Genomic DNA, 72089 nt, shown 5'->3' on the forward strand with positions numbered 1-72089 from the left:
CTCTTTCTTACCAGCTACTAAGTCCTCTGCTTCCTCTATTGGATGGTCAGAGAGGAGACCTTCCTGCTTGATCCATCTGCAAATACTCATGACCTCACTGCTGCACCATGTCCCTGTTTGTCATGCCCCAAAGTGGCTCCCTGGAGCTGTTTCATCACTCTCAGTTGCTCCCAGCACTACCACCTCCTCGCCTGGTTGGCTGTCCAGGGCTTCTGGTACTTTATAATACATAAACTGGTCTTCAGACTGTGAAAATTTCTCTCAGTTTTCTCTGAAAAAAATAAATTCTAAAATATTTTTAACATATTTTTCAAAATTTCAGCATTTTTCTCATCTTTCTGCCTTATATAAAAGGGCATTTTTATTTTAAAAATGAAATTCAGCTATAATATCTTCACTGAAATAAGTTATCCAAGACAGAAAGAAAGAAGGAAAGAGTACTTATTTAAGGAAAAAGTTTGTCTTGTAGGACAGAAATATATATTTTTAGGATTTGTCCCTGCTCCAACTGGGTATGAAAATTCAATGCTGTATCAATTAATTACTCTAGCAGCTTCACTACTTTTATCTCCAGAACTCAACAGTTCCAGCCAGTACTCAATTCCTCTCACTCTTTTTGTAGATGGTCATATTATATTTTATTATTCCTTTGGAGGAAAAAATAGCAACTTCATGAGGCACCCTAATTTTCTCTGATTTGTAGTTTTCTAGAGTTCACAGTTGCAACATCTCTAGGTCTTGACCTGTGAAAACAATTTTTTATGGCAAAATACTCTCAAATACTCTCAAATTTAAAAAATTGCTCAAGTCGCCACATTCAAATATTTACAATTACCACAAATGGAGTTGATGAAGAGTCTTTTAAATTTTGCTGGGTCACATTCATTAAGAGGAACACAAATTTAGCTGTGTTCAACCTTTGCAAATAACTGTATCACCATTTCCACAGCATAAGTAACATGCTTGCTATAAAAATCTTCTTCTAAGATATTTAAAATCACAGTAAACCAAAAGCTTTAACTTATCTGCTTTATGTTTATTATCTGTTATTGCTGTAGCTATTATGTAAGACTGTTATGTAAGTTATTGTGTTATATAATATCAATGAGATGCTGTCCTGGTTTAGGACAAATTAAGGAAAATCTCCAAAAGGGAGCTTCCTAAAAAAAAATCTCTAATCATCCCTCCCCCAATACTGGGTTCGGGTACTTGCTTAGACCTTTGACACTTATAGTTTCTTTTTGTCTCACATTTAACAAACAATGACATTCATATATGAGTTTCATTTCACAATCAGGTCTCTCTGAGGTACACACTGTGTTGTTTCATCTTTCTGCATTAACTACTATGTATAACCTGGTCCTTGAGCAAAGACAATCTTACGGATGAGTTTGTTTGTACTTGAGGCAGGGTTGATTCATACTGTCTTTCGCAACAAACTTTTGACATGGGCCATTGGGGCTTTATCTCTATCTACTATGTTAAGAAGCTTAGACTGAGCAGGACTTGCTTGGTTGGTGGAATTTCGAGTGTTAACTAACCAGGTAGATTTTGCCAAATGCTGCTCCTAGTTTTTTAAAGACCCCTCACCCAATGCTTTTAAGGTGGTTTTTAACAATCTATTGTACTTTTTCCCTTTTTTTGCAGCTGGTGCATGATAGGGGATATGGTATACTTACTTGATGCTATGTTCTCTAGCCTAAGTATTAATAAGATTGTTTTTAAAATGAGTTCCATTATCTGACTTAATTCTCTTGGGAGTACCGTGCCTCTAAAGGACTTGCTTTTCAAGGCCTAAGACAGTGTTACGGGCTGTAGTATGAGACACAGGGTAGGTTTTTAACCATCCCGTGGTGGCTTTTACTATGGTTAGTACATAGCGCTTGCCTTGGCAGGTTTGAGGCAGTGTGATGTAATCAATCTGCCAGGCCTCCCCGTACTTGTACTTAGACTACTGTCCTCCATACCAGAGGGGTTTCACCTGCTTGGCCTGCTTAATGGCAGCACATGTCTCACAGTCACGAATAACTTGAGAGATATTGTTTATGGTTAGATCCACCCCTCGGTCTCATGCCCACTTATAGGTGGCATTTCTACTTTGGTGGCTTGAGGCATCATGGGCCTATTGTGCTAAGAATAACTCTTTGTTGTGCTCCCAGTCGAGATCTATCTTCAACTCTCTTATCTTTGCAGCCTGATGTACTTGTTGGTTGTTTTGCTGCTCTTCATTAGCTCTACTTCTGGGGACATGGGTATCTATATGGCGAACCTTCACAGGTAACTTCTTTAATTGAGTAGCGATATCTTTCCACTCTTCTGCAGCCCAAATTGGTTTTCCTCTGCGCTGCCAGTTCGCCTCTTTCTATCTCTTCAGCTATCTCTATAGAGCATTGGCTACTATCTAAGAATCGGTATACAAATAGAGCCTTGGCCACTTCTTTCTCTCTGCTAGTTGAATAGCTTTAATCTTGGCAAATTGACTGGATTTACTCTCTTCTTCAGTAGCTTTTGCAACTTGTCGAGTGGGACTTTATACAGCTGCTCTCTACTTCCGTTGCATCTTTATGATACAATAAGAACTATCGGTGAATAGAGCGTAGCATGTTTCTTCTGCTGGCAACTGATTGTATGGCGGAGCTTCCTCAACCCGGGTCACTGGCTCTTGTTCCTTATTCGCAACATTAAAGCTTTCACTTTCGGGCCAATTTGTAATTATTTCTAAAATCTTAGGGCGATTTAACTTCTCAATTCGAGCGCGCTGCGTAATGAGGGCAATCTACTTACTTTAAGTAGTACTGGTGGCATGGTGGGTAGAGGGAATTTTTCCTCTGAACATCTATCTTAGCATCGGTAATCGGGGTGTTAGAAGGAGTTGTGCTTCTGTACTAATCACTTCTGAAGCAGCTTGGACTTTTTCATAGGCGGCTAAGATTCCTTTTTCTGTTGGAGTATAGTTATTTTCAGACCCCCTGTAGCTCCGATTCTAAAATCTTAATGGTCGGTTTTGGGTTTCACCAGGCAGCTTTTGCCAAAGGCTCCAGGACAGACCATGGCTCCCGGCTGTAGAGTAGAGTATATTCTTCACATCTGGTCCCGTCCTGACTGGATTAAGGGCTATAGCATGAGCGATCTCCTGCTTGATCTGGATGAAAGCTTGTATGTAAAAGCAAATTGAGGTTTGCATTCTGCTGCCAGAGGAATGGAGAAAAACGCGTTAGCAATATCGATGGTCGCGTACTACTTTGCTGCTTTGGACTCCAGCTGGTACTGCAGTTCCAGTATGTCTGGTATAGCCGCACTCAGTGGTGGAGTCACTTCATTCAAGGCACGATAGTCCACAGTCAATCTCTATTCTCCGTTAGATTTTCGCACAGGCCAGATAGGGTTGTTAAAGGGTGAGTGAGTTTTATTGACCACTCAATAAAACTTGGCTCTCCAGCTTTCGGATCATCTTGTGGACGGGGATCACGGCATCTTGATTCGTCCGGTACTGCCTGCGGTGTACTGTTGAGGTGGCAATTGGCACTCGTTGTTCCTCTACCTTCAAGAGTCTTACTGCAGATGGATTCTCAGACAATCCAGGCAAGGTATTCAATTGCTGGATGCTCTCTGTCACTACAGCTGTTATCCTAAATGCTTACCTGAGTCTTTTTGGGTCTTCGAAATACCCACTTCGCAGATAACCTATGCCCAAAATACATGGGGCCTCTGGGCTAGTCACAATAGGATGTTTCTTCTACGCATTCTTAGTCAAGCTCACATCAGCTTCCACTAAAGTGAAGTCTTGTGATCCCCCTGTCACACCAGCAATAGAAACGGATTTTGTCCCCACATGTCTTGATGGAATTAAGGTACACTGTGCACCAGTGTCAACTAAAGCTTTATACTTTTGTGGTTCTGATGTGCCAGGCCAACGAATCCACACCGTCCAGAAAACACAATTTTCCCTAGCCTCTACCTGGCTAGAGGCAGGGCCCCTCTAAGCCTGGTTATCCTTCTTTCTTTGGACATATGTCTTAGAGGTTCTTTCAAGGGGACAGGACATGTCACTATCATCATCATACTTGGCAGCTTGGTTACAGGCCACTGGAGCTGCTTTCCTTGTGGTGGAACTTCCTCTCTGAGCTCTGTCTTCCTTCAATTCACGTACCCGTCGGGCTAGAGCAGCCATGGATTTTCTATCTCATTGCCTCATGTATATGAAAACAATATTTTAATTCTTTAATGATACACTTTAAAATGTCATTAATTTTATTCCAGAACCAATATTCAGTCTTCTGTCATGGTTTAGGAATGGTTTTCCTAGATTTAGTGTTCCCAGTGAAACACTCCAATTCATGATCCACTTGCTCCTCTCCTTCCCTCCTTCACTCCTTCTCTCCTTCCCTCCTTCCCTCCCTCTTCCCCTGTAGTGGGATGGAGAGAGAATTGGAATCACAAAGGGTAAAGGTCATGGGCTGAGATAAGAGCAATTTATTGGAAACAGCAATGCAATAGGGCAACAAACTAACAGCAACAATACTAATGACAGAATGTACAAAAATGTGTACAGCATGTACAACTTGTACTGAAGCTCCAACATGTCCACCACAGCAGTGCTCAGGGATGGTGTGACTTCATTCAGATCAGCTAGCTCACTGTCAGTCTCCACTCTGCACTGCACTGGCCATAAAGGATCACCAAAGGGTGAGTGAGTCTTGCTGGTGACTCCCTGCATTTCCAGAACCCATCTCATGGCTGGGGTTCACAGAGTCCCGGCTGGAGTAGTGTTATCAATGGTGCACTGCTGTGATAGTGATTGATACCTGTTGTTCTTCAACCCTCAGCAGTTCCAGAGCAGGAGGCTCCTCTGAGAGACGAGACCAGGCAAGGTATTCAGCTAATTCCTTCTGTCTCCACAGCAGCTCTCCCAAAATCCAAATGATGCCCTTTTTGGATACTTGAAATACCTGAGGCAATCTCTGCCAAGGAAGCACAGAGCCTCTGGGCCAGTCACAACAGGGTGTTATTGCCATTCATTCCCAGTCAGGGTCACTTCAGCTTCCAGTACAGTCAGCTGTCTAGTTCTCCCTATCACCCCAGGAATAGAAATAGATACTGCCCGTACATATCTTGACGGCATCAGGGTACATTGTGCTCTGGGGTCAACTAAAGCTTTACGCTCTGTGGGTCTGATGAACCAAGCCATTGGATCCACATAGTCCAATAGATTAGATTGTTCCTTTCCTCCACCTGAGGAGGAAAGGAACAAACACCTGAGGAGGTTCGGCTGGAGGCAGAACCTCTCTAGTTCTGGTCATGCCACTCATTAATATTTCTTGTAGATATGAACTGGAGATCCTTTCAATTGGACCAGAAGAAATGCCAGCCCTTCTATTCTTTCTGAGGACTCACCCTCTGGAAACTGGAGCTGCATTTATCCTTGAAGAGTTTCCTCTGATGTTTGTTCTTCCTCTCAACACACGTACCTGTGCTGCCAGCGCAGAGCTGGGTTTTCCATCCCACTTCCTCATATCCTCTCTGGGGTCACACAGCAAAAACCACAGGTTACCTTGTGATTTGCACCTTCTCTCTTGAGCAGACGGGTACTTGTTCCAAATAGTCCAGACTGGTCCACAGTGGAGGGGCATGGGATGTTTCCTCTCTAATTTGCTGAAATCTTTTGAGTCTGTCTGAACTCTTGGCCAGTCTTTCCACAGGCAAGGTGCAGTTCAGTAGGGAGGAAAAAAGATGATCACCCCATGGCTGTAGCTAGATACTCACCTAAAGCAGTTTGTTCTCCTCCTATCACGGACATCAATGCCAATAGCTGGTGTACAATGATCATGTGCTCCATCCAAACTTCTGCCATGTGGATTGTGCACACTGGACCTTATCTGGATCTACAGGGGACTGCACATTAGTTGAATCCCTAGAGATTACCTCCAGAACACTCATTCTCCCAGGTACTGGATACCTTTCTCCATGGTGTCCCACCTGCCTGGGTGCACTACTAGATCACCCTTGAGAGAGTACCTTCCTTTCATGTTTGACAGGTGTCACCTCCAAAGGCTGAGAGCTTCTGTTCCCTTCCCAATGCCCTTGTCAGTGCCCAGATCCTGGGACAGGGATTCCAGCTGCTCAGCCTTATTAACATCTAGTTTCATATCATGGGCCATGATATGGCAGCATTGGAGCAGCCAGGGCAGACTGGCAGCTGAAATCTTCTTGCACAGCCTGCAGCCCACCTGGGGACAGGGATCAGTGATTATCTCTGGACCTGCCTTTTCCTCCTGTTCTATTGGCATGGGCTGTTCCTGCAGTTCAGCTGCAGTTTGAGTGGCCACAGTGGCTGTTGGTCTGATTTCCTCTTTCTCCCCCTGAAGGTGCTATCAGGTGATGAGCAGTCTCTGATAAAACAGTAGCCAGGGCTCAGCTAGAGACCACAGATCATCTACCTAGAACTTGTCAAATGTTGGAATATTTTTGTTGCACCTGTTGGTTTCATAAAGGACCAATTTCCTTTTTCAGAGTTAATTAAATGATCTGCTGATTCCTTTAGAGTTCTTACTTTCTCCATAATTTTGAGCAACCATCTTCTGGTTCTATTTTCATTTCTAATATCATGAACTAAGAGTTAATGAGGTTACAATTGAAATACTTTTTGTGAGGACCAAAAGGACTGTTAGACACTAATGCTGATTAGAGGAAAAAGTTGGTGAAAGCCCAGATCTAAGTTTCTCTGCAAGGCTAACTAAATAATTGGCAGCTGATATTTAAAATTTATTGATTTAGACTCTCCAGGGAATACCATGTTGTAAGCAAGTCACTTAGGGATATTACCATACCCTTAGAAATTGTGGTCATGAAAAAATATTGCATTGAAAATATATTTTGTAAGACTCTATGTGTACTTTTGATTCCTCTCAAAGAGGCAGCACTTTAACTTAGCATATTAAGAAAAGAAAACTCTACATGCCTTGACACTTTAAAGACTTAGTGGTAGATGTTAGATAACCAGGAACAGTTTTGGTTTTAAATTACAACTAGAAACACAGCAGTGTAAATCTGAAGTCAACAGACAGCAATTTCTGATTTTAAAATCATAAATATTTCAAAGTAATTTATATTACAGTACTATAAGATTTAAAAACATAGTTCTTAGGAAGATAAACTGCTGTACTGAAATTCCACTTATATCATACACAAGTCTTTAAATGCCACATGTCTAAAATTTTACTTTCAGCTCAATAAAAAAACAGATTGATGATACATGTTGTCACAATGAGTCCCACATTGTTCTAAAGATTAATAGAAATTAATTGTCTTTGAACAGAGCTCTTCAACAGCAACTGTGTTGGATGTTTGTCAACCATCACCTTCAGCATAAGGGATGTGAGTTAACTCTGAGGGTCTGAACAGGACCTGTTTTGGATATATGGGAGGCATGACTGTCGTACAGCTGGCTAGCATATTCCTACATCCTGTCAAATTTTTAAGGTGAGAATAAAGAATTGCCAAGTTTGTAAATAATTTAAATATTTGGCTCTTTTTTCTGATCCTGTGGAGGGGGAGAGTACATACATGTGTCTGGTATCAATCTGACATGCCCTGTTCTACATAAAGAAAAATAAAACTCCAACTCACAGTTTGGATGCCCTCTGTTGAATCAGATGGTTCCTGATTATCAGTGCTCACTGCACACTTTATTTTTGGTGAAGAATGACAAACCTAACTTGGTAATGGATGTGAACAGCTGACTGTGGTTACTTCTTGCCAAAGGAAAAAGGGAAAAAAAATCGCAGAGCTCTGTTTCACAAGCCTGATGCATCATGTTTGGATCAGATTCCAGCACATAGATAGCACTGCAAGTGTCACAGTCTGTGTATAATGTCTACAGTTAGGATTATATTTTGAAATTTCTGAAATTCTGACACAATGGAGTGGTGACTGGGGGAATGGAAAAAGGTACATAAATGCAATGTGCAATATGGTCTCCCCTGCCTGTTCATGTCAGAAACCATTCTCCTTCCCAATCTAAGCTAAGGAGTCCTTTATTCATATATTGCTACCTCAGAAATGGGTATCAGACCTACTTCCCTACATTATTGGTTTCCAAAACTCTTCTGACCCCAAAAATCTTAAATTTCATATTCAGATGAAAAAAAAAAACAAACCAGGAACAGAAGACAACTTCTTCTCACAGTAATGGGTAAATGGAGCCTTTTTTTTCCCAACAGGAGAGATGCAAGTTTTGCCATTCTTGGGTGTGGAGAGTACTATGGTGAAGGTGAAAGGGCACGTGCTTTAAAAAGGCAATTAAATAGGTGGAAAAACTACTCATTATGAGTAAATGCAAAGACTGAGCTCTGTCATGTTTCCAAAACTTATACACAAATTTCAGAACACATATACAAAATGTATTTTAATATGCTTGCTGTGTCTCAAATCCTATTCCTTCCTATGTCAGTCATTCTTTATGAACTTACTGCAGGCAACTCAAAATTTTAGAAGTTACAAATATTTCACAGAAGCTTACTCTACACTCCTGGATTTTACAAAGGCTTGGTCTTGCTCTCTTGTGGAGGCATGAAGAAGTTAAACATTGCAGCTCTTGTTGCTGAGGTATCACAATATGTCTTTTGGATTTAGTCCAGATACAGCATATGGAGAGATGAAGAGTAGCAGCATATGGGCAGAGAGACAAACTATATTGTTGAGACAGGAGGAAATGGAAAAGATGAAGACAAAAGTAATGCTAAGAAAAATACAGAAATACAGTGGCAGCACAGGAAAAAAGCTACAAAGGAAATCCCTCTTCAGTAATAAATAAAAGAGAAAAGTGAACGGAAAAACCCAGAAAACTATACAATAGCATTACAAATATATAGACACTGAAATGTGTCCCAAGGGACACATGTGTCCCAAGGCAGAAGACACTACATCCCTAAAAAAGGAAAACAGGGTAAAAAAACGATGTCAGCATTCATGGGAAAATCAGGCAGACAGGTGAATGAATTGTTGAACACTATTAGCTGCAAAATAAAAATAACATATACACCAAGAAGTATCCTTTCTTCCATTTCTACTATTACACCAGGACTGGCAGTGTGAAGCTGTATACATACAAGATGAATCACAGCCACTTTCTCTGATAAGCTTTTTGTTTAATTAACCTGAAAGTGGCATAACATGACAGAGACAACTGTTACTAGCAATAAAAAAGTGTCTGTTTTCCTGCCTTCTTCTGTAGTGTACACATACACTTCCATCTTTGCATATTTAAGGCTATGCTATGGGCTGTACTGAAATTTCAATCCCTCAGTGAGGTATTTCTGGTCTCTCTTCTCCCTGTCTTCTGAGCACTTTTAAATTCAGGAGCCAGCTGCAGTTATTGTGCAAGAACCTGCTCAGCAAGGCCTTGCTATTGGAGAAGAATGTTTTAGATATTTCCAGATAAAAACTACTGCACCACACTTGCAGCTTGTGAGTTTCAATAATTCAAATGGAACATTTTTAAATTTTCTGAGATGCAAAAGTATCCTGTATACACAGATGACATCCACAACTTTAATTAGGTAAAGTAGCAATGTGATGCTGTAATTCCTTTCATGCTTTCTTGTCTATGACACCATCTAACTCAGTACAATCTCTATGGTGCCTCTTATCTGCGTTTAAAAAACTTTATTGTTGGCTTCTCCTTATGAAATGAAGGATATCAGTTTAAATCCTAATCAAAGACCTTTTTGAAATATGTTTATTATCAATTTTATCTGGCTTATAGGTGGCAATTTCTGTTACAAATAATATCTTTTATTGAACTTAAACAGCAATAAAAAATTAATGCACTCAGTATATCTCAATATTTTAGCTGATACCTAGTAAAAAAATTGTGGAGACATGAAGAGAACTTAAAAAAACCCCAGTTGCCTTTGAAACCCAGGTGTGCCATAAAGCTGTAGCAAGTTGTAGCAAATCAGACTTGTTCAGTTTGCTTGGAATACCAATCATTAACCTGTTCCTCTGCCTCACAGAAAACATCAGGGATTTCCTTCAGATAAGGCTCCATAACAGTGCGGCCTGAGAACACATGTAAACTGAAGTGACAACAGTAAGAAGAGTGCCTGAAACCAAAATAAAATAACTGCATACAAATCATTAAACAGAAAAAGTAAATGAGTCTACAATAACACATCAGAAGTAGCTAAACAAACGAGAACAGCATGTGTAGGAAAGGATCTGAAATACTTAAGTTTGAAATAAATTATTCATACTCCAAGCTTACTATTATTCATATGCAAATGGAAGCACTACTATTACACATTTTTTGAATGATTCACCCAAAGGTTTGTGGTACTGGCTATCTAACTGCTGCTGCTGACAAATGCCAAACATGGGGCAAGAAGGCTTTTCATATATTGAAATATATATGCCTACAAATTTGCTTTTTCCTTCACACTCGTACAAGTTAAGCTGCTACTGAGGAATTAGCTTTTTTGAGGCACAGCATTTAAAAATCAGCAACCAATGTCATCAGTTTCAGAGTAGAATATTACTAGGATATACTAGTTTTAAATAAGTATGTTATTCTTAATTACAGTAAAAATACAGAAATTATTTTTACTAAAGACCTACTCTAGTATGTAATTACATAATAAATTAAAATTTATTTGTGTGCATTTCATCACAAAATAATCCTTATTATGAAGTGAGGGACAACCTTTACCATTTAAGACAGAATCCATTTTTCTTCTATGTGATATTTCCCATGTTTTTATAAGCTCATTTGGGAAAAATTAGACAATTATCCCAGATAATCACAATAGAAATGAGTACAAAATCAAAAGAATGCATTAAATGTTTACTGAATCATTTGGCTGAAGATTCAGCAGAAGAAGAAAGAACTGGCCAGACAAGTGGATAAGGAATGGCTGAGAAGATGCCATTTACACAGTGTGAGAAAAATCAGTTTCTGAAATGGTTACAGAAAGATCATGTAGAAAACTAAGTCCTCAGACAGGACCTAAAATGTTTCTGTCCATTGGAGTTACTGACTCTTTAGAGTACAGAGCAAGTCAATAACTGTTTGGACAGAACCCTGCAAGCATCGGACTAGAAGGGCAACTAAAAATTGCTTTGTGCTTTGGGCTTTGATGCACTGTTTGCTCAAAAACTGGAGCAGTTTTGTTTGCTTTTTCCTTTATATTCTGTCCTCCATTCAAAGGATGCAGTGGACTTTACAAACACTTTTTTCACTTGAAGTATAGGTCCCACCACTGGCTATTTGCTCTTGCATTTTTATTGTGGCTTCCATGCATGTGACATGTGCTTTGCAAGCACGTTTCATTACAGCCATAGGTTCCACTACTGTCAGTCATCATTTAGGGTTCATAAAAGTAAAGGTTCAAGAAACACCAAAAAGTAAGCTTGATGTTTTGCCCAAGGCTTTTACTGTCTCTATCAAGACAAAGGTAATGTTGACCAGAAGTATCATGACCTATAAGAATTTGCTAACTTTTTTGCCAAGCTAATTTCTTGCTCATAGATAGAAGAGTAGAAAAAGTGTTAAAATTTTGCTTTTTAATATCACAGGGCTCCATTTTAATACTAATGTATTTTTCCTACAGTCTGTACTGAGAAATTTACCGTAAGTGCTTTGAAGTTGCACAAAGGTAACTACCTATTTTCATTAACAACAGCATTTGGAAGTTTAACTTCATTCTCTAAATCTATGAAATGCCTCTAGAGAATTGAGCATCAATGTAATAAAGCTACAGGAGAATCCAATGTAACAAACAGAATAAATCAAGGTAGCACAGTAAGATCAAGACAGATTTTTGCCCCATATGGGTTTCTGCAGGCAAATTAGACAAAATGTGCTTTGGGAGAAAAATCTGTGTGTGCATGTAATTTTCATGGACTCTGATGACAACAAAAAAATTTACATTGACTTAGTTTATGAGATCATAAGGGAGGATCTGCAGTTAAGGAAGGGACCTTGATAATCATCGAGTCCAAATCTCCCCTGCCAGGACACCTCCCACTAGGCCAGGTTGCTCAAGTGTTATCCAAGCTGGCCTTGAACACTTCCAGACTTGGGACATCGACAACCTCCCTGAGCAACCTTTTTCAGTATCGCACCACCACCACAGTAAAAATTATTTCTAATACCTAACCTGAATCTCCTCTATTTCAATTTTTACCCATTGCTACTTGTCCTATCACTACAGTTCCTATCGAAGGGTCTCTCTCTGGTTTCCCAGCAGGCCCCCTTCAGACACTGGAAGGTACTATGAGGTCTTCATGCTTCTCAGTAAATCTGAAGATTTCCATTACGCCACTGCATTCTGGATGTTTGCCTATTTTGGAAAGTCAAGACTTAGAGTCTTCTTTGTTCTCTGTAGAACTTTAGTCTCTCTAAGTATTTTAATAATTTTTATCTTAAAACAAGGACTCAAACACTCAAACACTGCTATGCTCTCTTCACTGATACCATGTAGTGGATAGTTTTGTCACCAATAGTAAAGACATTTTCTCAATAAAACTCTTCCTTTAAAAGGATTGTCACTGGAAAATTCTTTCATAACATCTCCTGTTATCTAAGGATTCTTTTTTTCCTTCCATCTCAGGTTGTAAGTACTATAAATGAAGGGGTTTACATTAACTCATATTCAAACTCCCTCGTTCCACTTAACTTCACACTACCACCCATTTCTCCAAGAACAGCAGTGCTTCTTTGGGCCTACAATTCTTCTTTGAGTTTTTGGTACACATCCATATTTTTTAATCCCTGAATGAATGGTGTAATCAGGAAGCTTCTTCTGGTCCTCAGAGAGAAGCAGACTTCTGGATCTTTCCATGCTGCTCTTTGCAACCTCTTTAGAACCCACAACTTCTGTCACTGTTGTTTACGTAACACTCTCTAGTGTTATCCCAATTATCCTAAATGGTTTTATTCTATCTATCTATCTATCTATCTATCTATCTATCTATCTATCTATCTATCTATCTATGCCTCCTATATATCCCAGTGTATCTCTCTAGTCTTCAGGAATTAAAAACCCCCAAACCTGAGCATTATGAATTAATCCATATTTTAGCCAGGGGAACATATCTGTTCCCCTGGCTAAAACTCCTAAGAAGCTCACTTTCAAATGGAAAGCAAGGTCTTACCATATTTTGTTCAAATGTGTCTGCTAGCACTAATGCTCCTATAGATGCTCTACCAGCTGGCTGATGGTGACTGAGCCAGCTCCTCCGCTGAGGAGCAGCATAGCATCTAGGTATTGAAGGCTGCTACAGCAGCATGAAAGTCTTGTTCTTCACCATGACGAAAGAGGGTACTGGTTTAGCCCCCATTGTGCTGGTAAATGGCACTACCATAGATCTACAGAGTCAAGCTGGGAGATACACAACTACCCATTTATTAAGGTCCAACACATTAATTATTACTTTAACATTTAATTAATTACTTATACTGCCAATACCCAGTGATGGACCAATTAACTTAATGTGTCACTTTCAGCATCAGTTCAAATACTTATGTAATGTGTCATAATTGTACTTTGGGCTATCTGCTCTGAGAATTTTTTATCTCATACTACTCCTTTCTATTCTCTCCCCCATGAGTTATTAAAGTGACTCATTCCTCTTGTGGGCAGAACCTGGACACAGAAACGAAGAGCCTGACATAGCAGGTACTCATTCCTGCTCCTGGTTTTGGTTAGGGAACATTCCAGGTAAGAGCTGAAATGCAAAGGCATTTTGTACATTTCTTTGTTTTTAATGGAAAAAGGTTCTTTTGTATTTATCCCTAGTATTAACACAAAAGAACCATAATTACCAATAACCCTATTGTTTTCTCCAAAAGTAAAAACCATAGGAGCCCAGAAGCATTTCATCAGGCAATAAAAAGAGATCTTTTTTAAGGATGAACAAGGCCCGCAATGAGCTATACAGATAAGTTCTGAGGTGCCAGTCAACCTCTGCCATGGTGGGGGAGGCACAGTTGAGTGGAATCCAGGTGGGAGAGGCAATCCTAGCAATGGTCCCACATCTAGCTACCACCAAGTTCTCAACACAGCTGAGATGGTGCTGAAGGTGCTGCTCTTGGAGGTTACAAGGGCAGAACCTTCTGTAAAAAATGCAGGAGTGAAAGGCTGGGCTTTAAAACAGTCATTTTTTCTACATTTAGGGAGATGCAGACACTCTCTTTAACACCACCTTTATGACTAGAATGAGAAGCATAAAGGGAAATTCATAGCAGAGAAGAAGATAGCTTGTATGCTGGCAGTGTGATAGGAAAGTGTATGCTTAAAAAAATTAACAGGAAAAGGCCTGTTACAAAATATTTCAAATCTTTCATTGTTCTGGTAATACACTATTAGGAAACACCAAGACACATGGTTTTAAAGATTTTGATTTAATAACAGCATCAGATATGCAGCAACTTGGAAAAAAACAGGGAAGACTGCTTCTTCTAGCAGGTTCCATCTTTATTACTTTATTAAAGACAAAACAGACACAACACCAGGTACCAGCAGAGCAGATGTTTCTGCCCTTATCAGTCATTCACTCAAACATGCCACAGTCCAGCGTTCCAGGTAAAGGAAAACATTCACACATGGTATTTATGGCTGGAGTCAATCCTTTGGTATGCACCTTTCCCAAGAGAACAGAGAGCTTTTATCAAAGTAGAGATAAACATGACAGGCTGCTGCTTCTTCACAGAGCTCTCATCAAGATTGGGATGGCTGCAGCAGGCTGCTGCTTCTATAGCATTCCTTTTATTCCAGTATAGACTGAAGATGCGTGACAGTCAGGAAGACAAAACCAAAAGACTACAGCTACTCAGGCTCACAGTACCAAAGAGTTCAGACAGCAGCAGAAATAAAGATGGAAGTTTGTATGAAGGAAAACCTGGCAGACAATAACCTCAGTGCCAGAGCTGGGAGATAAAAACCCAATAAAAATGCATCACAAGCCAAAGCAAGAGCACAAGGACGATAGACATGGCATCAGCACTGTAACTCAAAAGGAAATTACCTTCCATTTATTTCCTACTGTTCAAATACAGACGCATGTCATAGGACAGGCATGGTGAATTAAAATAACATATAAATTTGTAAACATACTTTTAGATTTGTCACTTTGAGAAGGGTCTTCCCCTTTTGTTATCTTCCTACTGTTAGGATGTTTACTTTTTTTGTTGAACAAAGGATCATGTTAAATTTTCATCCAAAAGTTTCTGTCAATAGAAATGGGTGCAATTGTTTTCTGGCTTATTTTCCTTATTCTGACATATTTTCCTTCCCCTGTCTAAAATACACTTGCATAAAACAATATAATCATGATGATGTAAACATTTTTGTGAAGGATTTCTCTTACAAACACATGGAGTAAATAAGGTGGACTACAAACAAGTTGTCAATGATTGCATTTAACAAGCCACCAAAAAAATCACAAACATGACATATGAGTTACTTATTTTTGCCTATGAAAAATGAAACTGAAATCTCAAGGTGATACCTTTAGTTACACTGAAACTTACACTTTTGATGGAAGTACCACAATGTATAAAACTAATGGGTATAGTAAAAGAAACAAATGTATCAATGAGATTTTAAAAATTGCATCTGTTTTTAGCACTTAAGTGCAGGAGACAGGATAGTTAACACACTTTGTAGTAGAAACACCAATAGAGTTTTAGGAATAATATACCGTATATAATCATAGATTCATTAAGTTTGCACAAGTCCTCGAAGATCATCAAGTACAACCATTAACCAGATCCAGTATCCTCACATATATATTAAAAAAAAAAAAAAAAAAAAAAAAAAAAAAAAAAAAAAAAAAAAAAAAAAAAAAAAAAAAAAAACCCCCACAAAAAAATACAAAAAAACCCCAACCAAACTAATTCAAAGAGCACCACAAGATTTCAATTACCTTCTATAACTTTATGATCAGTGAAAATTACTTTTGGCTCTTATGCTACACTTCTAGAGAACTGTAAATATCCGAAGCTGCACTTTGTATTTTATGACTATGAACAGGACTTTTATGCTGCCTTTGTTTATGTGTGTCCTTATCTCGTAGCACCTAAATCCTATGTGTTAAGAGAGGATATTTTTATAGATTATATTATATAAGTAATATCAGAATATTTTAAAATTTACTCAATACTTTTTGTACAGCTGCTGATTTTATGCCATCATTTTGAAATCATATGAATACTACTACATAAAATAAGGATATATCTGCACTGTCTGAAATATACACAATAACCACCAGATGGCAATAAATCCCAACTAACGCATGCAACTGTGGCTTCATTCAATATTCAAAATCACTTAATTGTTGCCTTCCTTTCTTACAGCCAATGGACATGTTAAAAAAAAATCACTCAACTCAAGGCCTACTCAAAATTTATAAGTATCTGAAATGAAAGCTGACAGTTTCAGCAATATTATCAGATTGCCTCAATATGAATGACCTCAGTGAAACAATTTATTGTTTCAACAATAAATTCAACAGTTTAATACAGCACACCATTGGATGAATGTGGCCTGGAAATTATAAATATTAGCACAGATCCTATGAATTGCTTTTCACAGTGTCCCATTTTCACCATATCCTCATTAATTTTCTTCTTCTGTCATTCTCCTCTAAGTATTTGCTAAAATGTAATTAAATTAATAACACAAATCACCATGAGGTAAGACCAATTTACATGCTTCTTTTTCCACTGTTTTGTAATTTCAGATGCTACCACTATAAGTGCTTGCATTGGGACTTAGAGAAATACTATCCATCATCTGTTTTAACTGCTCTCCCTTAATAACAAGAATGTCATTATTTTAATATATAGTCAAAAAACATATTAATGTTTTTTTCTCTTTAAAGACAGTTGCTCTTTCTCCCTATTACTTGCAGTAATAGCAAACATGTTTTATTTTGGTTATTTAATGGTCTTACTCAGATACACATGCCAGAATCTATTCTTGGTGGATATTATTGTCATGCACATAAGAAATTTCCTTCAGATTAAAAAGAAAAAAATAAAATAAATAAAAAGCTGGTAGATAAGAAAAACTCTAGAATTTTCTCAGACTCACTCAATTAAGCCACAATTGCTAACTGGAAGAATCTAAGCCTAAAGCCCCAGCTGTGTGCTCATGGTGCCATAAAGTTTGTCACTTTGCTAACCAATGTCTCTCTAAGTATGATTCTGAAGGTCAGCCGATCCAGGGAAACTGGAACCGGAGCACGGGAGGCACTGCAGGCAGACACAAATGCCACCACCACAGACGCCCAGCAACAACAGGCAGTGCTGGACTGAACCAGGCAACCTCTGTCACAGTCACATTGCTCGATTCTTCTGTTCATTTACTCCCTACAGCAATTTTTGGACCACCAGGACCCCAGAAATGTGCTTTACTGTTGGTGATATCTTCAGATACCCTTTCAGGACTTTTTGTTCTCCCCAGGGTCATAAACTCAGATTCTAATGATGAAATTAAGATTATGGCTTGGACCTCTTTTCCACCTTGTACTGTCCCTCAAAGGACCCCTATCACACAATTGATTCCTTTCCCATACATTTTGCCTTCCCCTGTAGAAAATACAAAAAAAAGACTGGGAGGATTTGGCTCTACAGAAACCCCACAAATATGGGTACAAACAATTTCTGCCCTAACCGTAAATGTACCCTATTATTATGGGGACAACAGATAACACTCACCACTATTTTAGATACTGGAGCTGATGTGACTTATCTCTCAAGCCAAATGGCCTACCACCTGGGTCCGCATAGAGGTACCCCAGGCCTTCACTGGGACTGAGAAAGCAGTCGCAGTTATCAAAGTCACCATCTAATTCAGGTGATGTGACCAGAAGGCCACATAGCTTCTATAAAGCCATTTGTTTTGCCTCTACCCGTGGTGTTATGGAGATGAGATGTACTTTCTCAATGGGGTTTGCAAATTCAGTCCGATTTTTGAGAGGGGTCATTGTGGTGCATGACACCCTGAAATTGACTGGAAAACTGATACATCTGTCTGGGTGGATCAATGGACCCTACCACTACCTAAGGCATGCACTCTTACTAAACCTGTCCAAGAACATCTTCAAAAGGGGAATTTAGTCCCCTCCACCAGTCCTTGGAATTTGCCCATGCTTGTTACTAAAAAACAAACTGGCAAGTGACACTTGCTCCAAGACCTCCACAAAATTAATTCTGTAATGGAGGATATGGGAGCCCTGCAGCCTGGTCTCCCATCTCCTATCATGATCCCTTGAGATTGGCATTTGACAGTCATTGACCTAAAGGACTGCTTTTTTGACGTCCCTTTGCATCCAGATGATGCTCCTAAATTTGCCTTTTCTGTCTCACGCACCAATATGCAAGCACCCTTGCAAAGATATCACTGAGAAATACCACAAGGATTGAAAAATGGCCCTACTGTTTTTAAGTGGCTTATTGCAAGGGTCCTCAGTCCCATTCATCAGAAAATTACTGAAGTCCTCCTATTTATGTGGATAATGTCCTTGTAGCAGCAGAAAGACAAGAGGTTATGGAAGAAGCCTTAGCCCTTTTTGTTGCTGCTGTAACCCAGGCAGGACTTTCTGTACACCAATTCAGCAGTCTGCTCCCTGGAAAAGCAGAGAGAAATTCTAACTACATGTTTCTTTTAAATGCCTAGTTCCAAAATTGAATCCAGGCATCTCTGCTAGGTTCAAACACAGCATGTATGGGGAAGCAAACATCTGTGAATGAGACTACTAAGCAATCTTACTCTGCATCCCCAGCTATCTGTGGTAGCCCACAAATCATCCTGAAGACAGCAGGAAGTCTTTTCTTGCTGATGCATAACTGCTGAGTTGATGCAGCAGGGAAATGAATCTGCTTGCTTTGGATCCAAAACCTGGAAAGAGGAACATTTTAGACAGGTTGGGGGGAAAAGAATTAAAGGCATTTTCTGGCATATCAGGTTTCAAGAAAAGATGAGTTGCACACACATTTTATCACACAAATGGAATTATACAAATACTGCTGCACTAATGACATTTGTTGCAATTTTACTTGTCTGCCTAGACCCTCTCCTATTGTTATATGATCCTTATATGAAAAGAATCCCACACATATGCAAAAAATGAAAAAAATACCCCATAAAATAAAACAAAAAAGCAACCTTATGAAACCCTCCAAAGTACTATAAAGGCTGGTCTCTTGCTTTTTAAAAACAGAACACCTGAGAGGAACCCAGAAGTAATTTTGTCAACTACCATAGCCTACAAACATATATATGTATACAGCATGCATACAGCATGCAAAAGTCCCTTCTGTGGACCATACTGTGCATCACTGCACAGTGATGCCTGAACCCCATGAACACGCAGCACACTGCCAGGGGCTGCCTCCTGTGTGGAAAGCACTGATGAAGTGCTGTCATCTGCCAGACATTTGCTATGAATACAGCAGAGGAGTAGCCTTGCCTTGCAAATTGTCCCCAACAGATCTGACACGTGCCCATAGACATTCAAGTCATACAAACAGAATGCCATCACAGCATAATTGTGATATGTTTTCAGCTTCTGTCCCATGAGTTGGTTGGTAGCCAACAAACACTCAGTGTCTGAATTCTAATTTGCTGGAATAAGGAAAAAGGGTCTTTTGACATAGGCATGTATTGATAGGCTTCAAACTGACATAGGGTAGGTTTAGATTGGATATTAAGAAGAAATTTTGCCCTGTGAATGGAAAAGGATCCGACACTAAACATTCTTAAAACAATCAGTAGACCACCTTGCACTGTCCTGTTGTGTTTTAGCACCTTCACACCTGCTGTCACTCCTCCTGAAATTTTGGTTTTGGTCTGGGCATGAAGGCTGACTTGAAGTAGTGAGTACTCTGCATATCTCTGCATGCCATGTAAACGACCCCCCACACAGCTCCTGAGTGAAAAAATGCCCATGTCCTCATCTTTTAACAGCACACCAGCAAAAAGGAGAGAGGTGTTGCTTCCACTTTGTTTAAGGGAACAGGAATAAAGTGAGAAGCATGGCTATACCATCTGTATTTCAATCTTTCTTGTTGCTGAAGTGCTTATCTCACTAAGGCAGGTTAGATGTGCTTATTAGTTTAGCTCAGAAAAATAAAGTAAAAGAGATAGCCTGAAACAGAACTCATCTTGCTTCAGTCATTTTATTTCTAAAAATACTGCTCTAATATAGGTTGGAAACCAAGCTAAGGAAGAGCTGATGTACTGAATGCTGGTCTGTTCTTTTTCCAGACTACAAATTAGTCTAATAAAAGATCTCAGCTCTCCAACAACCCTTGCTTAGTAAAAAGAATAACTTTATTTCTAGATATAAAAATCACAGTATATACCTTACCATTTTGAAATATAGCACTAAAGCGTAACTTTTGATAAACCAAAAGAAAGTATTAGGAAAAAATTTCTTAGTTTTATTAGAAAACTTCATTTCAAATATTTAAATCTTCTAGTGTTTTTGCTGGATCACAGAAATGACAGAATAGTGTGAGTTGTAGGGAACACAGAAGAATAATTGACTCCAACTTGTGAATGTGACAGCCTGGTCAGGGAGCACAAAAACTTGATAAGTTTTCCCAGAATCGGCCTGGGATATTTTAGGGAGTTGGAGATAAACAATGATATCTAATTATTAAAAACAACCTGCAGGTGTTGTTTTCCTAATATCTGTTTTCTTGTTATTGTCATAAGATTGTTTACAAATGGGCATCTTGTTAATTTGCCATTCAGGTGAAATGTGTTGATTAAATGACCAGTCAGGTTCACCTGTATCAGATCAGTGTATAAAAGAAGCAGTTCCGAGTAAAGATGTGCGCTTATGCCACTCAGCTTTCTGATTGACTCTTTGTCATTTCTTACTAAACAGTGACACCAACTCTTAAGCTAATGGCCCATATGAGGATCAAACCCACTATCTTGGCATTATTAGCACCACACTCTGACCAACGGAGCCAATGTCATATTAGAAAGATCTTGCAACAAAAATACACATTTTGCACAAGAAAGGGACTTCATATAGCCACAAATATCACAGGATTTCTCTGCAAACTGCTAGTAAGAAGGAGAGATAAACATGAAAAGAGGGGATGCAGAAGTGTAATGAGAACATGTTCCTCAGTACCACTGCAACCTAAGCCGAATGCCAAGTTCTTCTTCCTCTGGCAGGACATGGTCAAACTTCATCAGAAAAGCTGTGTAACATGTTTTGCTCCTAGGCTCCCAGTATAGTTAGTGGCCTACTTTTATTTTGTAGCTCAATGATTCCTAGGTCATTTGGATTTCATAATCTTGCATTTCCTCATCTTTACAAAGGCAGTGACCATCCCATGTTTTTAAACACGGCCATGTGCCTGAGCCAGGTATGGAGGCTCTACAGCTATGCAATGGGCCTAAATGCCACCTGGCTCCTGCCACTGACCAAGGTCAAGCCTATCAGTAATAATCATGCTGCCTCTGAGATAATGTATTCAAGGGGAACAAACTGCAATAGCAACTACAGCTAGGGAGAGGAATAAAAATCTGAGAGAGAAACTGCTCTGCAGAAACCAAGGTCTGTGAAGAAATAAAAGGCTCTGCCTGCTCCTGACACTGGTGCAGAGATTTCCCTCTATCCTGTGATGAAGAACATGATGAGACAGACAGCTGCCCCACAGTCCGTGGAGGTGCACAGCAGAGTAGGGGTGTGACCAAAGGAGGCTGTGACCCTGTGGAAAACCTGCACTGGAGAAGGCTCCTAACAAGGTCGGTGGACCTACAGAGAAAGGAGCCAATGCCGGAGTCCCTTTGCTGGAAGGACTTGTGTTTTGGTTTGAAAGACAGGTGTCTGCTAAGGAAGGCAGGAGCCTCCCTTGAAATGGAAAATGTAAACCCCCTCCCTCTGAATGATTATAATTAAGGGGCACTCAGGCAAAGATATGTGAGCAGGAATAACAATTCTTTATCAGGAAAAATTAAAATAAAAATGCAGTAATACAAAACAACACTGAGAGTCAGAATATGACCTGACACCCTGTGGGTCAGGGTGTTGGTAGCAGTCTGATTAAATGGTGACTGCAGTCCTCCTGGAGTGACACATGTGGTTCTGTTGGAGCAGTGATCCTGTAAAAGGGTGTAGTTTTCCTCTGAAGGTCCAGCAGTGGTGTAGATGGAACTGGTCTTCCTCTGGGAATCCAGTGGAAGAGAAAGGTGCTCTTCTGGGAATCCAGTGGGAAAAAAAGCTGCTTATGGTGTTCCAAATCTCAGACAATATCTAGGTAGGAACACTTGGCTCCTCCCCCTGGGCAGAACACCTCACAATGGGCTCAGGAAGTGAGACTCAATGGCCCATTAACAGATGTATCCCCTGAGGGAGGATGGATCCTGGAAGAGATAAAGAAAACTGCCCCACCTAGTTTTAACAGGTGGCCCAATTAAGAGAAGATAACTGTCCCAGCTCTAACAGATGGTAATGGAATACACTCCCCTGGCCATATCTTGCATTTGCAACCCAAGTCAACTTGTGACCCCACTGGGGACCTGCACTGGAGCAGCCTGTTCCTGAAGGACTGACCCAGTGGAAAAGACACACACTGGAGCAGTTCATGAAGAACTGGAGCTCCTGAGGACTTATGTTGGAGAAGCTTATTGAGGACTGTCTCCCATGAGAAAGACCCTTCCAGTGAAGGGAAGACCATAAGGAGTCCTCACTAAGGAAGAAGAAACAGCAGAGATGCTTTCTCAAATCAAGCCTGTTTTGCCTGATACAGTAATTAGTGTGTGATGTCTCTTTGTCCTTACATTCACCTGTGAGATTTTCGTCCATCTGAGGAGTGATAGAGTGTCTTTGGTGGGCATCTGCTATCTGCCCAAAGTTCAACACTGCAGAATACTGAATGGCTTTGAATCAGTTCAAGACTGGCTTAGGCACACTCCTCAGCTTAGTCACAGTGCCAGCCCTTTTGGCACAAGGTAAAGGACTTGGGAGAAGCCTACAGATAAAGTAGCTGCAAGGCAAGAAGGGGGAAAAGCCTTAAGGGGAGCAGAGAGTAATAACAGGGACAACCAAATCCAGTGCAGATCATTGCCACATACCTTCAAAATGTGTTTACCTCTGTTCTTTGTTCAACTGTCCATCGTAACTTCTGAAGCGCATGTTTGGATAATACTGATTGCAACCATAAACTTGTCCTTTGGGGATGCTGACCAGGAGAGATTGCTTCAAGTGTGTGTTTAACTGTTTTCTCAGTTTAATAGCACTAGCAGTTATTTTTCAAACCAAACATTCAGTTAAACATAATTAATAATTATACGACACTCTGATTTTAATAACAAATACATCTCAGAACTCAACTTAGTCAAAAATATTTTAAAGGAAAAAAAACCCCAAACTAATAAACATTTCACACAACATTTGAGTTTTGAGACTGAATACCTTTTTTTACAGTACGTGTCTTCTGAAAGCAGAATCATCAGAAATACAGCACATTCTTTCACAATAATAAATGCTATTACCCAAGGATACAGAGAATACCAGAAAAAGCTGCTCCCAATCCTGTATATTTCAAATCCAGGAAACAGTTTCACAAACTCCAAGTTTCTTTCCATCACTGATGATTTCTCCATTAAAAAAAACAAGCCCAAAGGAAGCCTATTTAGCAAAATTTTCTCTTCTTTCTACAACTCTGACAGCTGAACAACTGTTCCAGTGAACATAGTTCAAAAGGAAGGTCTGCAGACATCCTTCTGAATTCAGGAGTTTTGGAAACAGTTCCTCAGTACACACATCTACAGTATCATAAATCAACATTTTTATCTCACCACTCTATATTTTAATGTAACCATATTTCACAAACGTAGACTCACAACAGGTATGATGAGGGCAAATTTTACTTCTCTTATTTTTATGAATGGATTTGGGATCAGACACAACAAGGATGAACTGAAATGAGTTCATTAGGCAGATATTTTACATTTTTCATTCATTCACTGCACAAAATACAGAAACCATCCTGAAGCATGTGTTTACTTTTCAGGATTGTGCCTTTGATAAGGGCATGTTAACCTTCAGAAAACACATAGCTTCTATTCTGACACTCACTCTAGCCCATTCTCTGATGTACAAAGAAACAGCTTCACAGAGAGGGCAAACACTGTCTCCACAAAAACCAGACCTAGTCTCAAACCAGGATGGTCTGCAAGAAGATGAGATCAAAGCCTGGATCTTCCTACTAACTAGTTCACTAATGAGTCAGGAGAACATTCCAAGCTTTTCTGGGAAAAGCTGCTTTTAGAAAAACATAATGACTGTTGTCAAGATCATTGTACATTACACTCACCCTTGCAGATTTATCAGTGCACAGTGAGAAGACTGATTAGCTGAAGATGCTAAATGGACCTAACCTCTGGATTTTGAATGGTCTTCAGCATGAATGTACCATTAGGTCACATGAAGGTTGTCACATGGAGAATTCTAGGCATGCACAAATGTGCAAAACTAGGCACACAACAAATTTAAATTTTTTTTTTAATATGATAATTTTAAAAGGAGAAATAATTTTAAAAGTTCCAAGAAAAAAAAAAAAAAGAAAAAAAATGACAAACAAGGGAAAGCTTGCCCGTTTCAATAAAGGGTTTGTAATGTGAGGTAAAATCTTTATGCCTGCATGGAGGCTATAATATTGCCGTCTTCCTTGGAGCTACTGACTCCAATGGCAGAGAGCATCATGAATTTTGCTAGTTAAAAAAAAAAAAAAAAAAAAAAAACCAAAAAACCAAACTGGATTAATTAATTAAACAAATATTTTTTAAAAAACTTTATGAGAATTTTTGAGGACTGCATTGTGCATAAGGCCTGTAAAAGGTTAGTGAAGGCTCCCGAAATTTCACGTTTGTACAAAGTCTTCACTGCCTATTGTTGATCTAAGATGGTAAGATCTAATCATCTTTGCAACCAATTTTTAAAATCCTGTGTCAGGATCTATAAAACTTTTAATGTTTAACTAGAAGATAAGCACATCTGACAAATACAAAAACTTGAATCCCAAAAAATAACTAATATTTGGTTAACTAAACATCTGACAAAAAACCCTGCTAAATATTTCTGGCTAAACCTAGTAGTATGTTCTCCATTTAAATAAAACCAAATTAAGCTTTTACATTATTTTTTCATTTTGAGTTTTTTTGATTCTGACAAAAAGGCTTCACAGAAAAATATCAGTTTTGCAGAAATGCAGAGACCAGAGACTGGTGAAAGGCAAAACTTCAGCACCTTTACCACATGGTGGCATGAAGCGTATACTTTAGGAACACAAAAGTAAAATGAATACACTATGAGAAGTATTAAAAAGAGCAGCAGAAGCTAAATGCATATGTGTGACTTTTGGAAGGATGTGGGAAATGCATACATACACATACATAGATTCTTCTGCAGAACTGTCAATCTCAAGTTTAGTATGCTTAACACATGATTAATTAAATCATGCCAGCCTTTTCAGTGGTCCAGATTTAAATCACCATACACAAATCTATGGTGATCTAGGAGATGACTGGTGTATAGTGAAAGGGGGGGTAAGACATGGCTATGAGGTCTGCAGGGTATATACAGGGGATGATTTGCTGCAACTTAGCAAAGTATTGTATCCTTCAACAACTCTGGAATAGGCAAATGCAAGCAGTATACAAAACACACTGCATGTACCCCAACTATGCATGATGATTCTCTTCCTTACCCATTTAGATTTTTTAAAAAATTAAAATCCAGATGAATATCCACTAGAATAATAGATATCTATCTTCAGCTTCCTGGAAAATGCAATTGCTCTTTCTCATGTCTGCAGATTTGTCCTTGGGCAGGTGAACATTAAGAACTAGCCCAGAATTGGCAGGACAGGAGATATGACCCAAGCCCTGCGGATGAAAGCTGTATCCCACCTGGCTGCCAGTTTTCTCAAGTCCTATAGCAACTGGAGACCATAGAATTGTGGCTTTTACGACTCATGAAATACACCATTATCTTTTAAATTACAGAAGAAAAATGTGCAAACAAACACATGTAAGAGACCACCTGAGTCTGAAGGCATGAGAGGAAAAGGAAAAGCACTGTCAGAAGAGGAATCAAATCACCTCTGCTTCTCTTGCAAGTATTCTTTTTATGGTTGGACTTCAGGATTTTGAAGGTCTTTTCCAGCCTCAATGATTCTATGAGCTAAGAAAGTATGAATGCTTACCACAAGATGGTGCAAAAGCACAGAAAGTTCTAATTCACCCACAAGACTTCAACCCATTTGGCCACAAAAAACACAAGAGAATATCCACCAGGCCAAAGAAAATATGACTTCTTTTACTTGAGAAAACCCAGCAAGAATAGGCAAACACTTTCAAACTGTTGGCATGAAACGTTAGTATTTCAGTTTAGTCTCCCCAAAGCACAGTGTCTTGGGCGATGTCATCCACCAGCATCATACTTCTCACTGAAAATATTTTGTCACCGTGGAAGTGTGTAAAAATTAGCTAACATAGTATTAAATAACCAAACCCAAAGCATTTACCAGAGAAATAGAACTACCAAAGTAATAATAATGAAAAAAAAAAAACCAAACCAACATTTGGAGGATTCCAGGGGGATTTGCAGCAATGTAGTTTGTATTACTGGGGCACTAATTGATTCTGCAATAGTTAAATTCAGATGAATCAGTACTTATTTTCAAAAGTTTACAGAGACGATTCGCACACAGTACAATACATACTACCTGAAAGCCAGGACTGCTTCGTATTTCTTGCTATGTTTTTGTATAATTTCCTATCAAGCTTTTCTCACTTCTTTCCTATCTTTAGACACACACACACGGGGGGGGGGGGGGGGAAAAAAAAAAAAAAAAAACAAAAAAAAAAACCAAAAAAAAAAAAAAAAACCCAACCAAAAAAAACCTACCCAAAAAAAACAAAAAAACCCAACCAAACCTAATCAAACAAACGCAAAAAAACGCCCAAAGCAGCAAAATCCTACCAACCAACCAAAGACGAAGCCAAAGCCAACGAAACAAACCCAAAACCCAATGACCAAGAGACGAGATAATTTGCCAGTTTCAGAAAAAGGTCTCTTAAGCGAAGCACAACTTTCATTGAAAATGAAAGAAGCTGGAATGCTCGTAGAAGCTGGAATGCTGCCATCTTCCTTGGGGCCGCCGGCTGCAGTAAGAGAGCACCCACCTGCGCGGAGCCGGCCCGCCCGGCCGGCCAGCAGCGCGCACAAAGCCCGCTGCCCCCCCGCGGCTTTCCGAAGGCGGCGCTGCCAGGGCGGGGCGGCGCATGCGCGTTCGCGCTTGTTTGTCACACGGCTTATAAGGCGGGGCCGGCGGCGGCACGGCAGCGCCTTTGTGGGGACACGTCGAGTCGGCACCAGCGCCGCCCGCGCCGCGCCGGGCCGGGCCGGGGCTCCCCGCCGCCCCCATGAGCCGCCTGTAGGGTCCGCGCCGCCGCACCCCTGTGCCCCAGGGGCTCGGGGTTGGTTGTTTTTGGGTTCCCCCCCCCCCTTTTTTTTTTTCTTACAATCTATTTTTGTACACTTTGCTATAAAACCATGGTGCTGGGGAAGGTGAAGAGTCTGACGATAAGCTTTGACTGTCTGAATGACAGCAACGTCCCTGTGTACTCTAGCGGGGATACAGTCTCAGGAAGGGTCAGTCTAGAAGTAACTGGGGAAATTAGAGTGAAATCCCTTAAAATCCATGCGAGGGGACACGCTAAAGTACGTTGGACTGAATCGAGGAATGCTGGATCCAACACTGCCTATACACAGAACTACACCGAAGAAGTGGAATATTTCAACCATAAAGACATCCTGATCGGCCATGAGAGAGGTAAGGGCTGCCCTTAACTGTGATGCTTTATTTTATTATGGAAAAAAAGCATGCATCTTTGTGTCACACCGGTTTAGCCCTGGAGAGCAGGACATGGCCAGGGTCGTATCTTGGCGATGGAGTTACATATGGGAGATGCATTTGCAAAGTACCTGCAAGCAGGAGGAGGACTCTCTTTGAACTACTTACCCTTCAGTACGGCCATATGTTAATAAGTTTTTTTTCCCGAGTGTTCTAATTTTTTTTCTATTTTTTTCCCTGTGATATTTAGTAGGATTTGCCGTTCCGTGGGATAAAACAGCTGTAAAATCACAGCCAGATAGGCAGCAGACTTAATTGGCAGAATCTTAATTGAAACGTAATGAAAGCGTAAAAATCGTACTTTTTGATACGTGCGGGGTTCTGCTGATGCTGTTGGGGTGATAATACAATGAATTTTTCACGATGGCTGATTATTGGCAGATAAAAAGAGTCTCCCTGGCTTATTTTGATATAGCACCACCCCACGTGTAATTTTTTCCTCATTTCAGTATTACCCTCGCCCTCGTAAAAAGATTTAATTTCCTTGGGCTGCCCCTACACACCGCTCGGCATTGGGGGTCACCCCGATATAAAGGTGTGTCCGAAAAGCCCTTGATGAGAAGCAGAAGGAGGGGGAGGAGAGAGAGGGGGGAAGTGGTGTTGCGTAATGGAAGCATCTCTCCCAAAACTGGGGAGATGAGGACCTCCTGCTCCCCACTTCCCACTCGAGTCGCCGTGGTGTTCCCACGAAGCGCAGACCCCTTCCCCGGGGCGGGGTGGAAGCGCCTGGGTCCGGGGGTTTTCTGTGTTTTTTTCTTTTTCCTCCGAACTTCGCAGCCTTTGTTCGAAGCGGTTCAATCCTGTTTGGGACCGGCTTTGGAGGAGGGGGGTGGGCCGCCCGCTCCGCGCAGATTGGCCGCGCGCGTCAGGTGGTGGCGATGACTTAATTCCCCAGCGCAAGAAAATAATGTTAAAAACCGGTTATGTAATTTTTTGTGCTGCTTGTCACCCCCCCCCCCTTTTTCCCCCCCCGAATATGCATCCTATACACTGCAGCGATGCGATATGTCTCGTTCTTTCCGGAAAAAAATAATAAATGTAATTTTTGAACAACTCCGGGCGGCACGGAGCCCTTCATACAGTATTCCCGAGACCAAATCTGTTGCAGAACTCGGGACTTTTTTTATTTGCTTCATGTCTCGCGCACACAGCGCTAACGAGGGGACTTGCGGCTCCCACCCGTCTCCTGACACCGCCTCAGAAATCACTCACCCGAGCGTGACTTCCCGCACCTCTGGACCAAGAGCTGGTTCCAAGAACTTGGCGACGGGAATCTGCAGCCACGCAGGAGCTGCCCGTGGCGGGGGGAGCACGCGTGGGAGCGGGTGGGACAGGGGCCTCGCGGAGCCACTGCCGGCGGCCGCATTTCAATGACTGCCCCGAGCGCCGACCCGCGGGCCGGCCGCGCCCCCCGCCGCCCCCTGATTGGCCGGACGTGGTTTGTTGCCCTGTTGCTAAGGCGATGCCCGCCGCTGATTGGCGGAGTGCTGGCGGCGGGGGTGAGGGAGCCGGTTTCGCTGCCTGCCCCCGGCGGGCTGGGGCCGCTCCCCGAGGCGCTGGCTCGGCGCAAAGCCCCTCAGAGAGAGAGGGCAGGGGGATGCTCTGCCCTGAGTCTCGTCTCTGCCGCCTGCTGTCGCCGGTCCCATCACCTGAGCGGTCTAGGCCTGGCGCGGGTGGCGGAAGGGTCCGCCCTCGGTGTGGAGCCGGCGGGCGCAGCGCACGCAGTGTGTGAGAACGGCGAGGCTGGCGGCGCTCCGCGCGCGCCGGTTCAGGCCGGTCGGCTCCTGCTCCAGCCTGCGCTGATTGACAGCTCAGCACTTGTTTACCGCGGCGTGGCGGGACTGCTGAGCTGGCAGGAAGGGGCTGGGAGCCTGGCGGAGAGTAGCGCAGCCACCGCCGAAAGCAGCGCTGCCCCCCTCGGAGCAAAATTAAACAAAAATAAATAAATCATACTTATTTTTAAAAACCCCAAAAGCAAATCAACAGTATAAAAGCACACCGTCTCGCTTTTTCAGCACATTTTCCTGACCTACCTTGAGTAAAGTTGCATGCTGAAGGTGTATTTGTTTCCACATCTCGCTGATAGGAGGTTTTTGTGGGGTTTTTTTTTGGTTTTTTTTTTTTTTTTTGCTTGTTTTGTTCATTTGTTTTTAAATTTTCGTTATTTGCGCTGCAGGAAGTAGAGCATCGGCTCTTCTATAGGACAGCAGAAACTTAGAACGCTTCTGCATGCCTCCATTAGTGCTTCAGAGGGCCGCACATAAGCTGTTCCCTTTCACTTTGTCTCGCTATAACCCCTTTTATCATTCCAACCCGTTTTATCTGCGAGGTGCTCAGTCATTTTTCACTCAATTTTTATGTTAAACGAGTCAGTGTTTTTCTGGTTTGATGTCAGAATAGGCTGCAATTTTCTTGTGACATTTGAAGCTGGACAAATAATCGTGACCCTAAACAATGGTTGGCATTCCTGACATAAAACCAGAAAGTATCTGTGCTCTGTCTGAGCAAGATCAAGTTAATTTATTAAAGAAATTAAAGGTTGAGCTCTCGATAGTATTAACTGGGCAACTTGCCATTTTCTATGCCCCTGAGTATGTCGGGTACTTTCTGGGTGTTGCTCATATACTCTTACTCCTTTCTCACACGGGTTTTTTTGTGTGTGTGTGATTAATGTCTGGACGCTGTTGCCAGGCAGGAGATACAAAGAAGCTGAATTTCTAAATTTAATCTTAAGCAGCAGACTTGATACTGTTAATGCTGGTAAAAAGCCAGCTCTAGTTCATTCTGACTAGCAACTGCAGTGGAAAGCAGCATGATTTCCTTTACAGACCTTGAATGGAGGCCTTGAAATGGCAGCAGTTGAAACTGTGTCACTGTTCAGAGCCAGGATTATATTAAAACAGTAACCTCTGCTTCTCTCTAAGGCGAAGCTGGCAGTCTTGCCTACCTTTCTGTCAGTCAGAGTTGGCCCTGCATTCCAGGAGTTAATAACTAATGGACTGGAGACCCTTGTTCCTGGGATGTCACATTCTTTGAGTGTTGTAATGTTTGAGCAAATTAGTTTTTTTTCTGGAAGAGAAACCCACACAAGGTATAACATGTGTGCAGCTGGATTACCGTGTTGGTTTTTTTCTCTTTTAGACGATGACAATTCAGAAGAAGGCCTTCACACCATCCATTCAGGAAGGCATGAATATGCATTCAGCTTCGAGCTTCCACAGACGTAAGTACCCACTCACAGTCCTGCACGCAGGGCTCTACTGCCCACCCACCTGACCAAAACTCCTGCTGTGGGTGGAGGGAAAACCTTTTCAATGGTAGTAGGAATTGTGCTCATAACATGCAGTAGAGAACATAATCTCTTTAAACGGAAGAGGTTGCTTTTACACTGATATACCCAATCTTTTCTGAAAAAAATTTCCACAAAAAAGGAGCTCACTGCTGCCCAGTTGCTCACTTCCTTTTTACCAAGTCTGACTGACTAGGTATTCCAGTCTATTACCCCTTCCCAAAAGGAGGGAGAGGAATTTGAACGGCCACTGAAGTCCTGCAGAGTAGCTGAAATACCTTCTAACTCATCCATTTACTGGAGTTATGCAGACCAGCAGAACTAGAGATAAGATCACAGCGGAATTGTTTGGGCTCAAGTCTGGAACAGATGTGGCTAGTTTACTTAGGTTTCAACAAAAGAGGAGGTTGTTCTTATTCAGATAGGATGTATGTACCCAGGGATGGCTATTAATGCAGAAAGCCTGGATGGAAACAAACTTAAGAATGGGTGGATAGAATAAGAATAATTTTCGTACCAAATCCCATTTGTTTTAGAAAACAAAGGCAAAGCAAGAGTAAGAGCAAAAGTTTGTTCTGGTAAGATAAAAATTGTTGCCCCACTCCTGTCTGAAATATGTAATGTTGGCACTGTGGATGCAAGATTGGGTGTAGTAGGGTTGGAAATACGGAAATGAGCTAAAACTACAAGTTCCAGTAAAATCAAGTACACAGGAAGAGAGGGAGTATGAGTATGGATGAAAAATGAGCCAGTGAATAAGTTCACTGCGTAATATTAAGGTTTTTTATTAGAGGTGCAGGTTTTAGCAGAATGTTTAAATGGCAAACACTTTGAAAGTTTCAAACTTTCTACAGTTTCAAAGTGAACAGCACAGAACTTCTACATTGTTTCAGTAAGATTTTCTGGGAAGACTGGTGAACTTGGAGATTTTAAAGACAATTTAGCATTCTGTGAAAATCTCAACAGTAAGGCCAGAACTGATTTTCCCTTGAGTTTAAAGGGGCATTTAAAAAAACAACAACAAAAAAAAAATCCCAACCCCAAAACATTAAAAACATGAACATGAATTGTTTAGCTTGAAGTGAAACAGAGAGATAGCAAAAGACAACAAGCATTGGTCATATTATTGGTTCTTTCTAAGTGCCATGAAAGAATGCCTATTAGCTCAGTTTTTAATAATACTGGAAAAACAAAAAGTGATGTTAAAAGACTGAACTTTGATGCTGCCTACTTACTTGCTATTTTGTGTCCATACAATATGTCCAAAACTGACTTAAACTTCAGAGCAACAGTGGAAAGATGTGCATCATCCTTACTGATTTTTCCTCTACAGAATATGGGACAGAACGAAACTAAAGTTTTAATTGCATTATTAGGAGAAAAAACTAAGCATTTCAAATGTGCACAAGTGAAGCCAAACCTGTAACTGAAAGAATAATTCTCGTTAAGCCCTAGCATGGCTAGTATTACTCTCTGTGGAAAATAGGAAATGTTACAAATACTTTATTTTAATATATATATCGGTGTATTCAGAACATAGTAAAATGCAAGAAAATACTTACAAAAATAAAGAGAGTAAGTTAGAGAAACTACTGTTAATTTGAAATAATTGAACTTCAAGGAAACTTTATCTTTCATTTTATGTACTGCAATAAAAAAGGCAATGTTCACTGGTCTGGAAAAACTACCTGCATCATCTTTCCTCCAGCTTCTAAAATAGGTTTCTTCATTTGACAAATTTCAGAGTAGTCTTCATGATTTTATATGTATATATAAATACATATATGCCTGTATGAGTACATTCTTAGGTATTATAAATGTTTTAAGCTGTCTCATCAGGTAGAGAAAGATTAGAAGGTGCTCAAAATAGCCCCTCTTCAGAACACCATGTTGTAATATTTACTCTGTTAAGGTGAGCCTAACTATGGAAGTGCTGAGTTACAGCTAAAATTATGCTGATGTTGAGCTACTGACCAAGTAAATAATACACAATTGCTTACAAAAGGTGATATCCAAAACTATAATTGGTTGATACTAATGGTAATTCTAAATTGGTAGTCAAAAGGGCATACTTTACCCTAGATGTGGAAGTGGCCTCTTAAGCTTAAAGAAAATCTGTGCTCTCCTGGCATTTTCGAGTACAATTCTTCAATTGATTCCTAAAATCTATGAAAAACTATAGTAGGGTAAATTGGAGATGATTTTTTCTCCCATCTTTAATCTTGAATTTTTCTGAGATACTATACATTAAGTACTACAGTGCATTAAAAATGCAGTTCTATATACTAATCACTGACTTGATCAATTGTATCATTATTAGACAGAAAGACTTTACTCAGTTTTGACCTTTGTGTCCTGCACAGACCACTTGCTACCTCATTCGAAGGCAGACATGGCAGTGTGCGCTATTGGGTGAAAGCCGAATTGCATAGGCCTTGGTTTCTACCAGTAAAATTAAAGAAGGAATTTACAGTCTTTGAACATATAGATATCAACACTCCTTCATTACTGGTAAGAATTGACAGAATTATTCATTTTTTGTTTCTGGCATACAAAAATAATGACGTTTAATAACTGAAACGATATCCATATCTAATTTTACCTAATACATTACCTGATACTTAGTCGATACCTAGTTACAGTCAATCTTCTAAGTATTACATTAGTTCTGCAGCTCTGTAAGTACTGGCATTTTGAAAGCTAGGTTTTTCTGTACTTGGAGTTGCTTTACTTTTAAGATATGTAAAATGGTTTTGTCAATTTCAATTAATACAAAATTGTTAAGTGTGAGTAAGAAGGAAAATTTTGAGAGAACTGTTCTTTGATTCTGAAGAAAGAGCAGTGACACTTAAAAGAATTATTGTGAAAGACTGCAAACTTAAAAATGCAAAGTAAATAATGTACTGGTGTACATAATTGATCATTTTCATATGGATTGTTTTCTACCAATGGGGAGAAATTATCACAATGCTCTATAATCTTTTAATGAAATGTCATTTCATTAAAATAATTTCAGTATCACAGCTCCTTTCAATGAGGATTTGAATTCAATCAGGTCTAAATTCCATCTCCGCCCCCCTCCCCCCACTCTTCTTCAAATTCACCCCCCATAGAGAGGGGAAAAAATTCTCAAAATCCATTGAAATAGGTTTCTTGTGTGTATGGGTGAAAAATCAGACTTGCAAGGGGACATTGGCCTTGCATAAGTTCCATTAAAATCAAAAAGACTTCATTTGACTTTAATGGGCTTTGAATCAAGTCCTAAATCCTGGTGTCATGTAAAATAACAAAGTCTGTTTAATACAGATGAAATAGGAACATTTTGAAACAGGAAATAGCAGGAGTCAAGGTTTACAGGACTTCACCTTAGTTACTGTTTCTGAAATACTATACTGCATAGAGATAGACATTCTAGTTTACTGGTAAATTAAAAGTTCTTCAGCAATATGGTGGGATATGTAGGTTATAAAGCCTTTCCTTAAGCTGTGCTAAATTTATTTATGTATAAAAACTTGTTTTAAGTGTAACTGCAGTATGAAGTGTAGCAGAAAGTAGCAGAAAAGCAGTGTTAATGAGTATGGAATTAGAATAAAGTTTACAGTTTGTGTAGTGCAATTTGCTTGAGGTTTTTTCCTCTAAATAGAACTAGATATGCTTATCAAAATTCATAGAAAGTATATAATAAAATTTTTGGATGTTGATTAGAACAGATTAAAAGACTCATGGAGCACTCTATTACATGGAAAATATTGTTCTTTTATTGCAGTCACCCCAAGCAGGCACAAAAGAAAAAACTCTCTGTTGTTGGTTTTGTACCTCAGGCCCAATATCCTTAAGTGCCAAAATTGAAAGGAAGGGCTACACCCCAGGTACGTAACAGAAGTAATTATAGGAAATGTTTTTCCTTCCCTTTTAAAATGACACTGTGTACTTAGTGACTGTTATGTAAAATAAATACTTAAACTATTCTTAACCATTTTGGTTTGCATTCATTTGCTATTTTAAACAACTGATTTTGTTAGCTTGCTCTGTCTCCATATTGTTAAAGACCATCTGCTTTTATTGGGCCTGTGCATTTTTCTGTTAGATTTACCTCATGGTGACCTTACTCCTGCTAACATCAGTGGATATTGTTCAAAGTGTGGAGCATTGCTAGCAGCATCCAGTGTCTTATAACAGTACACAGTATGTGGCAAATTCAGCGGACTTGCAAATACATAGGAAAAATGAAATGCTGGTTTTTTTTCAGGTGAATCAATTCAGATCTTTGCTGAGATTGAGAACTGCTCTTCCCGTGTGGTGGTGCCAAAGGCAGCCATTTACCAAACACAGGCATTTTATGCCAAAGGGAAAATGAAGGAAGTCAAACAGCTTGTTGCCAGCCTTCGTGGGGATTCCTTGTCATCTGGCAAAACAGAAACCTGGAATGGCAAACAGTTGAAAATTCCACCTGTTTCTCCTTCAATCCTTGACTGTAGTATAATCCGTGTGGAGTATTCACTGATGGTATGTTGGATAGTTTCATTGGAGCATGAGTAGTTTCCATGATTCCTTGCAAAATTGCTAATAAAGCTTTGTGAACCGCTAACTAGTTACAGAAGAAATATATAGCCTAGCATATATTTCCTATATATAGGAATATATATATATATATATAACAATATATATAACAATGGCACAAATGAAATCTATAAGTAAATTCAGTTTAAATCTTGCACGTTCTAAGGAAATGTGTTATGAGTATGTGACATTTCCGTGTGAGGACTTGTGTGAAGAGTATAGAGCTGCCTTTGTCTTGGAGGGCTATTTGTCTCCATAGAGACATTGGCTCTGAAATGATCAAAGTGAAGTTTCAGCCACTTGTGAAAAATTACATGGCTGGAGATTTTAGTCTAATAATTAAGAAGTGCTCACACAAATCTATTTTTAATCTATACTTTTTTATTGTTCTTTAGGTATATGTGGATATTCCTGGCGCCATGGATTTATTCCTTAACTTACCACTGGTCATTGGCACCATTCCTCTACACCCATTTGGTAGCAGAACTTCAAGTGTAAGCAGCCAGTGTAGCATGAACATGAATTGGCTTGGTCTGACACTGCCCGAAAGACCAGAAGGTAACCTGACAAAACAAGTCTGTTTTGATTTTTGTGTGCTTTATTCATTGCTGTCATGCAAACAGACACAAATTACATCCTTCATAATAAGGTCCATAGAAGGTCCTTTGAGGATGTTTCCTTGCTACCTGCTTGCTCTCTGTAGAAGAATGGAGTTCCCCTCTTTGCCTTCCTCTCTCCTCACAAGCAGTGGAATGCAGATGCTTGGAAGCTGGTACAAGTGAAAGCACAGAATGCCATTGTACCTGGGCAGAATTAATTCTGCCTCCAGTATCCCAAGTGTATCCTTGGTTGTAAGTCAGTGTAACCTGTCAGAGTAGCAGTTAAGGTGACCTTTATCATACCTAATAGCCAAGACATTGTGAAACCATAATGTAATCCATTTCAGTGGGAATCTCTTTTGTCAAAGGAGAAGTTCTGTAGCTTCTCTTGCATATAAACATATGGGGGTTTTAATGTACAAATCCCAGACTGATGATGCAGTCCAGAGGAATGCAATGTTCTGTCATTCCTCCCTGTAACAGAAATTTGATATTCTGAGTATGCTTTAAATCTGAAGGTGATAATTAAGCCTCAATGAGCAATGGTCAGTCTGCTGTTGGATTTGAGCATAGTTGTAAAATAAACTATAGCAACCTACCCTCTTTTTCACATTCAGTAACTGTGTAAAAGTCACAGAAGTAATATCTAAATGCTGGTGCATTTTACAATATAAAAGTTTAATATTTATCATGTTATATGTTTTGACATGCATAAGAACTTGTTGTTCGAACTGCGTGTGCCTTTTCCCTGCAGCACCTCCCAGCTATGCAGAAGTGGTTACGGAGGAACAACGGCAGTCCAGCCTTGCACCCTTAGGTGTTTGTGATGACTTTGAGAGAGCGCTTCCAGGACCACTGTTTGCATACATCCAGGAATTTCGTTTTCTTCCTCCACCCCTCTATTCAGAAGTAGGTACCTCAAAATATAATTATGAATACACTGTTTCTTTGAATTCTGCCATGTGGAATAAACATAAGAAGCTGTTTCTGCTTTGTGAAAACCAGGACAAATAAGCAAAAATATGAAAAGGTGAAAAGGTAACTTAGCTTTAGCAAAGTGCAGATAAATTGCATCAAAAAATTTCCAGGATTCTTTACTATTGTAATGCTTCATAGAGATTCCAAAATCGTTTTGCACTCTCTCAGCAAATTATTGCAGTTATATATGACATTAATGAATACCAACGTTTTCAGACTATAGATGCAAAACAAACTGTTTTTCACCTCTGCTCTAAAAGTACTCTGTATTTTTAGCTCTTTGTATGTATTACTTTCAGAATTTCCATGCAGAGAAGCTTCAAAGGTGTTCTTTCTGGCTCAGGTTTCTCTAAATGCACAGTTCAAATGTTTCTGTCTGCAAGTTCAGTTCTGTGAAAGTCACTCAATAACTGGGACACATGTCCAGGCTTCAAAACCTTCGAAAGCCATGCTCATATTTTTCAGGGAAAAATAGTGGTATAGGACAAAATACAGTAGTGTCCTTTGGCTAAATCTTGCCTGGATCCACCCACTCATGATTGTTTGTTTTCCTCTTGAAGTACTTAATCTGCTAGTGAATGGGTGCATGGCATGTTTTTTGTGTCTCTTCTATAACATAAGCCTAGAATACAACTCTGGAGCTTTTCATTTTAGGTACTCTAAATATTTAGAAGTCAGCTTTTCCTTTGTTCTAAAAAATGTCTTTTTAAAATAACTGACCAAACTATATAGTGTCCACTTAAACTATACTTCCTATTGAGTTTTGGAGACCTAGGTTAGAGACCATGTTCTTCTTCATCACCTTCCTTTTGTTGAAAGGAAAATGTGGTGCTGTGTGGTACATATGAACTTCTGAAACATTTTATGGGGTCTTTCAGAATTCATTACTTACAAATTAAGTAGAAGAACTTTTTACTAATAATTTTGTGCCATTTTAAGTAAAATGTCTTCCAAAATCAATTTCGGATTTTAAGCTGCATGTTAACGTGATGGGTGTGGTGTCTTACACAATAAATAATTTAGAACATTTGTGCTACTATAGCAGATTTTTTAAAATTTTTTATTACATGTTTGTGCTTATTCTTAAGCTACCGTCAATGTGCAGTTTAAAATGTTTTACTATACTTTGTAATTTTCAATTCAAAGTTTTATCTAATTTTTAGAGGTACTTCAGTTACCTGAGTAACTTTCAGATTGGGAATAGCATTTATCTCTGACAGTCTTGGACTTAAAAATTTTGGTGTTTGGATTGTTTTATTCTCTAGCAATCAGTACTAAAAATACCTTGGGTTGTTGTGGTTTTTTCTCTTTTATTTAGATTGATCCGAACCCAGATCATCCCACAGACGACAGACCATCTTGCCCTTCTCGTTGAAAGAATCCGTAAGAAGCTGACTTGACTTGGGTTTGGAATCATACCTGTTGTGTTGAAGGTCAAGGCATCATAGTGGAAGACACACTTTCAAAGAAAGTGGGTTTGCTCTTGCCTGTGTGGTGAATAAATGAAAACAACCTGTGATCATGCTTTGAAGCCTACAGTAACATTGTAGGACTGCTCCACATTCTTGAAGAACTGAGCTTTCCCCCCTCCTTCTTAAATACTGGCACATACTAGGAGCAGCCTTACTAACCTACAGTCATGTGTGTCCAAACACCCAAACCACATTAAGAGAGGTTTGGCTTCCTCTTACAATTTGGAAATTTGCACATGCTTATTGCTTACATTGTGCGGTTCAGTGTCACTACAGCTTTTCCTCATTTACGCCGGACAGTTGCTACCCCTTTCTTATGTCTTGTGGTCCGCACAATAAGGAGCAAAAGAAAGCTTTGACAAAAATAAACAAACAAACAAACAACCCAACAGCAACAGACTTCGACAAATGCACTGACTTTTCTTCTTTTTTTAATTTAATGTAGCCTGGACTTTACCTGCATATGCACATGCTCAGAATTGTCCTAGCAGGCTGATCATGTATCACCTCTTCAGCTTGGATCCTACTGTGGATTTATTTTACAAACATCAAATGCCTTCAAGCCAATCCTACTTGCTGTATGTTTTGCAGCCTACTGTAGTAGATAAGCAACAGATATGGGGATAGGGTGGGAGGGTGAAGAGTTAATAGAAAGAAACTAATAGACTTTGTCAAGATTGTATACTTTCTTGATTTTTTTTAAGAATTTGTTGCCTTTCTACTATTATTGCAACGCAGCATTTTGTTACAGACTGCCTAAAAATCACTTAATCTCAGGTGAACTTATCACTTGCCAAACTGTTGGAATGCTATTTGGTTTTTTATGTTGCACTGTTGAATTAGTTCTTTTTTTGTGTTTGTGTTTTGTTTTTTGTTCTTTATTTGAGAGGGAGATCTGGAATAAGGACATACACAAAAGTTATGAAATCCTCCTCATTCCCATTTCTATTTCTGCATTATAAAAAAAGATGTTCAAGTTGTGAAGCTCTTAAAAAAAAAGGCACAAATGAAAGCAGCACCAGCAGACACCAGCTGTTCCTCAAAAGACTATTAAAAGGAAGTGGTCATACACTGTCTAGATTCACAGACAGATCAATATCTCAAGTAGTAGAGATAGGAAGGGAAAGTAAATTTATTTTTATATATAGCTACTTAATCACCAAAAATGCTGTATCTGATGAGTCTAGTAGAAAGTATATTTCAAACTGCAGGAAAAGCTTCTTTTATGCTAAGAGCTCAGTTTGTGCACTTTGTATTACCTTCAGGGTTCATGATACTGTACAAGATTAGAAGTATAATTAAAGCAAGAAAGATCAGTGTTACCAGCCATACTTAAATATGAGTTAGGTGGAAGTGCTTTGATAACTGCGTCTTTCTGTGGCACTCTCAAGAGCTTTAAAACAAACAGAACTCTGAATTATACCATGTATTCATCCAGAATGCAACAAAATCATATGGAAAGAGCACTTGCCCTTGAGTGTGCCCCAGGGAGAAGAGTGCAATGGAGCCATTACCTGTGCTAACAAATACCAGTGCTTAGATGCTGGAGATGTACAATGGAAGTCAACTTTGCTCTTCAGAAACTGTGGAACACAGATCACTGACGAAGGGACACTGTTCTGGTCTTGAGTATTTGAACAAATCAAGATCTAATCCATCAAATACCTGTCTCCTTGTGCAATAAAAAAGCTCTGAAGAGAGTGGGAGAGACGAGGCTGGTGTTTCTGCATGGTGCTCGTTTTTAAAAACCTTTGCCTTGTTTTTAAGGCTTCATAAATGCGACAAAATAGGCTTTTCCATAAGTGGCCTTTATGAGAACATGAAAGATCATTCATGTTTCAAAAATGACAACAGGGTGATAAAATACAAATGAGTCGCGTTTTAAGTGATTCAGTTAAAAGGCTTGGGCTTTGAGCGGGAATATTGGCAAGAGGGAAATTGGATGATGCTACTAGGCCAATTTTGTGGATGTCCCTTCCCTCTACCCTCTCCAACCAGACAATTTTTAATGCTGATGGGATTGTTGGTATAAAAGGGCATTTGGTGGTTTTACTTTTTTTTCCTTTTTTTGTCTTTTTACAGACTAGGGAACAATTGCTGATATACATAGCATTAAAGTACTTAGCACAATACAATGGAAAATCGCATATGAGGCAGGATCGACCAATGTCATAGTAATTGACTTGGCATTACAGCCTTTGTGATTAGAATGAATAATTGTATAAGCTTATCAAATAAAGACTTACAGTTTAAATTACTCAGAGGCATTACTCTCCCACAAATATTGGTCAGTTCTCAGCATTATAAAACTTGAGGTTCACAGTTGAAACCCGGTATTTGATAGATAATTCTGATCTGAATTAGGGAAAAGTAAGTAAAATCCAAACATTAGAGAAACAAAGTGCAATATTAAGTGTTTGCTTTATAGACTATATTCTATGGCTGTTCGTACTTTTTTTTTTGTTTTTAGTTTTGGTGCTGAATATGTCCTTGTAGACTCTTGTTTTAAGAAAACAGTATGTGGAAAACAGTTTAATTTTTCCTATTGCTCTTCCTTGTGGAAAATAAACTTTTGTAAAAAAAAAGGGTTTTAAATGTTGTATCTATGCGTAAAATAAAAAACCCCCAAGTATCACATAATACAGGAACTTGCTGCAGGAAAACATATATTGCTTTCTCAAAAAATAGAAAAAAAACTATTTCTAGAACTATACCACTGAGTACTACTGGAGTCTAGTTTCGGGATCCTATCTGTTTTATTTACATGACTGAGCTCATGGAGCCAGGTCCCAGATGGGAAATGCCTTTTTAGGACTGTGTATCACATTACAGCTGCAGTGACCCTGTTTTGAGGTGTCTGGTCCTTTGCCTGAGGAGGTGACACAAATACTGGGGGAATAGGAGGAAAGAGGGGAGTGACTCCAAAGGTCTAGTTTGCAGCTGGAACTTTTACATGAAGTTTGTTGGCTTGTAGAAGATGTCCTTTGCTGTTCCCTTGGAAGTAAGGTGTGGGAATGTGTGCCCTGTGCATTGTTGTTGGGTCTCCTCTGTGTGCCAGCAGTGTGGTGGTGCTGCAGCATGTCCTGTCTGCTATGCACAGGCAAAATGTATTGTCATTGTCCTTCAGGATCAGCATGTCATTTGACCAGTGAGAAGAACAGGGGCTTGAGTGGCAGGCCTGCCCTCTGCACTTCTGTTGGTGTTTGGGGTACTGGGCCACAATGTTCCCACAGTACTGTATCTTCACTTCAGGCATGCAGCTGCTAACCTGGGCAACATAAACATTGATCCAACACCCTACATAATACAAACAATAAGACCTCCTCTCTAAATAGAGCATTTCAGCTTAATTTTGAGCTTAATTTTGTTTTTGGTGAAGAATTCAGACAGACTTAAGAATTAATTCCCTCCTTATTAGTAACACTGTTCGTAATATTTGCCTAAGTTCAGGTTAAAACCAATAAGAAACACGAAAGTTGTCATTTTGCTAATCTGCTTGGAGATCTGTTACTGTGTGTAACCTCTACTAGCGAAGAAAGAGTGTGACACTTCTCCCTAAGTACCCCACTGTGAGTGTGGGAGGAGAGTCAGAAGAGTCAAGTGAGAAGACTCAAGAGTTGAGATAAAGACAGTTTAATAAAGAAAAAGCCACAGACGCAAAGCAAACCAAGGAATTCATTCCCCATTTCCAGTAGACAGGCTTGGGTTCAAGCATCTCCAGGAAGACAGAACTCCATCATGCCTTAATGGTGACTTCGGAAGACAAACTCCATCACTGAATGTTCTCCCACTTCCTTCTTCCCCCACCTCCATATGCTGAGCATGATACCACATACCCTAGAATATCCCTGTGATCAACTGGGATTCAGCTGTCCCAGCTGTGTCCCCTCCCAGCTCCTCTCTACCCCCAGCACACTCGCTGATGGGGTGATTCAAGAAGCAGAAAAGATCTAGGTGCATTGTGAGTTCTGCCCAGCAGTAACTAGAACATCTCTGTGTTGTCAGTGCTGCTTTCTGTGCAAATCTGAAACACATCCCCATAATAGCTACTGTGACAGAAATTAACTACCCCAGTCAAAACCAGAACAAATTCCTTCATAGCTAAGTGACTATATATATATATATTTTTTTTTAATCTTTTTTAATATCTGCACAACCCTTCTAGTGCTACATTATAGAGTTAGAATTTAAATTAGCACCATTAAAGGGACGATCTGCTAGCAGTTCTGTGCAACGTCTTGAATCCTACATTTTCAGACCAGTAGCTCTACCTAACAAACTTAGCTGTATTGTCAGTGTTATAAATTTGGAAATTATCAAAGTTGTGCTATTTGAGACCTTGAGAATTTTTAAATGCAGATGGTTATTTATATAAATAGTATAAATGTAAATATATGAACATATATAAAGGTAAATATATAAATGTCATTATGTAAAAGCCTGTTACACCAGGATGTAAAACTAATGGCTCTTCCACCTCAGCCATCCATTAAAATGTACAGAACAGCAGCAAGTTACAATTGCTTAAGCACTTCAGCTTTGAGAGGCAATGCTGCAATATGGATCAAGATATTTTCTGGGAATTAGCTAGTTAAAACATGTACCTAGTACTTTTTAACCACTTGCTAGATTTAAACCTTCCCTTGTTTTACAGAAATGGACCACTACCTTGCTTCACTACCTTACCTTTCCACAGCACAGCTACAAAGTCCAGCTACCACAGTGAAGAAGGGTCTCCTGAAGTAGTTTGTGAAACTGGGAGTGACACAGCAATGCATTTCCACAGGAAAACATATATCCTTGGGCTGATGCTACTGATCTGAGCCAATTCCTGCAACTATGGTACACAGCTATGGGCAACTGTTGCAGAGAGACGAATGACCAGCAGAGATTCTTCATAGGCTAGTGCTGCAGGAAGATGGCTGTTCCTGGGGACACAGAGGCAAGATGTCCCACATATTGTGGATTTTGAGTGGAGTCCCCCTTCAGAGATCAACAGACACATTAAGACTTACCAGCATTTGCACTACATGACCATTCCTGTGGATTTTAGCTCCTGGATTTTGATGATACTAGTGAAAGTCACTTGCAAAGGCACATTGTCAAGCACATTCCACCTTGACCTCCAGATCATATCCTTGAAATAGCAGAAAATTAGCCTATATCTTCTCCCAGCAGTCATTCACTCCTGGAACTCCACCTGGATACAGCATGCTATTTCTAGAGCTGGATCTCCCTACCTAGTGGATATTATGACAGAGCAGTAGCTTCTGAGTAGAGTCCAAGTGCTGTTACGAAATCCAAGTTGAATAGTGCACCTTTCACCTAGTACAGCTTCTAATGGGGGATTCAGAGTTCAGAAGGACACTGCCTGTTGAGTTTGCTTCAGGCACCTTGCCTGAGATGTTTGACATAACTTGGATGAAAGACAATTACCTGGATCAGAGAAGGGGAGAGTGCTAAATATAACATAAAAATTGAATTATTTAGATGTATTTTAAGGGGGAGAGGAATGTACAATTACAATATTAAAAAACACATCCAGAAAGTTAGCCTGGCACTATGTGATACTTCTCCTGTGTTTTACACAGGAAAAACTCACCTCTCTCTCTAAGACAGTGCATTCCATCTAGCATGAGCACCTCCCTGCATGATCTTCTGCTGGGGCACTGAGGGAATAACCAAGCCACAAATGCATTCCTCTTGCTCCCGTATGTCACTATCAAGAATCTCACCTTCCATCACAAGTCTTTCCAGGCTAAAACATGTCTTTGACTCACCAACTCTCCATCAAATGTAATTTGTAATGGTGAGGCCACAACCTGTTACCTGTTTATTGATGTAGTAAGTATTATTTCTAAAGTCAACTGATGAATGTGATGCCATTCAGTCTTTCTCAAAGGAGATATGATACTTTTGCTTTCAGCTGAATAGTAGGTTGGGGCATAGGAGGGGAAAATTATTTTAAAACCTGGTTATTATTTATCTGGAAATTAATGCAATTTCCCAGAGCTAAAAAAGGCCTTGCTGTGATTGGACGGCCTTGAATTAAAATGAAAACTCCCTACTGCAGATGATCAATACTCAAGGCTGTCATCATTGCCCATCAGCTAAGAAACGGAATTTAAGAATACCTTCTGTAAAAGGTGTCAGGTATTCAGCAGGTAATGGCTTCTGATTAATAAATTGCTTTTTTATTATTTACACTCTTGCTTGGGGTGTCTACCCTAAGTCAGTTGAAGTCTGTTGAAACTGGTCCATTTCTTTTGTAAGTAGCCCATTTTTCCTAGTTAAGAATGCCAGGAAAATAGATCATGATAACAAATGCAGCTCTAATTAAAAAAAAAATTTCAGTATTAAATATGCAATACAAACAAAGAGAAGCCTGCAGCAATATTTTAGAGCTATATAATTATCACATATATATTAAACGAAATGATCCCCTAGCCTATCATTTAACAGGATAAGACAGGAAAGACAGTTTTACTGTTGGTCATTATGTTTTAGTCCATCAACATTGTTTATGGAGACAGAGTCGCACAGCTCTAAAGTAACAAAGCAGTTCTTCAGTTGTAACATGTAAAACTGACCTCCCAAACAAAGGAAGAAAACAATACCTGGCCTGTGCAGAAGAAAAACAATGTAAATTAATTAAAATGTAAAGCCACAAAACTTCTACTTTTTTTTTTTTTCTGATTTCCCTCTTTTTCCCCTCATAGTTCAAAGTAATTCAAAGGAAGTAATAATCTTCTCTTAATAAGTTGTCTTAATTGCTGTCTTCCTCTTCCTATATTTTATTCAAACTTTTTAATGCTTCAAAATGTCCCACTTCTTTTCTGTGCATATAACTTACGCTACCATAAAGCCTCATATAAGCCTGTATTTCCTCAAAGAAAACCCATTTCATCCAGCTATTTGACATAAAATACCTTCTCAGAATAAGTTTGAAAATACACTATAGTCTTTCTCCCCCAATCATATTTTATGGAACAACATCCTAGGAGTATTGACTAGATAGACTTTTGAATTCCTTGTATAAAACTGATTTTATTCATGGTATGAGTGACTAAAGAAGCAGTTGCAATATGGGAAATATTTAAGGTGTTTCAGCATTATTATCATGAATTATCTCACAATGAATGCAAATTGACTTACCTTGAAGGTGATTTTATCACAGGTTAAAAGCATTCAGAGGAGCCACTAATATTAGAGTGCACTGCAGTGAACTTGTATCTTTTTACCTGGGAGATAACAGATCCTACCTCTGTCTCACAGTTACCCTTCCGCCCCAAAAAAACCTCCAAAAAATCAAACTACTACAAATCACAAACAAATTAATCTTTAAAAAGCTTTATAAGCAGCATTTTCATGTAGCTAACATAGCAAAACACTGTTCTAATGGAGGCTATACTACATTTGTTCTTATATTTTTTTGCTTCCCATATGCAGTTAGAAAGTAAATTTAAATTACATTAATTTATTTGGCATATATTTGGTACTTTTCTATGACTGCATGACTGAATACTAACTAGGTTTCTGGCACAACCAGAAGAAACAAGAAATGTTACACCTGACAGCGTAGTTAGGGTTGAAACAGAGTACAAGCAGCATGTTTTATTTGCTCTTGCGAAGGGCAAGCTCTGCTGTGCTAAACCTTATTCTCTTGGCAACTAGTTGATAAATACAAAATACTCCAACAAATCATTCTTTTACCCTTCGCTCAAAGTGAGCAGATCTGAAAGGGACAAAAAGTTGCTGTAATTACAATTAAAGAGCAGTGAAGGGGGAAGGAAGAAAGCCAAATTTTGCAACTGGCAACTATTCCCTCTATCCAGAGTGTCCAAGCAGCACCAAGAAAGAAGACAGACATCTCACCTCTGATGAGCACACAGGTATTTTTAGCTCACTAGCGCAATCTGAATTTTTTAAGTGCATTGCAACAGGCAAGTCCCTTGCTGAAAGCAGTGAGAAGCCCTTCAGGAACCTCTGACAGAGCAAACTCCCCATCAACATGCATCTACCTCCATTACCTGTGTCAGTCCATGCGCATGACATCCACAGCCCCAAACACAGGCAGACCTGGACAAAAGGGGCTGTGGGTAAAGGAACAGCTTTGATTTATGTGATCCAGAGATCTATTGACTGATTACACAAAACAGAGATCTGTCCAGTTCAGGCAAGGACAGTTTAGACTTGGACGTGCTGTTTTGTTTTCCAGCTTTATAAGAAGGTTTTTTTTTTTCTGCAGCCCATAGATCTTTCCAAACATGGTGACAGTATTAAAAAGGGGTTTCAAAATGCTGTTACTGGATTATTCTGTGGTGCTCTGGATTGTACCCAGGAATTGAGCCAAACACTTTTTTCCAGCCCTCTTGCAAGGCAAGTTGTTGACAGAAGGAGCAAGCACTCTTGTGACCTTTAAAAAGTTTCACTTTCATAAATTGCAACGCAGACGCCCAAGAAGCCTTAAGGCTAGCATTGTTGCAAGACAGAGAGTGGAAAAACCTAAGAGCAGTGGAGCATGCTGAAAACTAAAAGTTACTGGGATTTGTCAGTGGAAGCAATGTATGCCATGGACATAGCCAGAATGATATAGCAAGAAAACGTGCTGTGGTGCCCCTACTTAATTTCCTCAGAGCTAACAGGTATGATCTGTTTGCTTTAAGTTTAGCCCTATGTCACTCAGCAACATTTGAATGTTGTGGGTGAGCACAGAACACTCCAGCAATGCAAACATGGGCAACCACCTCAATAGCAGTGCTGTGGGAACACTGAGTCTCATCAGCAGGATCCAGGCCCATCCTCTCCAAGCAGGGATAGCGAAAGTGCAGCCTCATCCTCAGCAAAGGCTGTCTGACTCTGAGGAGCAGCTGCAGGGAAAATCAGTCCCTTGGCTCCTGGTCTAAAAGTTCCTTGGCTCCTGTCTCTAAAAGGTGCTGCCGACAGCAGGCTGCCCCGGGCGGGGAAAAGAGACCGTGTCACCATGTTCCCACTGAGGGTCAGATCTGTCCACACATGCGCGGGTTTTATATTCTTGGCTTCTCCTCCAGAATTCACAGCTGACACTAGTTATTTCTAGGAGTTGTTTCTCTCCAAAAGGAAAAAGCAAGGGTGGGGGAAGAAGATGGTTGCAATTATTTAAATAAATAGTATATAAGCAACTGGTCTTATTAAAGAAATAGAAATAGTAGGCTCAGTTTTTCACATCTTGTGCACTTATATGGATTATGACAAGCTCAGTTCTGTACAAATAATTTAATGAATGTACAATTTGCTTCTACATTATAGTACATATACCTAACTTTTGTTCTTTCTTTCTTTCTTTTTGAGGGGATTATATTACATAAACACAGTACATAGAAAAGACGAAAATTATCATCAAAAGTAGGATTTGTGGCTCACTGACAATGTTTACTGAATTAAAAGGATGGAATTTCTTCCATTCTGTTGATTTCCTTGTACTTCATGGATTTTAATTGCTTTTGTCTCTGAGTTCATCTAGCTCTGATTCATGACTGCTGCATCACTAAACCTGCAGAAAAATAAATTTTCAGCCTTCCCAGTCACCTTCCTTTTATGGAAAAAAACTAATAGAGGAGTATTTGCCTCAATCCACACAAGGTCAACACAAACAAAGACAAGCAGAAAAAGACAATTCTGAGGGAATGACTGGACACAGATATGTGAAGAACATTATATGTTCCCCTGCACCAACATCTAAACAGTCACTGGCAACTTGCCTAGATATTTTGTATGCTACGTGTCTGTCAAATAGCTCAAAGATCCAGATGCAGAATCTGGCAATTATGACATTCTGGTGATGTCTTTCAACTCGTCAGCTTGTGATTAGGATACAGAGAAGCATAAATATAATGATTTTTAATTAGGTATCTTTTTTCAGGCACTGTTATATTTATCAGAAAATTGACATATATTTCTCTCACTTCATCAAAACAGTATTTCAAAAACTCCTTTTCTTTTCATTCTTTCTAGAGGAAAGGTTCTAAGGGCAAACTTCTCTCTTAAATAATGGAGAACAGTCATTCAATTGTGGCATCAGCCTTCCCAATATCACTTCCATAGAACAATGAGAAGGAAATTGCTAGAAGTTTTATATGAATGCAGTTATGAAATTTAAACTCTTACTTCTGAAGTGAAAGGAACAAAGCATCTAATACAGTAGGTACACTGAAAAAATTAAGGGATACTACCTATCTCATGCAACTTACTAAGGATAAACTATATGAGTGCATTCTTGTGTTTAGCTTCATAATTTCTTTATCCCAAGCCTTAGAGTTCTGCAACCAAAACTGCAGAATGCTCCACTGGGCTTGCATCTTCACAGATCCAGCATAGTACAATTGGCGCACTTGCAACTGTTCTCCATATCTAATAGATGGCAGGCTGACCGCACAATGGTTATGTCATTGAGCCCACAGATTAATTTTGCAGAGACTCGGACAGGTTCAGAGGAACTTCTCTGATTTGTTAGTAACATATTAGGTAACATTAAGAGAATTTTTTCTTTCAGCAAAACATACTTTGCAATTACTGAAAAATATACTATATACGGTTTTGTCCTGTAAGTCCCTGTGTGTTCCAGAAAGCTGAAAGTCTTACCAGACAGCCTGTGCTCAGTTTTCTGACACCCACATTGTCTCCTAATAGACACTGCTCTAGTTTCCATTGCTCTCTAAAGTGACTGATGCTCTCACCAATGAGCTATTTGTCCTGTCACTCTGGAAGGACACCAGTGGTGTCCACCACCCCCAGCTTAGCACTTGGATAGAGAAAAACAGGTCATTTAATGCAGCTAAGGCATAGGCAACACTGAGGATTTGAAGACAGGTTTTTCCTGCAAGCCTCAGACACTGCTGTGCACAGAAATATTCCTTCTCTGTTTACTTAAGAGGAGGTTGCTGGAGCAAGGAAAGCAAGTCTCCAGTATGCCCTGTGTACATGTAACATGTTTTCTAAAAAGTGCTTCAATTTCCTGTTGAGTTACCTAAAACAGTGGTCATAAAACAGATGACAACTAAATCTTACAACTTGCAAGGACCTTATTGTGTTTCTAATACAATGTTTTGATGCCCTTCTCTTTGGAGCCATGAGTGGAGTGTGTACTGCCCATGCATGAAAAAGAGAGTTCCATCCTAATACCTCTCAATGTCTGCATGAGGAAAGTTTAACTACAGTTAACTCTTACAACAAATATGACTTCACCTTTTTAACCTAACAAAAACTATAGTTGTAGTCTTCCATTTAATAGGGCCACATTGGTGCCCATCTTTTCCTTTGATTCCTTCTTGGATTTTTTTCTTTGATTCCTTCCTTCTTCTCTCTTCTTAGAGAAGAACTCTAAGAACTAAGCAATATTTATGGTATTCATTGGGAACCCAATTTTCAACAAAAAAAAATTGCCTAAGTCTCTTTTACTGGGAGGATTCTGTGTGCACTGGAATCAAATAGGGACAAGCTAGAACTCAAAATCTATAATTTGCTCTCTGAGTTTGCTCCAGGTGACCAGTGTCTTTGAAGCACTTATAAGCAACACTTATAGCCAGATGCAGTTTAAATGTCATTACCCAATCTAACTGCTGCAGCCATAAGCTACGTCAAACAGCTACCAAAAGCTTCACTTTGATAATTTCTGCTAAGGATACATTTTTGCTTGTGAATCCAGAGTAATTCTTCTGCCATGACAGTCATAGCATGCAGGAGACTTAAAAACCATCTTAGTGATCTCAATTTTCTCTTCATAATATATTAAGAATTTTGAAGAACACTTTCTCACCTTTACCTTCTCTACTTTTTTCACTATGATCTCAGTAGTCTTCAGGCTTCCAAAGCTGTGCATGCTTTAAATAGCAATATATTCCACATTCCATCTCCCATATCTTACAGCATGACCATAAAGTGTTAAGTAAAGCCTCAGATAGTTCTGGATTTGAATGAGGTTTCATGTGAATGAAACACACAAGGAGCACTTGGGAAGGGATTCTTTGCTAGCGAGAGCTACCCAAATTATTTCCTTCAACATGGCTTTTCAAGTCCTTGTGCTTCCTTTTAAGTAATGGAAGACTAGGCAATTGCTATAATCAGGAACACATTCCAGTTATTCTAGTCTAAAGCACTACGTCAAGTAACTTGACAGGAAAAAAAAAATCATTTTAAGCTTACAAAACAAAATATTTTTCAAGCAAATAAAAAAGACACCAGCAATTTATTTTTATGAATATTATAAACAACCCTCTGAAAGCTTAAAACGAAAACTTATTTCTTTATAAAATAAATTAGTTCTACACTTTATTTTATGTAGATTTTTATTTATATTTAATCTATTTAAAAATAGATTTTTAAAAATATTATTTTATATTTTTAAAATGCCTGTTGATGGTAACTGGATAGAACACAGGTTTTAGAAGTCAGATTAAAAGACTGCATGTTAAGTTTCCTAGTTTCCTAGGTTTATATATGTACACATCACTTGGATAAACACTGAAAACAGAATCAATGGATTAATCTGTTATTGCAGAGGTTCTTATACCTACTAACCATTTCAACTTCTTTGGTATGTGTAATGGAAATTTTGGAGGTAAACTTGACAGATTCGCATTTTCCTTAATTTTATTATGTGCTTTCTAATGGTATGGCCAGTATTGGTAATTTTTGCTTAATAAATTGCAAAGAAAGCCTGCACATATATTTTCACACTCTTTTTTCCTTTATAAACCATATGTTTGAAAAATTTCTAAAAGCTACATTCTTAAATTAATAGTTTTGATGAGTTTAATTTAGAAATAAGGAAATATATTAGAAAAGAAAAAGACGCATTAAAAATAATAGGCCTTGTAAATAGCACAAACCTATTTTCATTTTATGAAGTATTCTGTCTGGGAAAACACTTGGACTGTAGGAGCAGGAACACAGCTGGTGTGTGCATACCAGAACATACAACTATTGCTGGAGTGAAACTATTGTGTTTATTGTTAAAGGTTGGGACAATGCCAGGACATCTCTGGATCTAAATCCTCAAGCAAAACTTGCTCTGGCAAGAGCTCCCCTGCAGTCCGGGTGCAGCTCTCCAGCTATTCTGACAAGTTATTTTCCTAGCCTGCTGTAAACAGGAAATCAGAGTGGAGAAGCCATGCAAAAAGTATGAAAGCCCCTTCTAAATTTGTTGTGTAATGCGCTTGAACAGAGGGCTTACTGAACAGAAGCTGAGTCATGTTTCTGTAACCAATGCCAGGTTTCCCTTCCCCAGCCCTCTCCCCCACATTATTATTATTATTATTATTATTATTATTATTATTATTATTATTATTATTAATCATAATTATTATTATTGTCATCATTATTATTATTGTCATCATCATCATCATCATCATTGTTACTACTTTTTTTGTTTTTCTGATTCTTTTTATGTCAGCCCTGACATATCCCTTCACTGCCTGGGTGATGGAGAACAGCTGTTTATAGCAATCATCTTGATATCACAAAAGACTGAACTTCCCACAATTGCTCAGAAACACCAGCACAGAGCAACAACATTTTAAAAAGTTGACAATGTCATTGCCATTAAGCAGGAGTCCCCCTTTCATGGACTGTACTATTTTCTAAGGAGAAGCAGCAGGACAAAATAAATGTGACTGCAGCAGAGCACTGTACAAGCAAACAGGGCAAATAATTATCATACCCTCTTGAATCTTCAAAGATTATAAGACTGGTCTTATTCTTACCTTGCAGTTGGTGAGGAAGTGATGCACCACAAAATCATTCTGCTGCCTGGAAGAGAAATCAGAAATAGTTAGTTGCTGTAACTCTTAGCAGTCTGCCAGGCAAATAGGTCAGTGCCGGGCAAATAGGTCAGGTGATTGGGCTGCTGATGGGAGAAGGGTGGCACAAGTGCCAGGCTGGACTTTGCTGCTTAAACAAGCACAGCAGAAGAGACAATTTCTCATCTGGAAGACAGGTGTGGGGATTTTCTGTCTTAGGTATAATCATGTAAAACAGATACACCTTATGTAATCCATACTTTACCAAAAAAAAAATGTTAAAAGTTAATGAAAACAAAAAAAGGAAAAAAAACCCTAAATTAAATAGAAAATCCAAAACCAACCACCAGACAAAAGAACCCAAACCTGAAAAACAAAATATATAAAGTTCTAATTTAAATTACTATCTTTATATCAGAGCTCAGAACAGTATTCTGAGATTTGAGTTTTGATTGCATTCATATCTGAACAGTAAAGATCTCTTTCCTCAAGTCAATTGATAACAAGAAAATCTCCACTGAAAGAAAAATAAGTAAATGGCAAATATATTGTTGAGGAACATTTGAAACATAACTGGAATGAACTCTGATATCACAAGCCTGATATTCACACTAATAGACACATGCGTACACTTCACTTTCAAACTTATTCCTTTTGAGAAAATTCTCTTCTAGTAGGTTTTTTTTTTTTTTTTTGAATGGCTAGGATTGACAATACTAATTTTTTTAATGAGAAAATTTAAAAAGCTGACCTTCTCTTGTTTTCTTTGATTATGTTTTGTCACCTTTTATTGTTATCTTCATTTTCAAATAAAGTAAAAAAGTAATTTATTTTTCATTAGTGTTGATTCTCTCAGAAAATAGTAGCCAGTGGCAAATAATTCATATTTGCTTGTTTTGCCTTTCCTATCTATAGCTAAGCCAGTTTTCCCTTCCAACTGCCTTTAAACCTGGCCTTGCTCATTTTATGCAGAAAAGAGCAGAGGTGGTCTTCAGCTTGAGTCCTTAGCAATACAAACTGAGTTTTAATTAGTATAAATAAAAATTGTCAGTTTTCATTCCAAATTGCTTTGATGGGTCATCAGCATTCTTCACTGATTTACAAAGTTCACTGATGATTTACAAACATCTAGGGCAATGCCACTATAGCTGCCCAGAGCAGGGTTATCCACCAGCTATCTGTTTCTGATGAGGCCAAATTTATTCCTAGGACAAGTCTTCCTACCTGTGAAAAACTCAAGTATCAGTAAGATTTTTGTCCTGCCTAGTACTCCTAACAGCTCCCTTTGCCTTCCAATGCTGCTCTAACCCTTGTGTTGCACCCCTGCATGGTGAAAAAAAACAACAAATCACATAACTCAACGTTTAATGAAGAAAGGAGTGAGGGAGACTAAAGGGATAAAGAGGACCAATAGAATGCACAGACAAGTTTTCAACACAGTGATGGTGGAGGCAGCTCTGTGTTAACCTGCCCCAGGGTCTCCTGCTGGGAGTTTATTCCTCTTACTCTATCAAGTGGTGCCCAAGGTTATGATTTCATCTTGTGCTTTCTAGTACTTCCAGAAAAGCTCCAGTCTCTTGAGTGAGGCAATATGACTCCCACGGTAGTTTTGGAGTTTTGTCTGCAGTAACTTTCTAACCACTTTGTTTTGTGAGAAAAGCTTAAAACCTAGAAGCTAAAAAAACTCAAGTTGCAAAGAAAGGACAAAAAAATATCATCAGCTACACTCTGAACTGTGTTTGGAATCTTACCAAAATTGTGCTTAGCTCATTGCTTTCCAAGAAACTGATGTCCTATGCAGTGTCAGCAAGTACATTCTGATCTTTCTTTTTGACCTACATGTTCTTGGCTCTGCCCTGTCCCAGTCCAGCAAGACTGTATTCTTGTACAAATTCAGGAGAAGCAGGCAGGAGAAAAAAATTCAGTGATTTACCCCATCATGAGTTCATCATTAAGGCTGTGCAACTTGTCTAGAATATTGAATTAATACCGTTAGTTGTCATTAATTTTCTCAGATGATGGGCAAAAATAATGTAGCATATGCTGTTCTTAACTTCATACAATAATGAACCTCTAACTCCACTTCTAGAAGTGAAAACGGGGAAAGTAATACACTTGGCACTTCCAAAACTCCCAGTTTATCCACATTTTCTCTTCGGTATTCATAACAAATGTTACCTTTCATCCTTCTGTTACTCTTTGCTTATGTCATAAATAACCTTGCAAGCAATAAAATTCCTTATCTCTAAGGTAAATAAATCTTAGCCTATGTTATAACCTTCATGGAAGGATTTTTCTTTTAAAGATAAAACAAATGCACAACCAGACATTAATTTGTGTAAAAGTATCTGTAGACTCAAAATTTCATACCCTCTCTTTTTCCCCTTTTTTTTTTGTGAAGGAAACCAAAAAAAATAAAGATGCTCATTGTAAGCAACTCCAGCATGGCTTCTGATGTTGTGCATGTTGGTGTTCCTTTCTCCTCATTATATTCTGAACCATACAAAGAAGGAAAATATATTTGCAACATAAGATCAAGTGCAGCCAATGAATAAAGAAAAAGTGTGGGGAAAACATCACCATTAACTCATTTTGGATCCATTCTCATGGTAGGGGAAGACATGATGAAGAGATCAGAGAGCTGAGCATGAAACACTGCAGGTGAGGAGATGCAGAGCAGAAGGCAGAAATTATGGGACAGGGACAGAAATGAGACTTCCAACTCTTTTCCTTTGTCTTCTTATGTATTACCTTGTGAGCAGAAAACCTGTCTTCAGTTTTTGTGTCCCTCCATTCATGAAAGCCCTCATGAGGATACTCAGTAATTATGAAAATAAAAGTAGTTCACAATAAAATCTGAACTACTGCATCAGGATTTGGCCCTAGCTCTTAAGACGGCAATTTAAAAGAACACGTCATTACTACCCGAAGAATTTGTCAGTACCATCCTGGTATTAGGATTACAAACTACACAATTAATTATCCCAATACACAAACGGGGAAGTAAAATAACCATAAGCCAGTTAACTGTATTATTCAGCAAATGGGAAAGAATTGGAAATTGAAGAAGCAATACAGAGAAAGGGGAGGAGAAAGTTTTCTTTAACTTGGAGGAAAGTAGGTAAGATAGTTATCTGCAGCTATTTACTGTGTAAAAAGCTTCAGACAGTAAGTTTTAAAAACATGGCGTGTACAGTCTATAAACAGAGAGAAGCACAGGGGGAAAAAAATCAAACAAAAAAAAGGGTCTTCAGTTTATGTTTAGAAACAGACACTGAACAGCTAACAAACAGCTCTTCTTACAAAAAATTCAGACACAAGAGAAAAAGGTTTCAAGATGTGTGATATGTAAAACCTATGCATAGCAATTTTACATTACATGGACTCACACATACTGCAGAATGCACTGTAGTTAGTTCCCAGAGATGTTGAGACGGTGAAGAATATTTAAAGGGCTTTTAAAAAAAATTACTGTACTATTCATTCCCAAAAGTCTCATTCAAACAGAAACTGAGAAATCCTAAAATAAGGAAATCTGAATCTTATTATTTGCTGATGTATATGCTACAGCTAATAAAAAGTCTGGAACAGCATTTCATTTCATCTTACCTAGCACATCCTTAGGTTACAAAAATCTAACTGACTAACACTACCATCATAAATCTTCAATCAGCAACTTTCCAAGATGAAGAATTATTCCTATAGTACCATAAAATAATTAATACTTCATTATCTCTCACTTTCACTCAGACCCTCACAGATTAAGAAATATACAAAATGTAAACAAGGGAAATTCCCTGTAACTCAAAAACTTCCCAAAATTTTCAAAAAAACCCTTTACATAGCCAATGTCTTAAATAAGGAATAAGAAATGCCACAATAAGGTACAGTTCTCTCTTGAGAAGTATGTCAGGGATGGATAGGAAATGAAAGACATGGAGGAAAAGTTCCACAACAAGTCCCTGGTTATCGCTGGGTTAGGCTCATGGTGTGAGCTATCCTCCCTCAGAAAATAGCTTTGGATTTTAGGAATTTGGACATCCATCTGTAAACTCTGAGAGATCATTTCCTCCCCCTGAAAATAATCTTTATTGTAAATCAATTGTTTCATTTCTATAATACCTGACATGAATGACAAAATAGAGCAATTCTACCTGCAGACCTACTAATATTGTTTGAGGGCAGGATGCATCCTTGGAATGGGAAAATACAAAGTTAGGATACAAGGACAGAACTAAACACAGCCACACAGTTTTGTGACAAGCAGTCTTTTCCACCCTTGGCATCTGCTGTGATTCAGTTGTTACTCAGAAAGGAGAGAGCATCTAGTGAAAGAATCATCAGGCTATATCCTGTAGCAATTTTGTTTTCTCTAGTGTTGTTCCAAGGACAAATGACAAGTCTCTACCTCTGCAAGTTAGAGGGATCCAGAGGGACACACTGCCAGAAGCAAATGAGTAAAGGGATGAAAAGAACAGCCTTGACTATATGTAATTAGTTATCTTCACACAATGTAAGTCGTCACAGTCAATGAGGTTATTAATGGTGATAAAGTGACTTTTGTTTAACAAAAAACAGAATCCTTGGTAAAAGGCATCTTTAGAAATAGAAAAATGTGTTGGCTACATGAGTTACTCATGTAGAAGGTTCCTGTTTTATTTTAGTTATTCAGTTCACTTTTCTCTCAATGTAGAGAATTAAAACATAGCTGAATGCATTTGTATGACATATAAAAAATAACACAACTTTAGTCCACTCATAATAATTTAAATTGCACTGTCAACCTAAACACAGCATTTTGAAAGAGCTGTCATGATCAGATCCTTTCACCTCATTGATGGAAAATTATTTCTCAAAACCAAAAAAAAATGACATGTCCAGGAATTTCGAATGACAACACATTTGCTGAAGGTCTAAGGTGTGTGGGCATGCCTTATTTTCAGTTACAGATTTAAGACTGGAAGTCCTAGAAAAGAGGAAAGTTTTTGCTTTCCTCATCCCAAATAAAATTTCAACTGGTAAAAGAAAAAAGAGGAAAAAAATCTCACATGAAATGCTGCGTCTTCACATAAAAGTGTGGTAGGTTCTAAATCAGTCACATTAAAACTTTATGGATTTTTTTTTGCCCTTGAATTCATGTTACAGATAAAATTAAGCATGTAGTCTTTGCAGCATGTAACCTCAGTTAATCAGACTTTTCAAAACATATGACAGTCTTGGGAGAAGATTTGCTAGTTCCTGGGTTCAGTCAAATCTGCTTCAAAGCTAATTGACAAGCTATGTTAATTTTCTAACAACAATAAAACATTGGCAAAAATATGCTGGTAGTCCAGAAGTATACCTTTTCACAGCCAAACTAAAAAAACATTGTCTTTATTTTTATGTGGTATCAGCATGAGCAGATGATTTTTCTAGATGTATAGACTTCATAATAAAATTATTACAACTTTTTCTTTAATAATGCAGCATAGTATAAACCTGTCAATCAAAAAAGTGCAAATGCTTTTATTTAAAAGAGTTTTAGATGCACATATCTATACAGACATATATACACAAATAATATATACATAAAAATATAATAAGAAATACATACTACACATGCATATATACATCTCTGCATTTTAAAAAAACCCTAGAAAAGTGTGTTTTATGTACTATTCCATTTTATATCAGAAAGAGCAGCAAATGTTATGTGCACCTAGACAATTAAGAACTTTTTCATTATGAGAAAGAGTTATCGGCAAGACGTCTGTTGTTCAACATACTCATAAACAATTTAGATAAAAGAATTGATTGTGGTATAACAGTAACCTCTGATGACACAAAACTACTTGGAAGAGTCAGAATAAACCCAATTACAAAGTCCTATGGTAGGGTCTCTTTGAATTACACACACTGAATGACAAAATGATACATGAAATTCAATATGATAAATACACATCTGATACTCTGAAAGTTATCCCTGTTTCACACACTAAGCCATCTATATATATCTTCCCTTTTATGCTTGTGGGTAGCTTTTCAAAGACACCAGGTAAGACCCCAGCCAGTGGAATCTCTAGATGTCTTGAAATACGGGAGCATTTGGGGTCTTTCCAACATGGGAAGCATATGGGGACCAAAAGAGTATGCCTCTTTACAATACATAAGAGACATTACAAAACATACATATTATCATTATATACTGTGATCATTTATGATCACTTGTGCACTCTCTTCACATCACTGATATTTAATGGTTAATAATTTTTTCCATTCTTAGACTCTGTCTAAAATGTCAGCTTTCTCACATTCATGATAACATCTTCAGATGTTATGAAACCTCCTGAGGCTGAGAGAAAAGCCAATGTTGCAAACTCCTCCTGTGAAATGAGATTTCACAATTTGTTCTTCGTGTTTGCTTTGACTTCAAAAATATATACTACGTATTTCTACATCCATATTAAGTAGAACTTAGCACTATCGAGAACTTAGTTACAAAGCCTAAGGAAATAGTCTCTGAAGGGTGGAGAATTTTGTTGGGCTTCTGCCAACGCCTCTCCATTTTCTTTCATCCTGTGTTTATCTTTGGTAGAGATATTCACTCAAACAACCAGTACTGCAATTTCTAGCCCACAGAAGAGTAACAGCCCACTGATTCTAAACTCATTCTTCTGCTGTCCTGGTGAGGGCAATAAACCCAAAAGACAGTAGGGAAAGAGTGCAGAGGGTGTGTCCTGGTTTAGGGCAAACTTGGGAGGAAATTCCAAAAGGGTCCCTCCAGTAAGCAGATTCAGGACTCTCCCCCTGCTGGTTCAGGTAAATATTTCCTCAGAGAAAAATGGAAAAAAAACCTGTTTATTTAACAAGTAAAGTATTCACAAGCATGAAAAATTAATAACATTAAACAATAAAAACTTTAGCTGTTCTGAAGAGATGGAAAACTCAGAAAGTCCTTCTCGGGGGTGTAGCTTGGCTCACTCAGTCTCTTATCAGTCCCTCCTGTGCTGGAAATGCTGCATCCCAGGCCCTGATGGGCCACAGGTGTGAGCTCCCAGTGTCCTGGGTTTTCAGTCCAGAGCAGGTTTGAACAATTCCAAGAAAAAGAAAAACCACAGCTCAGGGAATTTCTATGCCTCAGCTAGCTAAAAACTAACTAAAAGCAAAGGAGAGCTCAGTCCCGCTGTCTGTCCATACACAGACAGCACAGTCCAGCAGCAGGAATGTGGAGGAATGAGTGCAGTGTCTGAAAACAAACTGCACACTTCTTCTCTTCCCCCTTTGCTCTTGGAATAAGTCTTAAAGATTCAAAACTTATTATCCAGAATAAACAGAACAGATGATTGGGGATAAAAGCATCATGTAGCCACCCTAAGACAAGGTGGCACTTGTAAACAAGAAAGCAACTATCATCTTTCTCCAGCTCTCAATCTGTGCACATACACAAATAAAGATGGAATGTTAACCCATCTAAAGCCAGGCACTAAACACTACATAATACCAATTTAATCATACTTTCATCCTACTTTTTCAGTAGGTTTCTCCTGTTTGTCATCCTTTTGTAATTAATTTCAAAGCCAAAATACCTGGAGTACAGAGTGGATCTATGACTGATTAGTAACTGGAGCATGCAGAGTTGAAGGAAATTTCCCTCCTTGTCCCTAAAAGAGGATGGCTGCATTCCAAGGACATGACATACATTGTGCTTGCGATACCTACCCACAGCTCCTTTGCTGGTTCCTAAGTGGAATTACCACAGTTATGAACACTCAAACAAGAAACCCTGAGCTCTCACAAAATCAAACAATCTATATCCACATGTGCCACTTCCTAGGCCAAAATTCTGTGGTAAGTTCATGAAGCTGTGATGAAAAACATTATTAAATGTTTTTAATAAAGCTGTACTGTCCAGAAAAGAGTTGTTCTTCAAGGACGAAGAATGTATGTATATTTACACTGATTAATTAACACTTGAATGGTCATTGAATGTTCTGTCTTAATGATGCCACTCCTAAAAGTTAGATATTTTGCCAGCTATTTAATCAAAGACCTGCTGTCTTTATTGGTCTCTATGGATGGTTTAGACTCTCAAAAAAGTTACTTTTTTCCCCTAGCAGTATAAAGACATTAGGAAATTTTTCAGCTCAAGATAACTTATTCATTACTGCATTCATTATTCCCTGAAAGCTATGATCCTTTCAAAAAAATCAAAAATATTACAAAATTAAGATTACTCAGTTTAAAAGGGATCACTAATACAATAGATCCTTCAAAAGAGAAGGTCTCTGATAATGAAATATAAATAGTCATAGAAACATGAATAATATAGCTTGGAAAGGGTCTCTGCATGTCTGAAGTAAAATTCTTTTTTTCCCTCAGTCACTATTGTAGGCCTACATGGGTACTTTTCCCCATTTATATAGCCTTTGATAACTGCTCCTTTGGTCTGTAGCCACCCCTTAGTATTGCCAGTAACAAACGCCCCATTGACTTCTCCAAAAGCAAGACTGGGTTATGAAAACAAGCCCCCCTTCATGTGTCTGTACCTGATTTACCTATTGATGTAACATCCAAGCCAAAGGCTGTAACACTGAATTTTTACTTAAAGATTCATATTATACTGTTTTATTTCCTCAACAGAAGATTGCAAGAAATGTTTTTGTTTCATAATATGGAGATTTCAGTGATAAAGAAGCTATTGTGTGAAAACAAAGAACTTGTACATATCAAGGCACACACTGGGAATCTAATTTGTTAGGCAGCCCAATTACTGAGTTTGGTCTCCTGGAGTAAATTTACATTTGACCTCCCTAGAGTGAGGACATTAACATCTGTTCCCACTCTTTTATTTGTGTAGTAATTTCTTTCTTATAAATGTAGAAACTTTATGGTTGAGGTACAGTGTGCATTAGATACAGACCAAAAGAAAGAGATTTTGCAAAGTAAAATACTTGTGGGCATGTGGGTGCTTATTCAAAGTTTCTGTATAATAAGCAAATATCACTGTATAGAAGGCCCTATATCTTAACCCATAATTCTCCAGACTGAATGGAGCATTTTCCCTTACTTCTGTAAAATTTGGTTCCTTAATTTCCAATTCCATACAAGTCAAGGCTCTACAGCTTCTCCACTCAGCTCACAGAAGGTACCAGAGGATGTTGAATGATGTTTAATTCATGTTAGAAGTTGCTTTTTTCCTGGTAATTCATTCAATGCAGCCCACCCAAAACCCAGATGGAAACAGATTTGAATTGCTGTTGACATAAATTGGATATGAAACAGATGTGGAAAACCTAATGTAAATGTGAGGACTGGGTTGCCTGAAAGAGAGTTCAATATTTACTGTAGGATGTATTCTTTAGCAGCAAAGTTTTCCTGTTACACTCCCAACATTATTACAAATTCTTACTCATGGAATATATAGAAATCATCTCTATATTAGTTTTAAGATACTACATGTCACTCATTTTTGCTTGATCCTATTCAGCTAGCCCAGCACTTCAATGACAATGAATTTTGAGTATTTTCTTTATGTTTAATCAGGGTTTCTCCTCTTGTTTCTGAGATAACTTGCCACTTCTTTGTCAGCAGGAGTTTTGTAATGTTTCTCTCTCCCATAATCCTGTCAATTATTCCAGCCCTTGCATTTACTATGTGATGTCAAGGAAATCTCATGGGGCTCCAAGGTTCAAATTCTATTTTTCTGTGTGTCTATCTTCAGCAGTCGTGCACATTGTTTTAGCTCTCTGTTTCCACAGAAGATCCTAAATGTTTTCCTAAATTTGTCCTAGATGACAACACAGAGTTGTACATATGAGGTACAATAAGGCTATGTCTACAACTTCAGCATACAAATTCATTCACTTTCTATCAAAAATAATATTAACTTTATTGTGTTTCCTTTCCAAGTTTCTCTGACAAACACAGTTCCAAAATAATTGCAGCCATTATAATTTTCCAGGTGAAATAACTGCACTATAGCAAAATATTGCATGAAAATTCACAGCAGTTTACCAACAAATTCGTTTGTAATTATCTTTCACTTCCTCAGTTTGCACACACTTAGACACAGTCATGACTGAAAAATAAAAAACAAAACAAAACCCGGTCAGAAACCTTCTGATTTCCAGCTTTTCAGAGTTTGAAGGTTTTGTATTTTTGGAGTTTTTGCTTGTTCAAAGCTCTGTGTCTATAGACAGGTGTTCTCTCCATGGATCCTTTGTCTCGTTCCACTCAGCACCCTGATTCTTAAGGACGAAGATGCTTTCAGGTCTTCATGATCTTCTCCCAGCTGAGAAAATTTTCTTCTCCACGTTGGTTTCTTGGTGTTGATGACTGAGCTTTTTTCTCAGCTTTAAGATATTGCTCTTTTTGACTGTTACACAACAGCATATGTCACATGTACTCAATCAGTTTTGAAGTTTCAAGGAAAATAGAAGGGCAAAACTCTACACTACCATTGGGGAAAACAGAAACACAGAAGGGTGGAGGGTTCACTGTGATCATCAAAACTTCAAACTTTAGTAGTCTTTGACTTTTTTTCAATGAAATTATTCTATTTCAACTCTGCCAACTTTCTAATACACTTCTGAAAGCATTCTCTCCTGAGAGAGGGAAAGAAGAAAAAAAGAAATGAGTGATAGTGGTAAGGAGTGGATGCATAAAGATAAAAGGGAAAACAGCAAAACCAGAGAAATATATAAAAATCCTGCAGTGGTAGAAAGGAAAGACATAAAGAAAGAATTGCCATTGAAAAATTTTTGAAGAAATGTGAGATTTGTTGTTGGAATTCAGGATAAGAAGCAAGTGGCACACAAGGAGTCTGGGAGGGCAAAAGGAGAGGAATGCAAGAAACAGCCCTTGTTATGCAGGATGAGTTTATGCCATAGAAATAGTAGCAGATAACCCTTCAGTGCACGAGTCATAGTGCAAAGGTTTCTTAAAAAATGACAGTGTGAACTTTCGGAAAAAATTAGTTTTTTTCATTTGATATACATCTTGGTACATTTTAAAACATATCTAGCAGAAGAAATCTTTCCACTCCCCACTGACAATGCTGGAGAAAGTTGGTGTCTATTTTCACTGAAAAAACTTAGTGCCAACCAACCACTTTAATATCTAAAGGTTAAGCACATGCTCCAAAATCTTGATGACATGAACTCTGCCTGCAGAGTGGGACAGCAGAGCAGTGTAAGAGGCATTTAGTATGGATGATGGACAGCTTTCACTGTACTGTGATGATTCAAGACCTGCTCTATCAGGTTATGCCACCAGCTCACAGAAATGGAAAAGGAGGAAGCTCTCCATTGCTTTTCACCAGCAGTGGAGAGCAGGAGGAACCACTGTCAGGACGTGTCCCCACCTCCTCTCTCTGCCTACACGGGCTAAGTGGTGGCAAGAGCAGCAGCACATCCTTGAGACGGGGGCAATGCTAGTCTGAGTCTTCAAGAAACAGAGAAACAAGAAACAAAGAAACAAAAAACAAAGTTCTTGCATGGGATCCTGGCCTTCCAGCAAGAGTAAATCTCTTTGAACAAGAACAAGACAAAATGAGAGAGATAAGGAGACAAACACATTCTCTCCTTCACAGTCTATGGTTTATTTACCAAACCCTTAGATCAGTAGTATATTGTGAGGTTTCAATACCTTTTCAGTGTCAACACCATTAATGATGTAACACAAAGAACACAGCTGCAGAACAACACAGGAAATTTTTGCAGACCATGGCCCACCTGAAGATCTGAACGAGTGTGCGTGTAAGCTAAGTCAATCCTCCACCGTGGGCAGATGCAGGTGGGACTTTGAATCTCAGAGTGTTCTTTGCATTTCCTGACTATCACCTAGACCTCTTGTATGACCACAGACATGAAATATCCAAGGAAGTGAATTCATGGTGTGCAACTGGTCTGCAGTTGCACTGAGGACCAATGCCAGAATATTTTTGAACTGGGCTAAAGACATTATCAACTTTTTTGTGAATGAAAATATTTTAAATAGAACCTTTGGAATAAAGTTGTAACGGAATGCAGAATACATTTTATATTTGATCATCTGGTTCACAACATTTTGAAAAGGCTCATAAAACATAATAAATGCTTGAAACAGTGTTCTGAATTTAAATACAAAGTATTTGCATTAGTGAGGTCTTTACCTCCCTTACAAATCTTATCTATCTGTATTTCCACGAAAATGAAGAGGATTTGAAGGACTGTGCTGCCTCACTAGAAAGACAATGAATTTTATGAGATGGGGTGTTTTATTAGGTTGATCTTACACACTGACCTTTTCAAACACAAGTAAATACATTAAGAAGGACACTAGGCCACCATGACATAACACATGGAGTAAACATGAAAAAATATACCAATTGAGCAAAGAGTAGGTCAGAAAAAAGGCAGTGTTGAGTGTCAAGTTAAATGAGTCCTAATAAAATGTCTCCCCTGTTACCCAAAGTCTAACAACTATTATATATTCTGAAAGAGCCTCTTTTTAGAAGTGTTTCCAAAAGAGCTGGAAAAAGCTGCCTTCCCCTCTGTTTCTCTGCTGCATAAACTGACAAAAACAGTTCACAGTTGGTTTGGAGAGCACTAAGAGATTGCTGTGTTTATGAAATCCTACTTCTGTTAGTCAAGGAAATGAGTTTGACTCACCAGCTTGTTTATGAGTTTTGCTTCATGAAAGCTACTGCTGACCTCTGGCTGCTGTTTCACCAGCACTGCTCATAACTTCTCTGGGGGGTTTTGCACAAGTTCCCATTTTTGCAAAGATCTCCTACTTATTCAGAGGCTATGTTTTTAACAGTATTCTTAAGGTATTATAGTGGAAGTGGTTGATGTGTCTCAAATAATACAGACAAGTAATCACAAAAGTGCAGAGCAGCACCATTTATTATATTCTTAGTTCATTTACTCTCTGAGAGGATGATTAACTGTCTCTGATCACTAACTTCCCATGCCAGTAAATATGCAACAGCAGAATTGCTGCCTCTAAATTCAAGAGTCACACCACAGACTTTAAATTTAATCAATGTCCTAACAAATATAAAAATTAGCCTTTTGTATCCAAGACTGAGAAACTAAAAGGTGAACCCTCAAGGATTTTGAGTAACTAGGATTATTGGTTTGAAACAGACTGAGGTTTCAGCAATACCACAGTTATAAAGTTGGCTTACTAGAGAAAAGAGAAAAAAAAAAGTTGAATCACTTGCAGAAATCTAGTTTGAATATTTCTTTTCTGGACTTTACTTTCTACTTGATACATGCTGAAAAACTTTAAGACTTGTCCACCTCTCCCTTCCAGGAGTTCCTAACACATGACTTCATTCACTTGAGGCTATTGTATTTCCTTCCTTTGTTTTTGCCTAGCATATCTTGTAAACTGAGGCTGGAAGTTAAAACCATCACAACCCATACAAAATACATTTCAGCATGAGTCAGAGATTTTTTTTTTTCCAGCTGAAGGGAAGTCAGAACAGAAGATAAACTACTGTCCATCTTCTATACATAAAATCCACGAATCAAGATATGGTAAGAAATTTTCACATTTTTATATTGGTAATGAATGTACAACTCTATGGCTTGTTCACAGATGCAAACTTACATGTTTGAATTTTATTTGAATTTGATTTGAGCTCATTTTCTGATGCTTCCAGGATTTTAACTTCTTCAGGAAGCATAATGGTAACCCTATTGCAATTACTGAAGGAAGGGAGCAAAGAAAAATGAATCAGCAATTGTCAGCTCTTTTTTCTTCCTCCTTTCAGAGGTCAAAAATCTTAATTTCCTTTTTAAAGAATAAAAATTTTCAACCAAATTATATCCATTCTTCCTTCATAGAAGGGATGTTCTGTGCTCTGCCAAAGGACATTTAAATATATATTTCTCTTACCCTCTATGTACCAGGTTTCTCTTGTACTTTTTTTGCCCCTTGTTATTTTTATGGGCCTAGTAAGACAGTGATGAACCTCACACTCTTTTGCACTAAAGCATCTGACTTGTTTTCCCTCTTGCTAGTACTCAGCTGGCCTTACAGTAAGGCAGCTCAGGGAGTTAAACTAGCAAAAAAAACAGCATAAAAAATAATTTTGAAATCAAGAATCACAACATCATGGCTAATATTCAGTAGGTCAATGCAAGGGGCATCACCTGGAGATACCCTAAGCCCAGTTATATCAGATCCAGTTTGTTGTGTAACATTCATTTTCTGGGGCTTACGAGCTAGCTTTGAGCATGCTAGAAATGCTTCAAGCACAGCATGGTTCCTGATGGCTGCCAGTGGCAGTAAATATAGAACGAAGCCAGCCTTTTCACAGTTCATATTGAGGTACTGTGTCAACAGCCTGTGATCTGAGGAATGCTTTTTGGACTGCTATCAAGTTCCTGAAGGACAGTGCAAAAACCAGGTCACAAGTGTGCCATGTTCTCCTGTTTCCAGCTTCTGAATCAAAGAGAAGGAAAGGGAGCAGGACTCAGTCTATCTACTCCTCCTCCTGTGCCCACTGGTGTAGGTGATGCACAAATATTCTGCAGCTGAAATATTCTGTAAGCCTGAGTTGACACTGTCCATGTGGTTCCACCTTCAGATGACCTTTTCTCAATATCTCCCCTATTCTGAGTTTGGCCAGGCTTTTAATCTGCTAAGAAACTGAAACGATAAAACAAAATAAACCAAGAGCTCCCTCACTCTGGTTGTGTAGGAAACTCATTCTTATCTGAGTTTATACCAGCTTAATGTCAGCCATAAAGCCCTATTCCCTTTGGTTTAGGCCTGTATGGCTGTCCACTGTCACACGACTCCACTTCTACTTGCAGCCTTCTGTCCCAACCATAATCAGGTAAGACAGGCTTCTATCATCCTCCTTGTTGGCCATTCAAATAGTCTCTCTTTCCCTCCTTCTTCTCCCCTTAAAACCAATCTTGTGTGAAACCCAAATGGTAAATTCACCAGCATTTCTGCTGAGAAACTTGATTCATCTCTCATGTGTTCAGATTCAGTGTGGTACCCACAGTCTCAAAAGGTGCATTTGGATAGTGAAGTCTGTGGAAACTGGTTACAGCTGGAAGAACAAAGACACGTGGGGTCATCTTGCCCTACAAAAATAATCAGACCATTAAGGGAGATTCCTGGTTGAAGATAAGAGAAAACCTGTGCTAAGAGAAAAAGAAAAAAAAAAGCCATATTAATTAAAAGAAGAAACTGGGAATCACTGACTTTCAATATCAAGGAATGATTCATTCTTTCAATTCATTCATTCATTCATTCAATTATTTGCAGAGGCAGGTCAACACGTATCTATGGAGAAAACTCACTGAAGAAATGTAGGTTTAATGAAATGCATCTGCCATGCTTTTTTGAAAACACAGAAAGATTTTTATACAAAAAAAAAATCAAAAAGGTCAAATGGTCATTTCCAACACACTTCAAAAATATTAAAACCAGATTACTTTCTCAAATTGGAGATAAATTGAGTACCTTCACTTTAAATTTCTTTTCCACCATCAGTCTAAAGCAATCAACACTTTTCCAGCTAAGCATACGTCATACAATGTAAATGCAAAGTGAGATTTTCCTTCATTGCCTTAACAGCCACAAAACCCCCCTAAAAAGAAAAAAGTTTGCTTTTTTTTTTATTTTAAAGGAACCTCAATTCTGATATTGACCTCTGCTTTTGTAGCTACAGTTGTTTCAGTCCAAACACCTTAAAATTTAATAGTCTAAAACTATGTTTTAATTTTAGAAACTCTTTCCCTTAAAAAATAACCCCACCTCAGACTATTTAGATAAAAATTATAAAGTAGGCAGGTACCACTTCATTTCACATCTTGCCATATATATTAAAACCTAGGAAAGTCAATTATATAAGTTGAAATACATCCCTCTTCGTGATGCAAGCTATAAGGAGGATTAGAGATAAGCTAAAGATCTGGCCTTACCCATGAAAAGTTGAAAACACTCCCATTAACAAGCTTTTTTTTCCAAGATTTCCTGCAATTCATGGAACTCTGAAGTTCACAGAGTGTTTCCAGACTCAGCAGTTGCACTCTGTAGGAATTGAATTTGAGTAAATGTTCTCACCTCCAGACACACAAGTGAGTTTACCCAAACAATATCAGTCCAGTCCAAACCTCTGATCATGCTAATTCAGTGATGATGAGCTGAAGCTGGTTTTAAAACAAGAAAGGGAATTGTGAGACCTGAAAACACAATTCTACATAAAACAGATGGCAAAGCCAGGATCTTTTGCAAATTTGTCCAAGGGCTTTGAATTATTTAGCTAATATTGCGAACAAGGTTTTTTTACCTGTCAGGATATGCTCCATCCATAACCAGAAGTCCTGCACATAATTTAGAGGCTTGTGTAAAGGGAGGGCCAAAGAAGAGAAATTGTATTGATGGTTTTTGTAATCTGTAGAAATGAAAAGTTAAGAATTCAACAGGTCTTTAATTTAAATAAAAAATCATCACCAGTGACACTATACTTTAAATCTTTTGCTTACTAAGTATTTGCTTTTAGTTTGAATTAAATTATTCCAGAATACTGTTTAAAACCAAAATGGATGAAAAGAGCTACACATTTTTTTTTCTTCCTTTCTTTTGTTTCTGTTTAATTTTTTGTTTGTTTGTTTGAGGGGTTTTTTGTTTTTGTTTTTGTTTTTGTTTTTGTTTTTGTTTTTGTTTTGTTTTTTGTTGCTTTTTGGGTGGGTTTTTGTTGGTTTTTTTCCAATTTTTTACCTGTTTTTTTTGCTTTTGATGCAGTGTTGGGAGCAGAGGAAAAATATTGCTTGCAAATAACCTCCACCCCTCCAGCCTCCAAAAAACCACTGATCCAGCTTCAGGACACTGGAGCATCTTCCCCCCACTGAGACCCTCAGCAGCCACAGACCCATTTGCACACAAGTAATAGAGTTAATGTTATTACATTATTAATTCCTGTTTTATTACTTTGTTATTGTATTATTTTATTGTTTCATTGTTTTATAATTTCAATATTTTACTATTTTGTTGTTCCATTTTAATATTTTTCTTATTGTTGTTGTTGGTTTATTATTATTGTTGGTTTTTCAAACCATAACTTCCCAAAACAAGAAGTAGAGCAAGTCTAGTGGAAGCCATGATGATGATTAGAGGGCTGAAGAAAATCTATTATGAAGATAGGCTGAGAAAGTTGGAGCTGTCCAGCCAGGAAGGGAAGGCTCTCGTGAGACCTTAGACCTCCTGTCAGTGCCTAAAGGGGCTACAGGAGAACTAGAGAGGGACTTCTGACAAGAGCATGGAGGGACAGGAGAAGAAGGAATTGCTTTGAGCTAAAAAGTAAAAGGATTAGATTAAATATTTAGAATAAATTCTTCCCTGTGAGGGTGATCAAGCCCTGGCACACATTGTCCAGAGAAGTTGTGAATGCCCCATGCCTGGAAAAATCAAGGCCAGGTCAGATGGAATTGTGAACAACTTTGTCCTGTGAAAGGCGTCCCTATCCATGAATGAGGGAAAAGGTTCCTTCCAACCCAAACCACTCTGATCTGTGATTTTATGAGTATTATTTATTGTTGCTGCTATTGCATTACTATTGTTGTTATTCCCCTTGAAGATTTATTAAAAGGGTTGAAATTAATGCACATTTGTGCCACATAACAGGCAAGAAGTCTCCCTGATGGACAGCATTTCCATAAATCTATATTGGAGGAAAGAATAACTATAAAAATCTCACAACTCATTTACTTCATGTTTGCCTCCCTGTAAGTCCAAGATTTACAAGGTTATTGCTGTCATACATTACAAAATTAGCATAGGGACAAAATCACCATAGTGGTGACGCAAATCAAGTCTGTGCTTGGCACAGGCTGTTGGCACTAAGTGGCAGAATAAAGCAACAAAAGACATTTTCAGTCTATAACTGAGTTGCTTTTATTCACTTCAGATTGCTATCTAAGTAGATAATATTTCTGCTGTTCTGCTTTCTGAAATACCTCTTGTGTCTCCCTAAACATAACAAGGGAAGACTGACCAAGCAAGTTACTTTAAGACTTCTAAATTACTTGCACAGAAGTTAACAAGATGTTTGCTAGTAGTTGCCTTAATTAATCTGGTAAGATATTGCCCTAAGAATGCGTAAAAATCAACAACTATAGGTGCTGCTTTGGGAATGCTAATGTCTGAAAAATGCTGGCCTGAATTTCTGGCACAGATAAAGCTTCCCACAGTCCCTGGCTCTGCGTGTCTACTTTAGCAGTTAAAAGTTACTTGATTCTTCATTTGGTGATTTTTCCATCTCTGAAATGGAGTTAATACTGCAGTGTCTTCCAAAATGTTTTCAGAAGTGCTGTTCAAAACACTGACTGACAATATCTTTCTGGGATGACTGGAAGGACAACTCATCCAAAGGTCATGTCAGCAGGTAATTAAAATATAAACACAACACTGGTTTGAGTACATACTTTTGGGGTCGTTCTTGCAGTGCTGAAAGGAAAGTTGTCTGCTTTTACTCCACCTGCTTTGCCAGGAAGAGGTATGATTTGAAGGACTCACAAAGGAGGAGGTGGGGACAGAAGAGTTGAGCAGGCAAAGAATCATCAAGGCTCCCAAGGGCTTCCAAGGGTGTTCAAAGAGAACCATAGCCAGCACTTAATTTTCCACAGCAATTCCTCCCCCAGCAGCAGATCATAGCATCACAGAAAATTTAGGTTGGAGAAGATCCCTGTGATCATCAAGTCCAACCATGAACCCAGCATTGCCAAGTCCATCACTAAACCAAGCCCCTATGTCATATCTACACATCTTTTAAATGTCACCTAGGTGAGACTCTATTACTTCCCTGCACAATCTGTTCCAGGACTTGGCAACCCTATTCGTGAACAAGTATTTCCTAATATTCAATCTAAACCTACCCTGGAGCAACTTGAGGCTGTTTTCTCTCATCCTACTTCTTGCTACCAGGGAGAAGAGACTGACACTCAAGATGAAGCAGCTGTTAGAGACTGGAATACATCTTTAGTTCTTTCAGCCTCATGGAAATCCAGGTGGATGAAGTGCAGAGAGAGTTTCACCTGCTGGGGAGACATACTTTTTGTGGTATGTCTTTGCAGGAGGAAGGCAATGGGACATCACATGTACAGAACAAAGCAATGAGGAATGCACTCCACAGAGCTGCATGAGTGAAGCATCCTGCTTCCCAGCACAGGACCACACCTGAGGGACAGGTGCTCAGGCAAACATGAAGTTTGAAGTACTTTAGTTAGGAAGAGGCCATGAAACCACTGGAAATGGCAGCACATTTTTCCATGTGGTAGGAGAACTGGGACAGCTCTGGACAGATGGGACATTTCTAGGCTCTGGAAAAACAGGACTGCTCTAGATGTAAGGGGCTTCCTCCAGAAGGTGACTTGCACTGAGTCAGACATGGGGTAAACATTACCCTAAATTTCCTTCTTGATAAAAGTCTTAGTCCTCCTCTTTCCCAAATCACAAAAAAATGTACTGATAAACCTGTTT

General features: G+C 38.8%; 1 protein-coding gene and 1 long non-coding RNA gene across 5 annotated transcripts; one reads left to right on the top strand and one right to left on the bottom strand.

The window, feature by feature from the left end:
- The first annotated feature begins 27372 nt into the window (after positions 1-27372).
- On the top strand, positions 27373-39862 carry ARRDC3 (arrestin domain containing 3). Of its 3 annotated transcripts, none has more exons than XR_005953961.1 (8): positions 27373-27868; positions 31091-31172; positions 33602-33749; positions 35005-35107; positions 35488-35744; positions 36194-36356; positions 37114-37306; positions 38694-39862. XR_005953961.1 is itself a non-coding variant. In XM_041422248.1 (8 exons), the coding sequence occupies exons 1-8, from the start codon at positions 27589-27591 to the stop codon at positions 38748-38750; spliced, it is 1245 nt and encodes a 414-aa protein (XP_041278182.1). In that variant the 5' UTR covers positions 27375-27588; the 3' UTR covers positions 38751-39862. The 3 variants fall into 3 exon arrangements, 2 of the variants coding, with proteins under 2 accessions (XP_041278182.1, XP_041278183.1); XM_041422248.1 differs by having other exon boundaries at positions 27375-27868; positions 37152-37306; XM_041422249.1 differs by lacking the exons at positions 33602-33749; positions 35005-35107 and having other exon boundaries at positions 27728-27868; positions 37152-37306.
- A 2602-nt stretch (positions 39863-42464) lies between these two features.
- On the bottom strand, positions 42465-52227 carry LOC121345397. Of its 2 annotated transcripts, none has more exons than XR_005953963.1 (2): positions 43534-52227; positions 42465-42600 (listed from the first exon to the last, which is right to left on the bottom strand). It is a non-coding gene; the product is annotated as an uncharacterized LOC121345397 (long non-coding RNA). The 2 variants fall into 2 exon arrangements; XR_005953962.1 differs by having other exon boundaries at positions 42465-42684.
- Positions 52228-72089: the final 19862 nt, after the last annotated feature.

This window comes from Onychostruthus taczanowskii, unplaced genomic scaffold (assembly GCF_017590055.1).
Source record: "Onychostruthus taczanowskii isolate IOZ18803 unplaced genomic scaffold, ASM1759005v1 scaffold72, whole genome shotgun sequence".
NCBI lineage: Eukaryota > Metazoa > Chordata > Aves > Passeriformes > Passeridae > Onychostruthus > Onychostruthus taczanowskii.

Excerpts from the sequence above, each read along its gene's own strand:
- ARRDC3 (XM_041422248.1), top strand. The coding sequence starts at position 27,589 with ATGGTGCTGGGGAAGGTGAAGAGTCTGACGATAAGCTTTGACTGTCTG. Across the intron at positions 35,745-36,193 it reads GTGTGGAGTATTCACTGATG|GTATATGTGGATATTCCTGG; the intron begins GTATGTTGGATA and ends ATTGTTCTTTAG. Across the intron at positions 36,357-37,151 it reads ACTGCCCGAAAGACCAGAAG|CACCTCCCAGCTATGCAGAA; the intron begins GTAACCTGACAA and ends TTTTCCCTGCAG.